The following is a 71894-nucleotide window of genomic DNA, read 5'->3' as shown; positions in this document are numbered from 1 at the left end:
TTACAAAAAATGCGTGCAAGAATTGGATTTTGAACCCTTATTCTAATTGCCAGAAGCTGCCAAAAAGGCACATAACAGTATGCTATCTTCAGCAGGGAAGATGAACAAACTTGGTGATACAACGATAATCAACATCCAGTATTGTATGAAATAGTCGCTTCATCAATATGATCAAACATAACAGCTTAAATCAAAGAAACCAGTTACAGAGAACGTCAAAACAACTTCAGAAATTGTCCCTCCTCCTAATTAAACTTCCAAGAAGATGAATGCTCCCCACAGAAGTAATTGTGTCAAAAATTTCAGGCATACCATAAATTCTAACCGGTTTTTGCGTCCCATTCTGTAGATCATACCAAGCAAGACGGCTGGAGTCCTCCTCAAAAAGAACCATTTTACCACAACTTGAAAGCATTAAAGGCTTGTAATCGTAAACCCACTTATCAAAAGAATAAAACTTAGTCCAAGATTCCGCCACTCCGTATTCTTTCATAATCAAAGCCTTACTTCTACACTCCACTAGATAAATACATAAATACCCTCCCATCACTACTAAAGAAATCAAATCAGCCAAATCAGATGTGCCTGATTTGAGAGAAATCAAATCAGGAAACATATGGAAGGGTACAGGAAACTTGGAAAAGTCCTCGCTTGCGAGATCAAGGGTTAGAATTATCATCCTTTCATCATCTGTTTCATGATGCACCAACCAATGTAAAGCACCCTTCAAAAACACACCATTTGAATGAAGTACAAAATCTTCGGGAGGAAAGGCTTGAATTATTTTCCATGCATCAGATTTTAGGCTATAAATGTGCACTTCATAGTGCGGATGAAACTGCAAGAAACTCACCAATTTATAGTCATCGTTGACGGAATCATATCCGAATCCACCATAGCTGTCTTCATGGCCGTGAATACTAGATGGCGACGAGGGGATCCTCTTGAACTTGTGGATGGACGGGTTCCATAAAAGAAAGCCTTCACCATCGTGAATGCAAACCAGGCCATTACAGTAGCCGAAGATTAGGTCTCTAGTTAACAGAGGCTGTTCCCAAGGCAGCTTGATTTTCAAAACTTTGCCTGACGTCGTATCGTTGTGGGAAAAGTTAAGTGAAAAATAGCAGCTCATCGGAGTAGATGGGATGAGTAAAATGATGGGATGGGATTTGGTTTTGATGGACCGTTGGAGATGGCTTATGGCGAACTGTGGATCTTGGATGGTAGCTTTCCATTCTTTAGAAACGCACATGAAGCTCACCAAGTCCTTGGGTGAGAGACGTGTGACGATGTCGATCAGCAGTTCTGCTAGGAGGCATGGCATGCTGAATTTCTTTTGCCGAGAGGTAGGGTTTGCCGTTTGTGAGTGCACTGTGACTGCTGGGTGAAGAGTAAGGTTTTCCTTTCTGTGTTTTATTTGAGGGAGAGCCATTCGCATGAAGTCAAAGAGGCCCACATGATTGAATGCTGTTCAATCTGGCCCAACTTCAAACACGTGCTTAATGAACCCTTTTTTTCGTCCGAAAAAAAGTCTTTCCTTCTTTCTTATAAAACGTTCTATAACGTTCTAACTTTTTTTTTTATAAATACCATGAGGTGGCTCCACACCCGAAGGGCGGGATTAATCCCCCCTCGGGGTTTGACTTGCCCCTTGTTACAAAGTGCTTTAAACGGGTTTCGAACCCCTGTTATTGAGGCACCAGGTAGCTCGCCAGTTGAAGGTGGTAGTTTGCCAACCACACCACACTTTGTGGTTTATAACGTTCTAACTTAAAATTGATAACGTTGTGACTTATTCAACTAGGAACAAAAAATAGAAGAGCCAAACCTAAAATTCATTATATCAACCTCATTTGATCTGAGGCCAAAGTATCGGTTAACGTAAGAAATTTTGGGCTATTGAAAGTTTGGAATGGTTAATGGATTGACCTCTCCTGAAACAAACCGATATGTGCTTAGATCTAGATCTTCAATTTATAAAAATATCACTCCAAGCTGGTTGTCACCGCTTTTGGAAAAGGATTAGGAGAATAGCTAGAATGTTTTTTTAGTTTTTTCAGATGTAATGATACTCTTTTTTCTGGACCGAATTTTCCTCCACTCGGGTTTTCAAGACAAGATTTTAATAAGGCCACATCGACAACATCTGGTCTGCAAGGAATTCTTGTATTTGAGTTATTACTGAATGAAGTTTTTTCACCTTCTTGATCAAACAAGAAAAAGAAAAAGTAGTTCTCACACACACTCTCTCTCTTCTTGTTTCTTCCCTTCATTTCGCTTCCTCTCTTAATCGACAATATACTAATTCATTCATTTCCATTCTTGAATGGAAAATATTTGATAATGAAATCTCGTAAAATAAGCAAGAATTTCAACTTTGGAGGTGTCAATATATTCAAATGACCTTTTTGAATAAAAAAAAAAACTTAAGCTGTATTTTGTCTCATGGGTAGATAGTTTGTATTTTGATGAAAATTACCCCTTCTAAGTTAACTGATGACTAATTTCATTGAGATTTTTGATGGAATATTATAACACGGAACAATTTGATATGTAGACCAAAAAATTGAGCCCAAGATTGATTGATTTCAAGGACTTCCAATAGTTTTTTTATTTTTTATTTTTTATTTTATAACAAATTCAAGGACCATTCAAATAAAAAATTCAACTCATTATTTATTAATGAGTTATTTAAACTAACATCCCCTAAGGTTTTCGGTTTTTTTTTTTCACAAAACTCCTCTGAGGTTTAAGAAATTATACAAACACCCCTCGAGTTTTTAAGTTGTTTACACAAAACGACTTTCCGTTGATTTTTTGTCCAAAGATTGTGATTTTATATAAAAATTAATGACAAAGTTAGGCTTTGAGATTAGACTGCACATACATTCATTGATGTTTTGTAAGTTTTTATCATATGAAATCATCAATTTTTGGACGAACAGTCAACGAAAAGTAGTTTTGTGAAAACAATTTGAAACTTGAGAAGGTGTTCATGTAATTTATGAAACTGCAAGGGGTTTTATGAAAACACCAAAAATCTTAGGAAGTGTTAGTGTAAATAACTCTTTACCAACTAAATAAGCCACGTAGTTGAAATAAATGGTTATCTCAATGAGTTAATGACTAATTGTAAATTGACATGTGGTCCTTCCTACACGGAGTCACCCCCACAGACCGAACACCCAAAAATCCCTCATTTTTGTATCTAGTTTCTCATCTTCTCTGCCTCAGCCCTTCCCTCTGCAGCTCTTCTGCCGCCCCGCGCCGCCGGCAACTATGTTGCTCTTTGGACTAATGGTATCTCTCTCTACCACATTGCCTATTTGGTGTCTGATTTACTTAACGTTGATGCATTTGTGTAGTGTGTATGTTTGCTTGAGCTAATTTGTTTACGGTAAGCTAATTTGTTATTATTATCTTTAGTTTAATTATTTTCTTAATTTAGCCTGCTGTTAATGATTTATTTTACATGTTTTACTCTCTGTTTCTGTTGATTTGTTCTGTAATTTTTTTGGGTTCGTGGGCTTGTGTTGATTTAATTGTTCTGTTAATTGTATTTTCCATTGTGTGCGGCGCTGTTAATTCTATTTTCAATTTCGTTTTTTAATGTTCCGTTGGCTATTGATGTGCTTCTGTATTACTAATTGTGCTGTTAATTGTAATTTTTATGGTTGCAGGCTTGCAGGTTGAGTTAATATAAGGCTCTTGAACTAGGAGGTTTACCTGCAGTTTCTGACTACTTGTAAGTTCATTTCTCTTCCGTACTTTGAGGGCAATGTATAAGAATTCAATTTTGCATCGTAGTCCTGCAGAAACTATGATATTTATCCAACTGGAACCACAATTGTTTCACTTCCTCCATCTGGAATGTGTATGCGATTGCTACACTCAACGGAAGGTGGTGAATATGAGAGTACCTAAGGACTGCATGTAATGCTATGAGGTGTGAGACATGAATCATTTGGTTAATCATTGTAAGAAACACCCATACAGAGTTGCAGTAACAGAGCTAGGACATTGTTTTCGGGGGACTGGGGGGTGTGTGTGGATTTTTAAGGGGCGGGAGGCTGGAGCCTGTAAACTGGGCTGAAGATGGAAACTTTTGAGTACAAATTTTACTTAAGAATTTTTTGTTTTTCTGTGGGCTAGCCTGGGCTATAGCATGGATTATCCAACTAGTAGCTTGGCCCCCGAAGAGTGCTGGACAAAAGGCAAAGAAAGAAAATGATGAGTAATAATGCTAATAACATCATCGCTGCAGGGTCTAGTGAAGAAGTGTGTATAAAAGTATGTATTGGGATGAAATTCTTAATGAGCTAGCTTGTGGTTCATTGAGGGAGAAAGGCTTTGATCCTGTTGTAATGTGGTCTGTTTGAAGTTTGGAGATGACACGAGAGGAGATTTGAATGTTTTCATTGAGTCATGTTTGCCATATTGGGGTTTACAAAGGGTGTTTATCCTTATTGTTTGATGATGGGTCTGCAAATGATTTCAAGTATATGAAGAGGAAATTGAGGGACTGAAATGTTAATGTGTTATTACAATTTTACGTTTCTAGCGTTGTGATCTAGTTTAATTGGAACTTAGGGTAGATATGTATGATGGCATTGCTAGAGTATTCATAGTGAGAAAGACGATATACTCCTGATAAGGTTACAAAAAATTACAGCATGTTCTTCTATTTGATGTCAACCTCTGTTTTAAAATTCAGAACGTTGTTAAGCTGTTGGAAGAGGATTACAATATTGTTCTGTCTACAATTTGAATTTTGAACCATTCAATTGTTCAAATGCATAGAGTTTACTCTTCTGTTAAATTCAGGCTGCCCATTTATGTTCATTTTTATTGTACTTAAGTTTTGATTAATCATTTTTATCCAAATTGGAAGACTCAACAACCAATGAAAAGGGGAAAATCATTCACGTTGGAACAAGATGTGGCTATTTGCAATGCTCGGTTAAATATCTTCCAAGATCCGTTCAATGTTGTTTCAAAACCGCAATATAATTTCTGGGATCGAATATACCAAAATTATGGTGAGTTAACTGGGGATCAAAATATGCGCTCCCAATGTTCAGTTCAGTCTAGGTGGAAATTAATCATCGGGAGTTGCAAAAAATTTCATGATTGTCTTGCTCGAGTAGAAGATAAACAAAGTGGATTGACTGAATCTAACAAGGTAAGAATTCGTACTTTCCTTTTTCTTAGCAATAATATTTCTCAAATACTTCTCTTTTTCTTAGCAGTTAGTAATAATAATCCTCAGCTAACTTCTTTAAACCCTCACTAGGTTCTTCGAGCAAATATGCTGTACTTTGAGCATGAGAAGAAACGTTTTGCATTCAATCATTGTTGGGAAATTTTGCAACATAAGATGAAAGATTTGGCACCAGCTAAGAGTCTTGATCCTCGTACTAAGGATAGAGACTCCAACATCCATTCCTCATTCTCCTCGCATCCTCTGGACCCTAACACACTTGTTTCACCTGAATCTGATAAAGATTCATATTATATAACGGAATCTCGAAAAAGCAAAAGGCCTGCAAGAAGAAGGGCTGAAAAAGAAGCACACAGGAGGAGCAAGGTAGTCAATACTTTGGATTCTCGCATTTGCGACTTGATGGAGCAATTTACAAAACAATTGGCAGAGAGTGACAAAAGAAAGGCAGAAGTTGCAGAAAGAAAGGTAAAGGTCATGGAGGAAATGAATGAAAGGCAGCAAAGAGAGCAAGATGACCGCATTATGAGTATGGACACTTCAAACATGGGACCACGCGCAAGAGCTTACTATGAGCACAGAAAGAGTGATATTTATTTCAAAACCATGGGGCACACTGCAGACAAGTCCAATATGGAGGACAAGAGCACGATATTTATGCCAAAATGACGGCATAAAATTCAGGATATGAATTTTGTGTACGAATCACATTCTGCATATGCGTTGATGTTTGAATTATGAATTCATTCATGTTTATCTATCTTGAATTATGAATGTTGTGTAGGAATCACATCCCACACTATCAATCAAGCTCATGACACTAGCCGTTACGTATACCTACTTTAAAAATAAAAAGCCTTCATAGTATGCCAAGAGGCACATTGCCCCCCTTCCCCTGAAAAAATGAAGATTTCAATTATTCTTCAGTAGTAAACTGATTTGTATACTTAATTAAACACTTCATTTAGATGAAACTAACTAATTAATTCTACCTAAGTAACTTGTGAAGAAGAATTTCAACACTATAAAATATCGCCTTCGTAACACAGATCGATCACAGACAGAAACAAGATGAGGACAGTTGTTAATTATATGGTGATGTTGAATATCATACTTCTTGTGCCAAGTAATGTTGTGGAAGCCAGGGACTCAAATTTGATCACTGTATCTGCTGCCTCTGCTCCTCTTATCTGTTCATTTGTTGCTGCCAATTTATGGAGAAAACCGTTTAGAGTTCTGAATCTAACTTGCCATCAACAGTGCGTAGATGATTGCGATGTAAGATTCAAATCTTCACTCATTACAGACATTGTGTTGAGATATGTGAACAAGTATGCAGTTATTCCAAACGTCCATGAAGAAATAATCTTAGAACTGGTATGGGTTCTCTTACCCCAACTCTCTATTTCATGCTAAAAATATTATTTCTTCTTGTAAGTAGGAGCATAAAGCTTGGGTGGTAAATAAAAAATTAATAAAAAAGCATATTTCTACAATACTAAAACTTAATAAAACAAAGACAATAAATAAGATGGTATTTATAAAGAAGGACATTTAACACTGAAAGAGATAAAATAGGAAATAAATCTTAATTACAATTAGACTAGATAAACGGGTAAGTAACCAAAATCCTAACTAAATAAGGACTTGCCAACACTCCCCCCTCAAGTTGGCGCAAAGATGTTTCGCATACCCAACTTATCAAGCGAGTTATAGAACACCGTACCCGAGACTATCTTCAAGTTGGTCTTCTGAATTAACAAATTTAGGAAAACAAATAATCTCACTTCCCAAATTTTCTTTAGTGAAGTGTCGTCAAAGTCTTCATCGGTGATGGGAGAAGGGACACCATTAGCACTAGTGATATAGGGATGGCCGTCAAGCAAAATTCGAATGAACAACAAAGAAGGTCTTTTCGCAAACCATGAGTTAAAAAACAGACAAACCAAAGCAAAGATCGCAACAAAAACACAAGAGAAAACCCTAAGAAATAGGATTAAGGCAAGGGCAAAGGCAAGGCAAATCAAAGACAAATAAAGGCAAGGACAAACGGATCAGACTACTAGTCATCCTTGCTTGTACACGTGTTATAATATGGGTGGACGACAGACTACTAGTCATCCTTGCTTAGTGTTAGTGCCGCACTTGTAGAGGAGCTGTGATCTATAGGATCTCTAGGAAAAGGAAAGTAGAGAATTTGAGGACGCCTAGGAAGAGGAGTACGCTTAGGATTAGGAATGAAAATAATGGGAGCTTCAGGACGAGGAATGAAAGGAATGGGAGCTTCAGGCATCCAAGGTTTAGGAATGTGAGGTTCATGAACAGAAGTTTTAGGGTTGTTAGGTTTAGCAGTTCCTTTTAATGTGGCAAGAGCTCTAAGAGCTTTGGAAATGTAAGGGATTTAAAAAAAATCATGACATGGAAGGTGTGAGCCAGGGAAAGAGGACATTTTGAACGAGAAATACGTTGCATAGAGAGAAGAAGAAGCATCTTCTTCATGAGCTTGCACTGCAAGAACCACAACTAAAATCGATACAATCATCTACATGAGCTTCATAACTAGCATGAAAAAAGAAAAGGAGAAAAGGGCACTTGCACAGTTTTTTGTCTTCTAATAATGTTCAAACCAGAGTAGCTAAATTTATAGTATCAAAGAAATGATAAGTCTATTAATTTGAGTCTTCTTTGAGGGTTATTGTCCATTGAGGTGGTTTAAAAAAATAAAAAACAAAGCTCCAAAACACAAAACAAAACTCACCTGTTAAGCGAGGCTCTTTGAAGTTGTAAGAGATTCCTTTCCATATCTCTAGAATATATTCCTTTTCTTGTTTTGGCAACATATGTTGCATAAAGTCCACTAACCTTTTGTTAGTTAGTAAGGACTTTATAATAATACATCTATTTCTATAAGTTTGCATTATTTTCACACCAGTTGGTCCAATAACAATTTATGCTAATGACTTTCGAATGCAGTGTGTGTAAGAAAACACCCCCTTTCAAATATCGCTTGCATAAAAAATAAATAAAGATTTTAAAAAATAAAATAAAAAACCAGATGGAAGAAGTTGCAGATAATCAAGAGTTAATACCAAAAGTCACAAGCACTTATGGAAATAATATTCAGGAAAATCATCCACATCCCAAAAGACTTAAAGCTCAGATTGATCAAAAGCAAATAGATCCGACTTACATAACCCACACAAATATCTATCAAAACCACCCAAAATCCCGTCCAATTATTCAAAGATCATCCTCCATCCTCAAGTACTCTCCAATATCCGTCTGGTGAAGCACCACAATTCCATTGGGATCCAACTTCCTACAATCCTGAGTAGACTTGGCCGCAATCCCGAAACCCAAAGGAACATCTGACATCGAAAACACCACCACACCATCACCTGGCACAATATTCTCTGTAATCCTCCCCAAACCACCTTTCAAGACATGGTTTCCGTACAAGAACGACATCTCAGAGGTAGGTTTGAGCCAGACCTTGTGTTTAGCATTTGAGGCCACTAAACTCAAGCACTGAACTGTTAAGTGGAAACTACCACCATGAGTAAACCTACCGATACAAGTGCCCAGAGAGACTAACTGAGTCCGAGCTATATTTGTAGCACGCTTTACTAGTGATTCGCTAACATAGTAGACCTTGTTCTTGTGGAGGCGAAAGCAATAACGGCCTGAATCTGGGTCTGGGCCTTCATGAGAAGGGTTCTCAACTATGTTTTTGAGGTTGTTGCCTGTGAACTTGAAAAGCTTTTCGAACACTGCCGTGGTCTCAGTCTCATCTAAAGGTCTCATCTTTGTCCGGGACTTGAGGAAGGCTTTAGGACTGAGGTTTCTGAGGCCTGCTTAGCTATACACATACACAAGGATAAGGGAGATACATATACAGAGGATAGCATAACAAAGCATAACATAAAAACATCCAACAAAGCATAACATAAAAAATAAACATCCCACAAAGCATAACATACTTAAAGCTGTCCAGAAACAGCCTTATTTATATCCTCTAGCTCAGACAGGACAACCTCAGACCTGGAGGACGAGCACCAGAGCACCATCCAGTTAAGAGGCTCTGGCCCCTTTGACCCCCATACCGTTGATTTTGAATGAATTTTAAAATGGACCATTTCTCCTCTCATACCTTCTTTATTCACAGACAAGCCTTTGGATATGACTTTATCAATAGACATTAATCTAAATTCATGGAATGCATTATCTTAGAACACATAATTGTAATAAAACTTATGACACAAAAGTAAGGTACTACTAGCCATTCTATCCTTGTACATACATACTACATGGTTTTTAGCCACCAACTTGCTCAACTATCTTTGAGTAGCAGAATTAGTTCCAATTTTTGAATTCGTTTGATTTTGTTCTCTACCAAGCTGAAGACATTAGAAGAACACAGTTCAAATCACTGCATGTGTATCGAAGGGTTTGTTCATTTCCACAATAGTTTCCTTCATGTACAGCATCATTGGCATCAAAATAGAACAATAAAAATACAGAACAAACCAAACCCAGATGAAAAAACAGCAAGGTAAATGTCATGAATTAAAAAAAAATTATACAAAGAAGGAAAAAAAAAAGAAAAAAGTATGCCTTGATTTCAACAGCAAAACCCAAAAACCTAATGCATTTGTCCCTTTTTCCTTTCAACTCTTTTTTGTTCTACTAAACCACACATAGCAATGACAAAACCAAAATCAGTCTAAGTATCAATTACCAGCATATTAAAACAGTCCAAAACACCAAATCTGAAACACCCAATTATTGAAACAGCCAAAAACAAAAAATAAAGAGAAACTTAGAAATTTTCATACCTTTTATGGAAAGCCAGAGGCCGTGAGTGGGAAGGATGTGAGTGAGACAGAGAACTGAGGTAGGGAGCTCGAAAGAGGTGGGAGTAGGCCTGTAATTCGGCCGGATAGAGAACTAGAGAAAGATCGGGAGGGAGAGAGAGCCAAGGATAGAGAACTAGAGAGAAAAAGAGTGAGAACCAGAGAACCTCGGAGGAAGGGGATTAGGTTAGGGTTGGAATTTGGCATTTGGGCTGCTGCGAAATGGGCTGGGATAAAAGTAACTGGGCTGCTGGCATATTAAACCTTTTTGTTTTTCTGTTTTTGTTGGAAATGTTATATAAACCTTATCATGAATAAGAGTTGCACAATTAAAAATGTGTGACCCAACTAAAAATGTTATATAATTTTTAATATGTTAATATTAACTAACAATGAATGCACTTGTTTAAATTATGATTTTTTTTATGTAATTTTTATTATTAAATCTTATTTCATCTTTAAAAAAAATTTATGAACATTTTAAAGAAAATAGTAGTATAGTAGATAGCACAATTACTTATAATTATATGTATATTTAATTTATATAGGGAGAGATAGTTTCTGTTTGATATAATTAAATGTATGTTTAATCTTGATTTTTATAAATGTAACTTGGGAAATCTTTTATGTTTTATGTATACATATATACATGTACATCTAAAACCAAATGAAAGTATTTCATGTGGTATTAGCTAATGAAAATTTAATGGAAAAATAATTTAGTCTTGCTCTAGGTAAGCACACATATACTCCTATCATGATTCATAGGTAACAAGCACACATATGCATTTTTGTTATATAGTATAGTAAAAAATACATAATCTTAAAGTGATATGTATGCACATATATGTATATATAATAAACTTAAGTATATATAGGCATGTGTATAATTCTGATGTATACATGTATGTGTGTTTTATATATACACATACATTATAACAAAAAATAGATGCACATATAATACTTAAGTATACATGCATTTTTGTTATATAGTATGTTTGGATATGATAACCACACATATGAATTTTTGTAATATTCAAACAAAAATGTTAGTAAAAAATATAGTCTTAAAGTAATATATACTTCTATGTTTAGTATGTTAGCGAGATCCTAGCTTTAGGATATTTATTTCCTAGTTTATTATGACTATATTTCTTTCCTTTTGTACAGATATTGTGTACCGTGGGAGGAGGCAGAGCGAAAGTCGATAGAATGAGGGTTGAAAGTGAAAACTAAAATTTGATTTTGAAACAATTTTCCCTTTACCCTAAAACCCTAAACCCAGAGCTCGTGCTGTGAGGAAGACAAGAGAAGCGGCGCGAATGGACAAAAGAAAGAAACTTAAGAGATTAGGTCTGATCAAGTGTGTTGGGTGTAACATAATACAAAACATATAGCCTAATAAATATTTGACACGTGGCAATCAGATTAGAATGGACTTTAGCCCATTGATAAAAGAAAAGGGTTTTTAACTGTAGACGTCCTTGAACTTTGCCTCGAGTTGCAATTGGGTCCCTGAACTTTTTTTTTTGAGACAATTACATATGTTAACTCAACAAATAGTTCCAATTGGGTCCTACCGTCCAACTCTGTCAATTTTTGTCCATCAAAATAAGGGGGTAAAAGCGTCCTTTCGGATTCTTCATTCATCATCTACCCCAACTCCACCTTCTCCATCCAACACACCCATATGAAACTAAGAAAACAAAACTCAGAAGAGAAATCAAGTAGCTAGCTAGTGAGTGAGACATTAAGGATTAGTGTGTCCAAAATGGAGCTAGGGGTGACTCATAAAAGCAACTCATCTTCCTCTGCCTTGCTGTTGGTCATCAATTAGGTACTTTTGTGCTATGTAATTAGGTCCTAGTATTTGAAGAAATAAGAGAATCCATTTTCAGAGCCAGAGAGCCCCAGCCTCTTTGAGAAGAGGATCTAGAGTGCCATTGATGTGAGAGGCCATGACTCTATCCATAGCCCCACAAGCTTTCCACCAATGGAGACCACAGGATTGAAACAACCACCCTCGTCCCCACCCGAGATCCACCCCAGCCTCACCTGAGACCCATCCAGATCCTCTCTCTCTCTCTCTCTCTCTCTCTGCAAATTCAAAAATTGAAAAAGAAAAAAAATTCGAACACTTTGCACTTAGAGGGGGTGGGTTTTGTGGATTGGGAGATAGGGGGTGGGTTGCAGGTTGTAGGGGTGGGCATCGGGACTGGAAAATCAGAACACCGAACCAGACCGAATAGAAAAAACCTAAAAAACAAAGTTGACTAAAAAAGTCAACAAACCAGCACTGAACTAGACTGAACCAGTTCCAATCGATTTTGGTTTTAATTTCACACCTTACAAGATCGGACCGAACCGGACCGGCTGTATTAATTTATTTTAAAATATCTCATACTTAAGTCCAATTCTAATGAACCCAAATAAAAAGCCAACTTTAAAGCCCATATATCTTTTATTTTCAAAGCCCATATGTCTTTTATTTTCAAAGCCTATTCCATAACCCTACTTCACCTCTCTCTCTTTTTCCCCTCTTTTTTTCTTTCCGAAGCTCACTCTTCTTTTTCTTTTATCTCTCTCTCTCTCTCCCCCCCCACTTTCCCTTTTCTTTCCTTTTCTTCTGTGACTCCACTCTCTCTCTCTCTCTCTCTCTCTCTCTCTCTCTCCCCTTTCCCCTTTCTTTTCTTTTCTTTTCTTTTCTCTCTCTCTCTCTCCTTTTCACTTTGGTAGGTTGGTAGATATGGCAGATTGGCAGATTGATAAATCTGGTAGATTCGTGCTTATTGTTTGATGTGCTTTTGTTGAGTAGTCGTATGTGCTTATTGGTAGATCTGGTAGAAGCCGGTGGAGAACCAGAAACAGGAAAACCACACCGAAAATTGGCAATCCGAGTTGGTGCAGTTTTCCTCTTGTTTTTCCCAAAAATTGGATTGGACCGGACTAGATGAATAGTACCAATTTTTGGTTCCGATCTGAGTTCCAAATCGGATTGGACTGGACCGTGCCCACCCCTAGCAGGTTGGGTTGGGATCTGGGTTTTGAGGGGGGTGGGATAAGGAGGAGGGGGGAATGGGTTGCGGGAGAGAGGGAGAGACAAAGGGGACAGCTGAGAGAGAGGGATTTGGATTTGTATTTTTTATTTTTAAGTTTATTTATTTATTAGATATTTATAAAAATACCCAATCCTAGACATGTATTTATAAAAATACCCAAGCACTATTTAAACATAGAAACATACCCAAAATGAGTTTTGGGTATGTGTGTAATGATGGGTTTTGGGTATGTTTATAAATGGGTTTTGAGTGTGTGTAATGATGAGTTTTGGGTATGTTTATAAGTGTTTTGGGTGTTGGGTATTTTTATAATTTCAGCCCCATTTTGGGTATTTTAGTGAAACTCCCTTTATTTATTTCATTTATTTTTCAATTTTTTAAGTTTAAAATATTTTAATTGAAATGGACTGTTTTAGTCCTCAAATTAACGGCCAAATTGACGGAATGATTCAATTGGAACGAATGAGAGAGTTGGATGACCTAATTGCCTCAAAAAAAAGTTCAGAGACCCAATTGCAACTCGAAGTAAAGTTCAGGGACTTCTACAGTTAAAAACCCTAAAAGAAAATCATATTGCAAAAGATTTTAGAGGGGGTGTATTCAATTGAAATTTTAATAGATTGTAATTACATGATTTTAATGTAATAAATTTCAGCATGATTTGTAATTACATGATTTTTCTTATGATTTTAATAGATTGTAATTACAAGATTTTACTTATGATTTTAATTCACGTAGGACTTTCTTGTATTCTCCAAAGTAGATTCCACTAAAGTGTGGATTGGATTCGGGTTAGCCATCTTCCATCCATTAGTTAAAGTATGCCAAGCCTTTAAAGAAACAGAAAGTTGAAGTTACACCAATCTTAGCTCAAGTTATCATGTATGACTTTCTTCAAATCATCCTGTTCTAGAGCTAAAACGATAGAGGTCCCAAAATTCAAACATAACTGTCATTAAACTAAAACCATGCAGCTATTAAGTTTTGGATAGAGAACTTGGTGTCTGGAACTGAGAATTGACATAGGAACAAGCTACAACAAAGAAAAATCTTGAATTAATTGAATTTATAAATATTACAACAGACAAGTTAATTGAATCAATTCAAATAAGAAACTGGAAAGTTGAAAACAAGTCAAAATGGTCCAGGTATGATATGACACTAGTATAGAACATTTGTCACTCAAATTGATTCCACAATTGACTAAAGAAAGACAAATAAATCAAAGGAAATAAACAAGCCGAAAATCTATTGAGAAAAATGCATGCATATTGCATAATATGAACAACTATTGAAAGCAACGTACATGGAATTATTGTTTAGGAAGGTAAGTCATCTGAGTCTCTTTTTTTTATTGGGCAAAGAGATTATCCATAAGATGAAAGCAAACAAATAATATAGACATGAAGCCAAAAGAAAGGTGGGAAACGCCTCCTGCAACCAAACAGCCAGGAGAAAAAGTAAACAAAGATAGCTAGAGAAAGCAAAGAAAACAAAGACAGCTATCTGAGTCTATCCACTAAATACAGAAGGATCGAGTCTGGTTAAACCAAACCCTTGTAAAGACATGAGTACCTTGTTTATCTTCATTTGTTCATCTTCCCCAAAAACAAAAAACGTGAGAATCAGGCATAGGAGGGTAGGATTTTTAATGGGGTTTGGTATGTATATACCCACTCAAAAGTCTCACACAATACACCATTTAACGAAATACCTCAAAAGTCTCACTTTCTAGGGAGAGAAATTGAAAGAAAGGAAAACGAAACTGAAACACGAGAGAGAGTAAGAGAAAGGAATTGAACTCCGGTTGTTAGGAACGAATTTAAGGCTTTGACTCGGTGAACGTAATTTTTCTTATGTTTTAAAAGTTCTAATTGAATACCACAAGACTTGAATTGATTATTTAAAAATCCTAATTGAATACCCCCAAATTTTATTGATTACTTAAAAATTCTAATTGGATACCACTGGACTTTTAAGCTTCAAAACAATCTACTAAAATCTCAATTGAATACACCCCCCTAACTTGCATCTTCTTTGTGTTAAGTTTAACCAAATATCTTTTTATTTTATTTTATTTTTATTTTTTATACATGACTCATGAGGTAAACTTAAAACCAAGTTATATTCAAATTTGGCGATCAAAAGAGACATTGTAATGAATTTTGAATTAGTTACTAAATCAATGATATTTCTTTTTCTAGTGTTAAAAGATCTTTTAAGTTCGAATCCCTAAAGAAAAAGAAAATTTCCGTGTAATCATCTAAAAACAGCCGCGCCACAACAATGTAATATTGGATAATTACCATCTCCGGTCAATTTGTTAGGCAAGTGTGAATAGTCGCTTTTGTGGACTTGACTTTGTATATAAGTAGACGAAAACAAAATTGCTGGACCCAAAACCTATGGAGAAAAAGTTTGCATGGAACTTTCATCCCAGTGTCCTCATTAAGCAACATGTAAAATATAAATCTCAATTTTCATACCATATGAAAGAGACCTTTGATAAAAATAAACAATCAAGCATGAGGAAAACGCATTGACTATTTTAAAAAAATACAACTTACCACTCAATTAACGTACATTAATCACAGTATTAATTCATGGGCTCTCATAAATTCTCGTAACTTGCTCAACAATCAATACTCTCACAAACTGCCATCAACCCACCAAAAAGTTTCTCCCTAGCTACAAGAGAAGAACAAAAACATGCCTTCTCTCCAACCAACATTTTCTTCCAAATCCAGTACAGAGTTCAATGAGTTTCAATGGGTCATTCAAATCCAAAAAACACTAGAGGAAGAGCTTGAGTATGATAGGGAAATCCCTGTCTCCATTTTCAATGTCCCCAAGGCCCTTTTGGCTAGTGATCCAGATTCCTACATCCCTCAAGAAGTTGCAATTGGCCCTTACCACTATTTCCGCCCTGAGCTCTATGAGATGGAGAGGTACAAAGTGGCTGCAGCTAAAAGGACCCAAAAGCAGCTCGAATGCCCCAAGTTCCAAGACCTTGTTGAGCAATTGAAGAAGCTGGAGCCGCGGATTCGCGCTTGCTACCACAAGTATTTGGATTTCAATGGTGACACTTTAGGTTGGATGATGGCCATTGATGCATCATTTTTCCTTGAGTTACTCGAAATCTATGGGGCCAAAGAAGGAAGGGTTTTCACCAGAGTTTCCTCAAGAATGTCACACTTGGTTGACGTTTCAGGGAGCAAGTCAGCTCTCCATGCAATTCTTAGGGACTTGGTGATGCTTGAAAACCAAATCCCACTATTTGTGTCCAGAAGAACTTTAGAGTTTCAATTCAAATCACTGGAACAAGCTGACGACATGCTGCTTTCGATGCTGATGGGGTTGTGCAAGGAGCTTTCACCATTCAAGGTGGTGGATCAAGACCTGCCAAAGATCCAAGTCTCAGAATGTGCTCACTTGCTAGACTTTTTGTACCAAATGATCACCCCCAAGTTAGAACGTCGACTGTCTGACATCGTGGAAGCTGAGGATGAAGGAGAATCCACACCACACAAGGGATCAAAATCTTCTGATAGCCCGAATTTCGTGAAGCAGTTTCTGCAGGAGGTATGGAAGCTGCTGTCGAAACTAAACAAAGGTCCAGTAAGTCTTTTGAAAAAACTACTTGAATCTGGTCCTGTTAAAGTGATTGTTAAATTGCCTTGGACAGTCCTCTCCAACCTTCCTGGATTTTCAATGTTGAAACAACCTGTTTCTTATTTATTTTCCACCCAAGACAAAGAAGAAACCAACCCCGAAAATGAGAATTCGAGCAATAGCATTAGTAAACCACCATTGATAGAGGAGATTACCATCCCTTCTGTTTCTGATCTTGTAAAATCCGGGGTCCGTTTTGTGAAAACAAAAGGTAGCGTTTCGACCATCTCCTTTGATCCTAAAACAGTCACATTTTACCTCCCTGCTACAAGCCTGGATGTAAATACAGAGGTGATCTTGAGAAACTTGGTAGCATATGAAGTATCAAATGCATCAGGGCCGTTGGTTTTCACCCGTTACACCGAATTAATGAACGGGATCATAGACACTGAGGAGGACGTGAAACTGCTTAGAGAGAAAGGTATAATTTTGAACCGTTTGAAAAGCGATGAAGAAGTAGCCAAGGTTTGGAATGGTATGAGCAAGTCCATTAGATTGACCGAAGTGCCATTCTTGGACAAGGCAATTGAAGATGTGAACAAGTATTACAATGGCAGATGGAAGGTCAAAATGACAAAGTTTATGAAGGTTTATGTGTTTGGTTCCTGGCAATTTCTTGCTGTGCTTGCTGGCGTGTTGCTCTTGCTCTTGATGACATTGCAAGCATTTTGCTCTGCCTATAGCTGCAGTCGCGTATTCCATATCCCCACCACTACTACTTCTACTTAGTGATGCTTTAGGCCTAATTAGCTTATCTCCTTCTATTCTAATAGATTGTAATTACAAGATTTTACTTATGATTTTAATTCACGTAGAACTTTCTTGTATTCTCCAAAGTAGATTTCACCAAAGTGTGGATTGGATTCGGGATAGCCATCTTCCATCCTATGCCAAGCCTTTAAAGAAACAGAAAGTTGAGTTACACCAATCTTAGCTCAAGTTTATCATTACTATCTGTCATGTATGGCTTTCTTCAAATCATCGTGTTCTAGAGCTAAAACCATAGCGGTCCCAAATTCAAACATAACTGTCATTAAACTAAAACCATGCAGCTATTAAGTTTTGGATAGAGAACTTGGTGTCTGGAATTGAGAATTGACACAGGAACAAGCTACAACAAGGAAAATTTTTGAATTAATTGAATTTATAAATATTACAACATACAAGTTAATTGAATCAATTCAAATAAGAAACTGAACAGCTGAAAACAAGTCAAAATGGTCCAGCTATGATATGGCACTAGTACAAAACACTTGTCACTCAAATTGATTCCACAAATTGACTAAAGAAAGACAAATAAATCAAAGGAAATAAACGAGCCGAAAATCTATTGAGAAAAATGCATGCATATTGCATAATATGAACAACTATTGAAAGCAGCATATCTGAAATTATTGTTTAGAAAGGTAAGCCATCTGAGTCCCTTTTTTCATTGGGCAAAGAGATTATCCATAAGATAAAAGCAAACAAATAGTATAGACATGAAGCCAAAAGAAAGGTGGGAAACACCTCCTGCAACCAAACAGCCAGGAGAAAAAGAAAACAAAGATAGACTAGAGAAAGCAAAGAAAACAAAGACCTATCTGAGTCTATCCACTAAATACAGAAGGATCGAATCTGGTTAAACCAAGCCCTTGTAAAGACATGAGTACCTTGTTTATCTTTATTTGTTCATCTTCGCCAAAAACAAAAAACGTGAGAATCAGGCATAGGAGGGTGGGATTTTTTTATGGGGTTTGGTATTTATATCATCCACTCAAAAGTCTCATACAATACACCATTTAACGAAATACCTCAAAATTGGTAAGTTTTTTAATACCACCATACTTTTTCTTATCCCAGATTGAGGATTTCAAACGTGCTATTTTGGATTGCCAGTTATTATCTTTTGACTTTGTGGGCCACCCTTTTACGTGGATGAATAATAGGAAGAATGAACACAATGTGCAAGCACGCCTTGATCGAGGTTTTGGAAATCAGCAGCTTTTGTCTTAGTGGGGTAACTTTACAATTTATCATTTAATGGCGTTTTCTTCTGATCATCACCCTCTTCTTATTGTCACAGATACTCAAGACTCCCAGGTTGGTCGAACCCCTATGGGGCGACGCCTGTTTCACTTCAAAGAGCTATGGTCTAAGGATGACGAATGTGGTGTGGTAATTAAAAATTCTTGGTCATCTTTGGCTACCCCTGTAGCAAATATCGCCCGTTGTACTCAGCAACTTTCATCTTGGAAACAGGTGAAATTTGGTGATCTAAAAAATAAAGTTGAAGTGCTACACCAATAGATTGGTTCCTTTCAAGTTGCAACATCGACTGATGTTAATTTTCACAGCAAAAAATTATTGGAATGTGAGTTAGATAAATTACTGGAACTTGATAAAATTTATTGGCGACAACGGTCTAGGGTGACTTGGCTTCAATATGGGGACCGAAATACTTCTTATTTCCACAAAGTTGCAAATCATAGGGCTAAGACGAACTGTATGCATGGTATACTAGATGCCCAAAATCGCTTGCAGTACGATTATTAGAAGGTGGGCGACATTTTCCTAGATTTCTATCACCGGCTTTTTTCTTCTGATTGCGGTTATATGGCGACTGAAATTTTTGATGCTGTGAAAAAACATGTCCCTCAGATGACTCAGCGTGCACTAAACTTGGATTTTACAATGGATGAAGTTGAGGCCGCCTTATAGTCTATGGCTCCAACTAAATCTTCATGTCCAGATGGGGCTTTATTTTACCAGAAGTATTAGGATGTTGTGGGGGGTGATGTTTGCCAACTCTATATGAATGTTCTCAATGGTTGTGATAGTGTCGTGAGTTTTAACTACACTTTAATTGCTCTTATTCCGAAGATTGCGTCACCAACCCGAGTTACCGAATATTGTCCTATTAGTCTCTGTAATGTGCTCTACAAAATTATTTCCAAGACAATAGCTAACATACTCAAAAAGGCTTTGCCCCATATGATTTCGGAATTCCAGAGTGCCTTTATTCCTGACCATATGATTTTGGACAATGTGTGAGCAACTTTTGAAACTATTCATTGTTTTAAGAGGAAGGGAAAAGCAGGAAGACGCAAGCTTGTGTTGAAAATGGACATGGCAAAAGCTTATGATCGGGTTGAATGGCCCTTTCTTGATTGCATGATGCGTACTATGGAGTTTCCTGCTCGCTTTGTCAATTTGATTATGGGCTGTATTAGTCAAACAATATGGGTAGAATATTTTCAGATATATTTCATTCTCCGAAAGGAGGTATTTATAATACAGGTTACAAACCCTAGTAGGGTTTAATTAGGAAATAAGTGGAATCCTAATTACATAATATCTATACAAAAGGAAAAATAAATAAAACCCAAATAGAATAGGATATATTCTACTCGCCAACACTCCCCCTCAAGTTGGAGCAAAGACGTCACGCATGCCCAACTTGCCAAGCGAGTTGAGAAAGATACTTGTAGAAATAGCTTTCGTAAGAACATCAGCTAATTGATACTCTGAACGGATGAAGGGGAAGGACACAATCTCCGCATCCAACTTTTCTTTAATGAAATTTCGATCAACCTCCACATGTTTTGTACGGTCATGTTGTACAGGATTATGAGCAATTGCAATCGCAGCCATATTGTCACAATATAAATCCATGGGTTTATTAGGCCCAAAACCAAGGTCTTTCAATAATCTCCTCAACCATAGTAACTCAGATACACCATGGGCCATTCCCCGATACTCGACCTCAGCACTAGATCTAGACACCACATTTTGTTTCTTGCTCCTCCACGTAACAAGATTGCCACCCACAAACATAAAATACCCAGATGTCGAACGCCTATCTGTGGCTGAACCTGCCCAATCAGCATCTGTATACCCTTCTACATTCGTATGGCCATACTTGGAGAAAATTAACCCATTTCCAGGAGTTACTTTCAGATATCTTAAAATACGAGTCACAGCCCCCATATGATCCACACTAGGAGAGTGCATAAACTGACTCACTATATTTACAGCATACGCAATGTCCGGACGGGTATGAGCTAAATAAATCAATTTCCCCAAAAGTCGTTGATAACGTTCTTTATCAGTCGGAACTTGATCGGGATATATCCCCAACTTATGATTCTGCTCACTAGGGGTATCAATTGGTTTACAACCTAACATTCCAGTTTCTGCAAGTAAATCCAAAACATACTTTCTTTGGGATAGAAAAATACCATGTTTAGATCTGGCAACTTCAATCCCAAGAAAATACTTTAAATCACCCAATGATACTTCTGAAGACTCTGTATCTCCACATGATCATCTCCAGTCACAATCATATCATCAACATAAATAATTAAAGCCGTCAATTTACCTTTATGACGCTTCAGAAACAAAGTATGATCAGAGTTACTTTGCACATACCCAAACTTCTTCATGGATGCAGCAAATCTTCCAAACCACGCTCTTGGAGACTGCTTTAATCCATACAAGGATTTCCGTAGCTTGCACACCACACCCTCCTTAGAAGTCACATGGATACCCGGCGGAGGATCCATATATATTTCTTCCTTGAGGTCACCATGGAGGAATGCATTTTTGACATCAAATTGTAGCAGCGGCCAATCACGGTTAGCAGCTAAGGATAAGAGTACGCGTACAGTGTTGAGCTTAGCTACTGGAGCAAAAGTCTCTGTGTAATCCACTCCATATGTCTGAGTATACCCTTTTGCTACCAATCTTACCTTGTAACGGTCAATAGAACCATCAGCCTTGTGCTTCAAAGTAAACACCCATCTGCACCCAACTGCCTTTTTTCCTTTTGGTAAAGGAACTAACTCCCAAGTAGCATTCTTGTTCAAGGCTTCCATCTCAACATGCATTGCATCTACCCAGTTTTGATCAGAAAGAGCATCCTGCAACTTAGTTGGCACACATACACTAGATAATTGACACAAATATGATGCATATGACTTAGATAAACGATGAGTTGACATATAATGGTTAATGGGATATTTAGACTTGGCATGTATATCAGGAGAATATTGCACTTTAGGTTTCCCACGGGTAGTACGTGGGGGCAAAGAATAGGTAGGCACATCACTAGAAAGTACCTCATTATCACAACTTGATTGAGGCAATGGCAGGGCAGAGAGGGGTCTATTATCAATTTCATCTGTACGAGAGGCGCCAATATCACTGTTATGTCCTTCTGAGAGAGGCTCTTCATCTGTACGAAAGTCGCCAATATCACTGTTATGTCCTTCTAAGAGAGGCTCGAAAACACCAACAATTTCGTCTGGCGACCGGTCGTGGCTTTCCTCGCGACCGGTCGCGTCACTCGTATCGGTACTGTTGTCGCTCGTCGACGCGAGCGACCGGTCACTTCCTATGTGCGACCGGTCGTTTTCATCACAGAGTCGTTGGCGACCGGTCGCGTCTTCCCTGCGACCGGTCGCTTCCTGTTCGCCAGAAATTCCTTCTTCAGGTCCAAAAACTTCCATATTTTCCACTCCGAAACTCTTCAATTCACTCCCCCTCTCCCCCTGAATTGAAGAGGAGGGAGAGACATAGTAGGGTACTTCGTCATGAAAAGTAACATCCAAAGTGACATGTACCTTTTGAGTAGGCGGGTGATAACACTTATAACCCTTATGAGTAGTAGAATAACCAATGAAGACGCAGCGGAGAGCACAAGGATCAAGTTTACTCCGTTGATGGGAGTAGACATGAACATACACAACACACCCAAACACCTTCGGAGGTAACTTAGAGACCGAAACCGGAGGAGTAAGAGCACACAACACATCAAGTGGAGTCTTGAAATCAAGAACCCGACTAGGAGTACGGTTAATCAAGTAGGCCGTGGCCAAGACACCATGTCCCCAAAGATGATGAGGAACAGACATATCCAACATAAAAGAGCGGGCAACTTCAAGTAACTGACGATTCTTCCTTTCAGACACGCCATTCTGTTGAGGAGTGAATGGAGTGGTAGTTTGGTGAATGATACCGTGATCACGAAAGAACTGATTCAATGTATGATTCACATATTCACCGCCATTATCGGTCCGAAAAACTTTAACATGAGCATGAAACTGAGTAGACACCATGGCACAAAAATCAGGGAGAATAGAGGCAACATCATGTTTATTCTTCATCAAATACACCCATGTTAAGCGAGTGCAGTCATCAATAAACGTAACAAACCAACGGAAACCATTTGAAGTCACACGAACAGGACCCCATACATCAGAATGGACTAACTCAAAAGGCAAGGCAGCTTTATTATTACTTAAGGGAAAAACAGTACGGTGACTCTTGGCCATTACACAAGTCTCACATTTGAAGCTAGACTCATCACAGGAGCGGAATAAAGATGGAAACAGACGCTTAAGGTAGCCAAATGACGGGTGTCCCAAGCGACGATGCCATAACCAAATTTGCTGTTTGTCTTTGACACTGCAACGTTGAACAGTATTAACGACACGATCACGAACTGGTGCAGAAGGTAATGTCAAATAATACAACCCTCTTATCCGTTTACCATGCCCAATCACCTCGTGAGTCTTGAGATCCTGAAAAGAGCAATGAGTAGGATAGAAAGTAGCAGAAGCATTAAGTGTATCAAGTAAGCGACCAACAGATAACAAGTTACAATGGATATTGGGAACTAATAACGCACGAGACAAAGACAGAGTTGGGGTGAGAGAAATGGTGCCCTCGCCAGTAATTGGAGAGGGCAAACCATTAGCACTAGTTATATATGGGTCACGGGTGTTACTAGACAACTCATCAAAAAATTTAGCATTATAAGTCATATGATCAGAAGCACCAGTGTCAATTATCCAAGTATTAGAGTCAGTACCTGGAATAGAGTCAGAAACACGCAAATTTGCAGAAGCAGCAGCAGCACCAACAATGGAATTATCACCTATGATTGTAGCAGAAATTCAACAAATCACGCAGGGTATACAACAGATCACAGCACAGACACAAATATGGCAGATGCACGAAGACAACAGAGGCACAAACACAATAGAGGCAGATGCACGAACACAGTAGAGGCACAAACACGACCGAGCACACAGCGGAACACGGCAAAGGCACAAACACAAGAACCCTAAAAGAAGTTAGGGCACACAATAGAACACGGGTGGGCACAACACACACAGGTCACCAGAAACTAGGCTCTGATACCAAGTCAAACAATATGGGTAGAATATTTTCAGATATATTTCATTCTCCGAAAGGAGGTATTTATAATATAGGTTACAAACCCTAGTAGGGTTTAATTAGGAAATAAGTGGAATCCTAATTACATAATATCTATACAAAAGGAAAAATAAATAAAACCCAAATAGAATAGGATATATTCTACTCGCCAACAGTATTACCACATCCTCTTACTCAGTGTTACTCTAGGGGCGACTTTATGGTAAGATCATCTCGTCCAGAGCTCTACGCCAAGAAGATCCCATTTCGTCTTATCTTTTTCTTATTGTGGCTGAAGGATTTTCTGCTCTTCTACAGCAAGCTGAGTTAAATTCCAAAATTAGGGGAGTTTCAATTGAGGCTTCGACACCTTCTTTAAATCATTTGTTTTTTTGCAGATGATAGTTTACTGTTTTGTGATGCTGAACCCCGTCAAGTTACTGAGCTCAAGCGGATATTTCGTATCTATGAGGAGGCTTCTGGTCAACAGGTTAATTTGGAGAAATCAGCCTTATGTTTTAGTCCTTCTACACCGCCGGCTACACAAGCCCAAATTCAAGCCATGTTGGGTGTTCCTATTGTCCCCTGCCAAGAAAAATATTTGGGACTTTCTACAGTTGCTGGAAAAAATAAAAAACTATTGTTTCACACTCTTAAAGATCACATCTGGAAGAAGATCACTAGCTAGGAAGGTCGATTAATCTCGAAAGCTGGGAAGGAAGTTTTGATTAAGGCATTTTGCCAAGCTATGCCTACTTACTCAATAAGCGTCTTCAGGCTCCCCGTCGTGATCTGCAATGAGGTTGAAAGTATTATTGCTCGGTTTTGGTGGTCTAAGGGTGCTGCGCAAGGAATTCATTGGAAAAATTGGAAAGCACTATGCCGACATAAGTCGAAAGGAAGGTTGGGTTTCCAGCAGTTAGTCAATTTTAACAAAGCTCTATTGGCAAAACAAGGTTGGCGTTTGCTCCAATCTCCTAATTCCCTCGTAGCTCGGATGTTGAAAGCTAGGTATTTCCCTACTACTGATTTCTTGAGTGCACAAAAAGGTTCGTTTCCTTCCTATACTTGGTAGTCTATTCTATGGGGTCAAGAGCTCTTACTATGTGGTTTGCGATGGCGGATTGGTGACGATCGGCTGGTACCAATTTATGGTGATGCCTGGATTCCCCATTGTCGCATATTCACTGCTCAAACTGCTCCACGCGTCCCTATGGGTACTAAGGTTAGCACCTTGATTTCAGCAAGTGGGCGGTGGGATGTTTCCAAGGTTTATAGTTTATTTACTTTCATGGAAGTGGAGACTATCGTGTCTATACCTTTGGTCTGTGATAACGTCGATCGTAGAATTTGGCACTTTACTACACAGAATTTTGCTGTGATATACTGTGAAGAGTGGATACTGGGCTGCCTTAGAATATCAGAATTTTGCTCTCAGTCACACTGGCACTGGTACTGGTTCTTCTTCGTCACAAAAATTATGGAAGCATCTTTGGAAAATGAAAGTGTCGGCGAAAATACAGCACTTTCTTTGGCGTTTCACTCAGAATGGCATCCCAACAAAAGTTGTCCTTTTTCACCTTAAGATCGCCATGGATGCGACTTGTTTTTGTTGCTCCACTGGCTGCGAAACAGCAGTTCATGCCCTACGAGATTGCTTAGCTATTCATCTCGAATGGGAGTCTTCGAAATTGCCTACAGTTTTTCTTGGTTTGACTTTGGACGACGCTGCTACTTGGTTGTTGGCGGCATGGGATTTAATCCCAATTGCTCAGCAACCTCTTTTTGTTACTGTGCTGTGGCTATTGTGGAATGATTGGAATGTTGTCCTTTTTGGTTCTGATCCTATGTCTGCGGAACATCTCCTTTACTGTGCAAAGAACTATGTTGCGGAATATCATCAATCTCAGTTACTACTTCATAGGTGTATTTCTTTGACCATTTTAGACCAACATTGGCGTCCTCCTCAGGTTGGTTATTTTAAGCTCAATGTCAATGGTGCTTTGGATTTGCAGGATGGTTTTCGGGGGGAAGGTCTGATTGTTTTGGACTCACACGACGTTCTTATAGGGGCGATGGCAATGAGGGCACCTAGTCTCCTGTTTGTGTTGGCTACCGAGCTTTACGCTCTCAAAGTAGGCCTCTCTTTTGCCTTAGATGCATCGCTTCTGTCATTGGTAGTTGAATTTGACTCCCTGGCTACAGTGCAATTACTATCAAAGGAGGAAGAATGTTTAGCTCCTGAGGGAGTGCTTGTGATTGAAATTCGGCGTCTTCTTCTGGCGTTATCCTCCTGTGTTCGTTTTGTCCCCCATACTGCCAACACTGTGGCTCATTGTATTGCATGTTATAGTCTTCGAGCGAAGGAGCTTTGTTATTGGTTGGGTGATGGACCTCCCTGGCTCCTAGATGGCGTTAGGGAGGATTGGTCTTGTTTTGTCTAACTTTGTAATAGGGGTGTTGACTCTTCTGTTTAGTCATTAGCATGGGTGGTGCTCTTTCCTACCCCGAGGTTTTATCCATTGTGGTTTTTCCTAGGAAGGTTTTAACGAGGCCACCGTTAACATGCTCGTTTTTACCATATAATGTTCTCTTTGAGTTGAATGCAATACCATTTTCTCTCTATAAAAAAAAAAGTCCTAATTGAAAACCACAAGACTTGGATTGATTAAAAATCGTAATTGAATACCACAATATTTTTATTGATTACTTAAAAATCCTAATGGGATACCACTGGACTTTTAAGCTTCAAAACAATCATTAAAATCTCAATTGAATACACCCACTTTAACTTGTATCTTCTTTGTGTTAAGTCTAACCAAATATCTTTAAAAGAAATTTATTTTTTCTATACATGACTCATGAGGTAAACTTAAAAACCAAGTTATATTCAAATTTGGCGATCAAAAGAGACATTGTAATGAATTTTGAATTAGTTACTAAATTAATGATACTTCTTTTTCTAATGTTAAAAGATCTTTTAAGTTCGAATCCCTAATTTCTGATAGAATAAAATAAAAAGAAAATTTCCATGTAATCATCTAAAAACAGCCACGCCACAACAATATAATATTCGATAATTACTATCTCCGGCCAATTAGTGAGGCAAGTTTAAATAGTCGCTATGGACTTGACTTTGTATACAAGTAGACGAAAACAAAATTGCTATGGAGAAAAAAGTTAGCATGGAACTTCCATCCCACTGTCCTCATTAAGCAACATGTAATCTCAATTTTGATACCATTCTTGCACAAGTGGGTTTAAAAAAAGTAAACAATCAACCATGAGGAAAACGCATTGACTATTTTTTTAAAATACAACTTACCACTCAATTAAACTACTTTAATCACAGTATTAATTCATGGGCTGTCCTAAATTCTCATAACTTCCTCAACAATCAATACTCTCACGAACTGCCATCAACCCACCAAAAAGTTTCTCCCTAGCTACAAGAGAAGAACAAAAACATGTCTTCTCTCCAACCAACATTTTCTTCCAAATCCAGTACAAATTTCAATGAGTTTCAATGGGTCATTCAAATCCAAAAAACACTAGAGGAAGAGCTTGAGTATGATGGGGAAATCCCTGTCTCCATTTTCAATGTCCCCAAGGCCCTTTTGGCTAGTGATCCAGATTCCTACATCCCTCAAGAAGTTGCAATTGGCCCTTACCACTATTTGCGCCCTGAGCTCTATGAGATGGAGAGGTACAAAGTGGCTGCAGCTAAAAGGACCCAAAAGCAGCTCCAATGCCTCAAGTTCCAAGACCTTGTTGAGCAATTGAAGAAGCTGGAGCCGCGGATTCGCGCTTGCTACCACAAGTATTTGGATTTCAATGGTGACACTTTAGGTTGGATGATGGCCATTGATGCATCATTTTTCCTTGAGTTACTCGAAATCTATGGGGCCAAAGAAGGAAGGGTTTTGACCAGAGTTTCCTCAAGAATGTCACACTTGGTTGACGTTTCAGGGAGCAAGTCAGCTCACCATGCAATTCTTAGGGACTTGGTGATGCTTGAAAACCAAATCCCACTATTTGTGTCCAGAAGAACTTTGGAGTTTCAATTCAAATCACTGGAACAAGCCGACGACATGCTGCTTTCGATGCTGATGGGGTTGTGCAAGGAGCTTTCACCATTCAAGGTGGTGGATCAAGACCTACCAAAGATCCAAGTCTCAGAATGTGCTCACTTGCTAGACTTTTTGTACCAAATGATCACCCCCAAGTTAGAACGTCGACCGTCCGAAATTGTGGAAGCTGAGGATGAAGGAGAATCCACACCACACAAGGAATCAAAATCTTCTGATAGCCCGAATTTCGTGAAGCAGTTTCTGCAGGAGGTATGGAAGCTGCTGTCGAAACTAAACAAAGGTCCGGTACGTCTATTGAAAAAACTACTTGTATCTGGTCCTGTTAAAATGTTTTTTAAATTGCCTTGGACAATCCTCTCCAACCTTCCTGGATTTTCAATGTTGAAACAACCTGTTTCTTATTTATTTTCCACCCAAGACAAAGAAGAAACCAACCCCGAAAATGAGAATTCGAGCAATAGCATTAGTAAACCACCATTGATAGAGGAGATTACCATCCCTTCTGTTTCTGATCTTGTAAAATCCGGGGTCCGTTTTGTGAAAACAAAAGGTAGCGTTTCGACCATCTCCTTTGATCCTAAAACAGTCACATTTTACCTCCCTGCTACAAGCCTGGATGTAAATACAGAGGTGATCTTGAGAAACTTGGTAGCATATGAAGTATCAAATGCATCAGGGCCGTTGGTTTTCACCCGTTACACCGAATTAATGAACGGGATCATAGACACTGAGGAGGACGCGAAACTGCTTAGAGAGAAAGGTATAATTTTGAACCGTTTGAAAACCGATGAAGAAGTAGCCAAGGTTTGGAATGGTATGAGCAAGTCCATTAGATTGACCAAAGTGCCATTCTTGGACAAGGCAATTGAAGATGTGAACAAGTATTACAATGGCAGATGGAAGGTCAAAATGACAAAGTTTATGAAGGTTTATGTTTTTGGTTCCTGGCAATTTATTGCTGTGCTTGCTGGCTTGTTGCTCTTGCTCTTGATGACATTGCAAGCATTTTGCTCTGTCTATAGCTGCAGTCGCGTATTCCATATCACCAGCACTACTACTTCTACTTAGTGATGCTTTATGCCTAATTAGCTTATCTCCTTCTCTTCTTTTGCTAATTGAAACCTCTTGATTTGTACTTCCTAAAGAAAAGGTTGGCTTGGTGTGCTTTCTTTATTTTAATTGGTTGTATTTTCAAGGGTGGATTGTGTAATGATCTAAAGATTGCAGTGGTGATTATTTGCTAATGGCTTGATTCTTTCTTTTTCTTTTGTATTCTCCTTTGAGGAAATTAATTAATTATGATTGTAATGATGATCATTATTCTCCAAATTTCTTGGCCACTATACTTTTAAAATTAAGATGTCCAGCTTTATGTTTTTGCATTTCTTACTTTGAATTTCATGAGATGCCCATGATCATGTGACTCAGAGGTTTTTATATATTTTTCATGATACACTAGTTGCTTTTAAATATTTCATATGGTGGTAGGAGCATTTGGGCACACCACTAGAAAATAATCAAATGGATTGAATTATGTTTCATTTCATGAAAACCTTAGAAAAATAATGAAAACCAAGCTCTGAGTATTATTAACTGTCAGGATATATTTGTTTGATATAAGCGATAATCTATTTTAAATTCATCTAAATTAATTTAATAAGGGAATAAAAAGAACTAAGACAGTTGGGTCTTTCACATATATACTCTACTACCTACTATTCCACAATATGATCACCATATAGATAACTTCCAAATTCTCCATTGTTTCATGTATATCTTTATGTCTGTCCAAAAGAAAAGGACTAGCATATAAGAATTAATAATGAAAGACTAAAGGTTGAAATATATTATAATAATTGTGGAACGTGTTCTACCTGCTACTTTATCAGTATTGAATGGACGAGGGTGCATTTCCTTGCTTCAGTGGATGCATAATATTTTATGCTATATATAGGACCACAGGCCAGTTGATGATTCCTTTTTTTTTCTTCTTCTTTATTTATGATGTAGATGGTGAGAGTGAGTGACAACTTTTACTCATTCATTCACATTTCTGATCAGGAATTGCGGAATTAATTTATATTGATACACAGAGGAAGTAGTTAAGTTTAATTAATCTAAAAAGAGTTGAGAATATCATGTTCAAACAAGATCAGTGAAGTACAAAAACCACTGAAAGGAGAAGTCTTTTTTTTAAATTTTTTATTATTTTATTTATTTATATAAATTTTATGATTGTATTCATAATTCAATCAAAAAAAGTCACTAACCACAAAAGACCAATGCTTATATAGCACAAACACTTCATCAGGTCGAAGTGTTGGGGTGTCGGACATGCAGACACGAGGACACGCCTCAGACATGGCTTGGACACGAGTCAATGATAAATATGTGTATCATTCTTTATTTTGTTTAGGGAAAGATGAGTAATGCTAAGTTAATTCAAATGAGTATGAATTTGTTTTATGGTATTATGACATTGAAGTATTAAATATCATTTTTTTATAAATATATATAAGTATATACTATTATAATTTTATTAGAATTTATTATTATTTTAATGGCCGTGTCCGTGTCCGTGTCCTAGTTTTTTGAGATTTTCTGTGTCGCATTTCTGTGTCCCTGTGTTCGTGTCCATGCAACACAGGCCAATACAAACTAGTCACAAAAGGACCATTACAATAATGGAACGGTCTAACATCAAAATTAAGACAATGTGGTGTGCCTCCACTAACGATCACGCAGGTTCGAAGAAACTCTGACATAGGCATCCCAACTAAGATTGCAAATTTAGAATAATCAAAAAGAGATAAAGCAGATTTAGGAACAAAAGGAGAAGATTTAGGAAGGGGACTTTCAGGAGGAGGAGGACAATTAGGAGGAGAATGAAATTTTTTAGTAACAAGAGGAGCTCTCGGAGGAGGTTTTGAATAGAAATTTTTGTATGGAGAATATCTTGGAACATTTCTTTTAGGACGAGTCATTGTTTTTGTAGCAGCAACAATTTCAGAAATGACATAACTGTTTTTTATAAATTTGAACAAATCGTCACGTGGAAGGGACGGGTGAAGGTGAAAGGGAAATTTAAAAAGAAAGCAATATTAGGGGAGAAAAGAAGAAGCCACTTCCTCCTCGGCCTGCAACCAGGGCAAGTGAAACCAATACCATTTTCATCTTCGTAACTAGCTTATTATTGTCTGATCGAGAAAAGACTACTGCCCTTGTGCTTTCATGTCTATGTTATTATTTGTTATATTTATACTAGTTGCAAACCGATATTTTATTTTTCTATTTTTATTTTGTTTGGGGTTGGTGTCCTATGAGAATATTCAAGAGCCAAAGCCCTAAAATGTGGGTTAGGCCAGTTGGCCAAAGCAGTGAGCCCATCCCTTTTGCACCCAAATTTGAATCCTCATTCCCGTAAATTATATTAATTTAGAGTAATTTAACCTTTCATCGTGTAATTACATTAATTTATCACACCATAAAATTGGATGCAACTTATAAGAGTCGTGGTGTGATAAAATATTTTTTTTCTCAACAAAGGTTGAAAAAAAAAAAGGGTAGGACGTTATATTTTCTGTTGTTGGAATAAGTAGGACGATATACTTGAAGCTTGAAATGTTAGATGACTCCAATTTAATAAAGTTATTTAAAATTTAAAAGTCCCTTTTTGGTAAATACCACGAGGTGTCCCCACACCCGAAGGGTGTGATTAATCCCCGCTTGAGGTTCGGCTTGCCTCTGGCCACAAAATGCTTCCAACAGGTTTCGAACCCTTGCCATTGAGGCACTAGATAGCTCGCCAGCTGGAGGTGGCAGTCCCTTTTATTACTACATTTGGAAGCAAGTAACATAAAAACAAATCTAAAACATAATTATTAAAATGTTAGCTAAACCAAAAAAATGAACAAGAGGGTTTTTGACAGAAAGGGTTCCTAAACTTGTCTCTGTATTACTTTTTCGTCCATTAATTAAATTATTCACTCAAATGGTGCTTCAACTCTCTATTTTGGACCAAACTAGTCCAAATGTCAAATTCTATCAATGTTGTCATCAATTTGATTAAAACCATCAATTTGGATTAAAATATTAATAAACTATGATTTTCTTTTATCAAAATGGTCCTTGAACTTATAAACAAGTTTAATTTTGGTCCTCCAACTAATTATATTAAATAATTTTTTTTTTAAATATCTCTCCCTCCCTCTCCTCCTAGCCACCCCACTTACCCATTCCCCACCTCCATCATCACTCCTACACTCGGTGACGACCAGATCTGGCCCCCATTCATCCCTTCATCAGCCCACGCCACAAGCCAACCCTCACGTCCCTCCCCCACCCAACCACTGTGCTATGAGCCATACTAGCCACCACCTCTCTCTCTCTCTCTCCAAATGTTAATATGTGGGTTTAAATATGAAATTGGGTGCTTGAGGAGGAGCGGTTGCTTGGTAGGTAGGCGAGCTCAGGAGAGATCAGTAGGGGGCAGATCAAGAGGTTGGATGTGGTTTTTGTTGAAACAAAACATATCTGTTTTCAATCACTAGTTTCATTGTAAAATAATAATGGTTGCCAACAAGGTCTAACCCAGTGAAAAAGGACCTTGACATGCAGACTAGTGGTCTAAGGTTCGAACCCCCATGGCACCTTGGAAGCGTGTATGTGAGAAACCCTCCTCCCTCTGTAGTTTACACTATAGCTTGTATTATAAAATAAAAAAACTTAAATGTCAAAATGGTCCATATCTTTTACCTATTTGCCCAATTTAGTCCCCATGTTTTCCATTTGGATGATTTGGTCCTTGTGTTTTACATGTTAGTGACCAGTGCCTCAGGTTCGGACCCCTATGGCACATTGGTAGTGTGTAACATCCCGATCCAATTTTAACCATATGTTTAATCTATTTAATTCATTGTGAAATTACAATTTTTGCCTCGGAGTAAGGTTACGATAGTCACTTTTCGATCCGTAAGGATTTTTGGGATTTGAGTGGCACCCCAGCAGCTTCTCTCTCTCTCTCTCTCTCTCTCCTCCTTATCTCTCTCCGGCGCGACATTGTTGGTTTCGAGGGCGATTCCGGCACCGTCCAGCCACCAAATTCGACGTTGTAACTTACGAAATGCTCCTCTCCACCTCTTCTACATGACCCACTAAATTCCCAGACCCCGATTTAGAGCTGTGAAGCGACTAGAAAGAGCGGAAAAATCGCGGTTTTTCTATGACCGTTTCCAGCGATTCAAGCAACGGAATCCGACAAGTGAGGTTTGCTTCTTCATCCATTTTTCGTGTTCTAGCTATTTTGATAGTTGGTTTGGATTGATTTAGAGCCGTGAGTGTTCGATTAGAAACCTAGATTTTTTCCGACTTTGGCAGCATTTTTCGGTCACTTCCTGGCCAAATTGGAGGTTGGCCTAGTTATAAAAGTTGCTCCCCTAGTTGCCTCGAACACGTAGGTATAGATATTGTTGGGTAATTTGAGAAATTTATGTCGTCGGAAGTTTCTCAAGCCGGCCACGCGTTGCCGGCACGTGGCCCATGGTATGGTAGTCCTTTTTGTTCTAAAATGTATCACATGTCGCCCCGAGCACGACGGTATGCTTGAATTTGAATTTGGTTATCGTTTGACGATCAAATGGATTTACGCATATTAGGCGATATCCGGGTTCGATATGTTCGGACCATTGAATCGACTCCATTTCCAAGTATGTTGATTTACGTACCTCTAGGATCGTGTAGGAACTCATGGATCAAGAATCGGAGTCCCGGATACTCCGAATCAATGATTTAAAGATTACCTAAAACGATGATCGTCTGATCGTGCGATTGCGAGCGATTCGACTGCTCAATCTGGACCAAACTTGCAAGACGTGTCTAGTAAACTTTGTTGAACTGGTAGAAATCTTCGGATTGGAAATCGGAGGTCGTGGGCCCCGAGGGCTAGGGTGACCATTATGGGAAGTTTGACCCCTCGGTTGATCGTGAATCTTCCAAGGTAGTTTCACCCTTAGAAAAGCACTAGAATAACCTTGTAAACGAGTCTTGATTGTTATTTGAGTCATTTTGATTATGTTGGGATTACGAGATTGTTTTATAGTATTTTATGAAATTATTGGATATTATTTTGATATTTGAAGTTTGTGAAATATTTGAAATTGTGGAATATAGTATTTTATGGAAATTATGTGTAGACAAGTTTTGATTATTATTTGAATTATTTTGGGGTCTTTATGGAATTTATGCTTTTGTGTGGGCTTATTTGGTTGTTAGTACTTTATCACACGTGGCGTTAGATTTTCTGGTGTGTGGTAAAGCAGTCTGCGTGCGTAAAACATGGTTTGGTTGGGCCACACGTGGCATTGGATTTTCCGGCGTGTGTGCTTACTTGGATACTAGTTACTTTACCACACGTGGTATTGGAGTTTCCGGCATGTGGTAAAGGATCCGAACACTTTGGTTATTGTTACTTTACTAATCGTGGCGTTGGACTCTCCGACGTGTAGTAAAGTAACAGGGAGAAGGAAAATGATTTTTATACTATATTGGGAAAAAGATTAATGTTTAAAAGAATTATGCTTAGCATATGTGAATTGTTATAGGAAAATTGGGTTTGTGTTCATGGGCTGAGATATTGTGATTTTATTTAAAAGGGAAAAGATGATTCTAGAATTAACTTGTTGGTATTACTGAAAATAATTGTATATTATCTGGTTCGTGATTATTGATTGAAGAACTACGTGTAGCTTGATCCCTCAGAAGGGTATGTAGGTAGCCTGGGGTCTCACCCAGGTGCAGCCGTGAGGTAAACTATATTTTTGGAACTATAATTTGGTCATTGGGATCAAATCCTAGTTATTAGATTTGTTGAGTTTGGTTTTGAAATTTTCAATGGCCTGAAACCCGATTGAAACTTAGGTGAGATTAAATGCCTGCTTATATTCCAGTTTTTACTGAAGGGATGTGGTTAAAATAGGTTTGTGGTTGTGACGAGATTGAAACCCGTTTTAGATTGATGAATGATTGCGGATTGAGTCTTTACAACTATTTATGACTGTGTCTGGATGGGAATTTTTAAAGTATAAAGTTTGGGAATTTTTAAACTATGATTTTTTTTTTTACAAGTGAAAATAATTTGGCAAATGTCCGTTTTTCAGGGAAGTCTCTGCCATTTTTTCGACATAAGTCAAACCTTAAAAGAAATTTTGAGTTTTAGTTAGAAGGGCAATTTGGTCAAGTGTGCTCGGCACCTGCCAGGTGTTGTTGGACACGCACATGATTCGACACAGATTTCAAAATGGAATTTGGGTCGGGTCCTGTCAATTTGGTATTAGAGCATTAGGTTTAATTTCCTGTGGACACCACACCTTGTGTGCATCCTTAAGTTTTGGTAGTGTAGTGTGTTCCAGTGTGGAATGGTGCCTCTCCAACGCGAAGGACGTCACAAATTGTATTAGAGATGTTTAGTAAGTTCGTAACCCTAGAGAACATAGTGAACTTTATGTTCGGGGTTGTAAAAGTCAACTGTGAGTTGTGGCAAACCCAATTAAGAAGTAACGGTGTTTTGGGTTATTAGAGTGAAGCTTAGGAAGTTACATGTGGAGTGTGACAAAAACACTTTACTTTTAGAACAAATTATGAGAATCAAGTGTTCTAAGAGTTGTTTGCCTTTAAGAAGGATGAATTTTTTTTTTTTTGTTCTTGTGACATTGACTTCTTATATACTTGTCTCTCTGGCCATGTATCTTGCCACTAGTAACTTGTTTCACTAGTTATAGAAGGTTGACAGCTCCTCGTGTTTCTGTTGAGTAGTCTAGACTCAGAGGATATGAAATGATTGCACTCAGTGGTAGATTCAGGATTCTTGGGTCATAGGGTCACAGTGTAAAAAGTGTCGAAGTTTTTTTAGGCTGAACTGTTGAGGTATTTTTAGGACAAATGAGTCATTTTCTATCCAATTATTTAAAAAAAATAAAAAAACATTATTTATTTTACATTTTAAAAAAAAGGGGAAACATCGGACTACATTAATTTTAAAAAAATTAAATTAAAAAAAAACAATTTTAAAGCTTAAAAGATTAATTTTCCTAATGTTTTTGTAGATTAATTTCCTCTTGATAATTTCCATGAATTTTTCAGTAGAGGGACAATTTTAAAAGGCTAAAGACTTGAAAAAAAAATTTAGACAACTAAATACCTTTGAAATTTAAATAATATTAATATCATTAATAATTAAAACAAATAAAAGTACATGTGAGTTGGAGGTCATGAGATAAAAGATTAATTTTCCTAATGTTTTTGTAGATTAATTTCATCTTCATAATTTTCATGAATTTTTTAGTAGAGGGACAATTTTAAAAGGCTAAAGACTTGAAAAATAAATACAGACAACTAAATACCCTTAAAATTTAAATAATATTAATGTCATTCATAATTAAAACAAATAAAAGTACATGTGATTTGGAGGTCACGAGATAAAAATACACGTGATTACAAGTTTGGGGTAATTTTCGATGAATTTTTCAAAGCACATATGACTTTTTAATGAATTTATGAAGTTAGTCCAATTAAAAATAGACATGTGGCGCCTTGCTAATGGATTATTTCAAAAAGGAATTAAAATGAGAAGTGCTGGATTATAATTACCCCAAACACGCTGAGTCTTTCTTCTTCGTCGAACATGCTCTGCAACTTCAATTCTAAAAGTTGTTAAAAACTTCTAAAATTCATAACTTTGGTTGTGGGGCTCCGATTGACGAACTGTTTTCTTCGTGAGATCGAGCCCAACAATCTAAAGTAATATTCACGGTCTCACATAGCAGCAAACAAAACAACCTCTGTTGCCTTTCGTCGCTGTGGCCTTTCGTCGAGCTCGAGCACCTTGCTTGTATCTCTTGGGGTCGTCGTTCTGCTCACCATGGGGTCTGCTCAGGCCTCCACAGGCTGTCCATAGCCATTTTTCTGGCCAGTTCGTGGGCTCAAGCGACCCCTCTTGTCCCTTAATCCGTCCGCCCCTGGGGAGGCTAGAGTATCTTTCAAGTGTTGATGCTTGCAAAGATGTAAGATTTTTCAATCCGAAAACTGATAGTATGGGACGACAAGAATCTGCTTCAAGTTGGGACATTCAAATAGCTATGAATTCTTTTCTTTTGCTTTAGATTCGAAAAATCGGCCTAGGCGGCACCTAGGCTGGTCTAGGCGGCGCCTAGGCGGGTCTAGGCGGGTCTAGGCGGGTTTGGGCGCCTGGGCGGGTCCCTTTTTTTTTTTTCTGACTTTAAAAACCTCACGTTGTTGCTTCCTTTGACAGTTATAACCTCCCAAAAAAAATTAATGGAGAATTCTGATCAAAGAAAGCTCAAGCCCAGACAAAGAAAAGTGTTACACTCTCTGAAATTTCTGTTTAACTTGAATTTGGAATTATATGACAGGGAAGACTGGAATTAATTGAACCTTGGTTGTAAGTTATAACCAACCAAAGAAGCTGAGGATATTCAAAGGATAGTTTTGATAATGGGAGCTTAAATTCCCTTCCACAAAAGTAGGATTCAGTTTCCCATCAAATTCAAACTCGCTAAACATGAAGAAGAGACTAAAAGAAAGTGGCTGCAGAAGAAAATGTGCCTGCAATGATACAGTTCTTGCTCGGAATATCGGCTTCAAAGAAGAATCGCTAGGCAGTAGGCTTAAAGAACAAAAGAACAGAACCAGACCAACCCTGGCACCCAGATCCGCCTAGCGCCGCCTAGACCCGCCCAGACACGCCTAGCGCAGTCCAGACCCACCTAGCCTCGCCCAGCCCCGCCTAGCGCCTCCCAGTCCCGCCTAGCACCGCCCAGACCCTTCTAGCACCTCCTAGACCCGCCCAGGCCGCATAGGCCGATTTTTCGTAATGCAGAGTACGGATTTTTCGTAATCTAGAACCCTCTGCTTTTCATCTGCTACAAGAACATACACCTGCAATGAGAGAGAGAGAGAGAGAGAGAGAGAGAGAGAGAGAATTAATATATGTTGACAGATTTTCTTCTCATTTCTTGCCGCCGCTTCTAACAACTTTAAACCCTTACTGCGCAGCAGCCTCTTCCGCCCACCGAAAACCCATCGCATTACCATCCCTACTCCCCACCCTCTCACACTTTGCACAAAACTCCTCTCTCTCTCTCTCTCTCGTATGTGCAGCCATGTGTTTCCTACGTGTGTGTGGTGAGGGTGCAATTTTGTGATTTGCCCTATTCCTCGACTCATATGGCCTTTTATAATTTTCAAGGAAGAGTTCGACATTTCTTTAATAGCAAATAGTATAGCCGCCTGGCTATACTGTCCTCGAGCATTTACTCTGTCATTTAAAAAACAAAATAAGTCTAGCCGCGCGGCTATACTTGTTTTTACACATAGGTGCTCCGGCGCTAGGCCAGTCCCTTTAATAAATTTATAAATTCGGGCATATTTTTTTTTTTTTATATAAAAAGGTATAGCCGAGCGGCGTTACGCAAGTATTTTTTTTTTTTAATGATCTAAACTACTCGAATAAGTGCCTAAGCTCCCTACCATCAATTTCTCCATTGAAGTGTTCATTATCATGTGTTGCAGGTTTTGGTGATTGCATCTATGCCTAAGTCAGACCGAAAGGAAAATTGTATTTGAATTTACTCATGAATGGAGAATTCATGACCAAAGAAAGCTCAAGCCCAGACAAAGAAAAGTCTTACACTCTTTGAAATTTCTGTTTAACTTGAATTTTGAATTATATGATAGGGAAGACTGGAATTAATTGAACCTTTGTTGTAAGTTATATCAAAATGATTTCAAATGCTTAATTAATGTGTTGGGTTTACAGGATACTTGATTCGTGCCTAAGCCATAACCCCAGACTCTGCATTACAGAACATCATAAACTTCACTTGTGGAATATTAAAAGAATGCAGTGAAATACAAGAACATGGTTCATGCTACTTTACAAATACCCTCATAAACCATGCCTCATTTCCCATTAATCTTTACTATAAGACCGATGGACGCTACAATTGTGATTTCAATGGCGTTGGCCTTATCATTGTCACTAATCCAAGTAAGCCAATTTGTTTGATATGATGCACTGCAAAATCTTATGTTTTCTTAACATGAATTTAGCTAACAAAGTGTGCTTATTCTTGTATATGTTGCAGGTTTTGGTGATTGTATCCATGTCTGAGTCTGCCCAAAAGGAAAATGGAAACTGTAATTTGATGATGCATCAGAATAATAAGTTTATTGTAATGTAATTTCCATCTGATGGATGATGAAGAAGGTCCATATTGTCTTTTGTTATCTAATCTAATAAATTTACCCCATTGAGTCTGATGAGTTTGTGTCGAGTTGGCTTTGTATGAGACAAGCTTATGTAAGACTCGGTTTGACTTGACCTAATAATCAGTATTTAAAAACAAGATATAAATATAAAAACAAAATTTAAAGGGAAAGAAGTAACAAAGAATCTAAGTACATAAACAAATGGAAGCATCATATATACTCATACTTGGATTCCAAAACAAATTAAATATTAATGTTTTGATTGGATGTTAAAAAGGCTAACAAGTCAAGCTTAGCAAATGAAGTGTGATCACACTTATGACAAGTTTGTTTGCCACAATTTTAAGAGAGTTCGACATTGTGGTGCATCGATCAATTCAACATTGGCAGACCTACTCAAGGCCAATTATGGACATCTGCCCACATCTCATTGAATTTGTTAAGCTTTGGATGCTAAATTTATAGATCAAACTAGGTTCAGAGTACTACTACTTATTAACAACTTCAGCCCTCACAGAGTTCCACTTAACCCACTAAATAACAATAATTAGTTTATGCAATTAAATCACTACCACGCTTCTACTAAACAAAATATTGAGTATGTGACGGTCGATTAACTCGTTTTATTCTCAACATTAGAGATTTTTTTTTTTTTGTTGTTGTTGTAAAGTTTAATATGTTGGTCATTTCTCTTGAGTTGTATCAAGTGCACCTGAATTTATGTTCTGGTAATATACAACTCATCCGACCATTGTTTCTCTGTGGGTAAAGTGTGACACAAATTATATATTATATATAGGCCTTGCAACTTTTGTCAATTCATGAAAGGAGTGGGTATGTGGTTAGAATTAATATATGTTGACAGATTTTCTTCTCATTAGTCGTTGACTCATTGCTGAGAGAATTATCTCATATGAAAATGGAAGTATATTAAGCTCCATTATACTTACAGAGTCAAGGTTGAAATTAGAGCTCTATGTATGCAAAACATTACTGGTACAGGATCTTGTTCGAGGATTTCCTTTCCTGTAATTCCATTTTTCAAAGTTTTAAAGTAAACATTGTAGTCCTTCTCTGGGGGTGGATTTTGAGGGTCCACTGTAAATGGCTCACTAAATGGCACAACACTTTTAACCTGCAAATGAGTTTATAAGCATCTCAGAATCTGCAAAAGCTTTTAACTTCCAAAAATAGCAAATTACAGCCACAGCACACAGCACACAATTAAGGGACATAAGTCGGGCTGTCACCTCAAATGTCTTGCCAGATGCATAGGGGCTTTCCAACGCAGCAACACAAATCTGAGCAACCTCCTCTCTTGATATCTGTTTGTGCCTGATAAATCACGGTCGTACACTAACCGAAGGGGTTTTTCCCCTCGGCCTCAGCACCTATTCGCGATCCAAAACGCGGCGCTTTTGCCTTCCTCAAAACAAAGGAAAAGTTGCAAAGGCATGGTCATCTCAGCCTTACAACCATGGTATCGTCAGGCCGAGGCCGAAGGACAAAGGGGACACGGCCGAAGATATTAAGAGTCAAATCGTCACATGGCAGCAGGGTCCCACGCTTCATTTAATGAAGTAACGCCTCTGACTAGCAAACCCACTAGCCGCAAAAGGGCATTTAATGCACGAGGGAAGAAGGGAAGTGACTGAAGTCAGGATTTGGTGACAGAAATCTGAGTGGTTAGGCGCAAACATACTTACCAATATTCTTATAAATTGAGGTCAAATCACCAACCACCAAACAGGGGCATTAAATGAGTCTCCACGGCCAGAAGCGCAGAACCCACGATCAGGGCGGCGGCCGAGATTTACCAGGATTCATGGGGTCACACCACCATGCTTCACGATCCCAAATGTTAATTGGACTACCCACTTGCTCTGATCAGGCTCCACCATGCAAATTTTCAGCCTCGATTACTCCTCCAAGAGCTCCTCCTATAAATACCAAGTTCAAGCTACATTGAAAGGGTTCAAACACCAAACCAAAGCCTTCCACGGAGCAAATTATATTTTCCTGTAATGCACTTTTACTATTTTTACTTGCTTTCCTAGGAGTAGTGTTAGATTGTAAGGAAAATCCGTTCATCAATATATCATACGACCCTTGATTTTCAAGGCGCCGGAGTACCATCTCTGTTACTCTTTCATTCATCCCATATATCATACGACCGTCGCTCCCTGAGCAACGCACCGGAGCAACGCCCAAAATCCACCATCAACACCACCATTAAACGGCCTTGTAGCTCAGGCCGTGAACCTGACGGCCGAGATCAGTTCCTCTCTCGGCCACAATCGTTTGATTAGAAGTCGAACCCAAACAGGCGCACCACTTAACCATTTCATCTACATCACCATCTCGACGCACGGTAGACCATGCTGGCACGCCCACGCACAACCGCACCGCATTCAAAAGAAGGAAGCCACGTGTTAACGCATATCCCCTCGGCCCGGAACTCCAGGCCGTGAGATTTGCGCAGCCAACAATATCTTACCATGCATATATATAAATACTATAAATCATAACATTCAGATACTATTACTATTATAAGGGAAAGAAAGAGCAATACATGTCATCACATGCTTCAGATTTATTGAAGAAGTTCAAAATGGACCTATGCAAACCTTGTCCTACACCTTTGCTTTCCTCTCAACGGCTCTCTGCCCATGATGTTGATTCTCTTTCAGATCCTGAAATCTATCCTAGCATGGTTGGAGGACTTCAATATCTGACTTTATCTCGCCTAGACATTGCATAGGCCGTCAACCAAGTCTGTCAATACATGCACAATCCCAAGACTACTCATCTACAAGCAGTCAAACGCATTTATTGTTGCATAAAGGGGACTATTGAACATGGCCTTATTTATCGCTCTTCCCCTTATTACACCTTACGGGCATTCTCTGATGCAGATTGGGCCCGCTCTCTTGACGATCGTCGTTCAACTAGTGGGGCCTGCATCTTTCTTGGTCCCAAACTTCTCTCTTGTCTATTTTTCTACACTCTCTTGATATCTTACCCTGTATATATATCAATACTATAAATCATAACATTCAAATACTATTACTATTATAAGGGAAAGAAAGAGCAACACATGTCATCACAGGCATACAACAAAGAGAGTAGTGATCTTCTATTTGATTATATACCATTATATTGTCTCCTTGGTCAAAAATGAGATCTGCTCTGGTGGGCTCCTCAGTTAAGGCCTCACAATTGTATATGGTATTCCACTTTCCCGTGTTCAATCCTCCCCCTGCTCCAAAACTTATCAATGTACAAAATTGAAATACCTAAATCCGACCCAAAAAAAGAAAAAGAACATAAAAGAGCTAAGAAGTGGTATTTTGATACACTGATTATGTATAAAAATATCAAATAGCTTGCACTGAATTAGTATGAAACCTTCAACTTGAATGTCAGGATAAAATCCAATTCCTTGCTTAAGCGAACATCAGGAGGTTGTTTACTTAGATCAAGTCCAGGCCTGTCAGGTGGGGTAACTCCTGCAGAACCTATGTGTACGAACCTACACGGAACACAAGCAAAGAGATTCTTTAAAGACTAAAATAGAAAGTGCACCTAGCAGATCAATTATGTTTAGTCATAAGAAGATAATCCAACAAAATGAAAAGAATGTGAAATCTGGGAGTTATAGGCTCTTTTAGATATGCTCGTATGCTTGAAAAGTAGGATTCAGTCTCCCATCAAATTCAAACTTGCTAAACATGAGCTGCCATAATTTTGAATCCCATCTATAAACATAGAAGAAAATGAAGTCAAAGAATAAACTAAAAGAAAGTGGTGGCAGAAATGTGCCTGCAATGACACAATATTGCTGGGGTCAAAATGTAGTGTATCTGATACAGTTCTTGCTCGAAATATCGGCTTCAAAGAAGAATCGCTAGGCAGTAGGCTTAAAGAACAAAAGAAAAGAACCAGACCTACCTTGGCACCCAGACCCGCCTAGCGACACCTAGCGACTCCTAGCGCCGCCCAGACACGCCTAGCATTGCCCAGACCCTCCTAGCTCCTCCCAGACCTGCCTAGCGCCGCCCAGACCCTTCAAGCTGTAAATTGAAAACCTTTACAGCAACATGTATCCCGCCTAAAATTGTACCTTTATATACAACTGGGCCAAAACCACCAGTGCCAAGTAAGTTGCTTTCATCAAATCCATTTGTCGCCCTCAGAAGTTCAAGGTGTAAAACTCTTCTCCAAAGAAGTCGAGGTAATAAGGCAGTCTCTGTTGCAACTTCCACTTTCCTTTTCTTGTGCAGTATGAAAATTGATACAGAGGCCACCAGGAGTATTGCTGATATGATCCCTGGAATAATATATTTCAAGTTGGATGTTCTAGCTTTCCTTGAATTTGTTTGAACATGGAGTCGGGCTTCACCACAGAGCGCACCATTCGATACCTTTTAAATATAATATATTTACATAGTATAGCCGAGTGGCTATACCAGCGTATAGTTGAGAAGCCACCGTATATCATAACCATATAATGTCAACCCCATATAATGTCACCGTAAAGTTGGTTCACTAAGAAACATAACTATATAATGTCAACCCCAGATAAAGTGCATTTGTTGAGAAGCCACCGTATAGTTACAGAGTCTAAGAAAGTATTTAACCGAGACCAAAGTGCAGCCAATATATCTACTCATCAACAAATGAGCCTTCTTGAGGTACAAGTAAGAGGAATCACAAACATTGGGTGGGCTATTAAAGATTTGTATAATTGGGAGAAAGACCTCCATGCGAAGCTTATTGGGCATGATGCAAAGCTTTTAAAAGAACATTTTTTAGTTAAGAGAAAAAAGAATGTTGGCTTTTACTTCAAGATGGAGGCAGATTCAGATGGAAGACTAACTTCTTCTTTTTTTTGCCAGATGCAACCTCAAGGCATTCATATGGATATTTTGGAGATCTAGTTATTTTTTATACCACGTACAACACCAAACGGTATGGTATGGTGTTCGCGCCACTGATAGGGTTAAATAATCATGGGCAGACAATTGTTTTTGCATGTGCTTTTTTAGTGAATGAAACGGTAGACTCTTTGTTTGGTTGTTTGAAGAATTTAAAAAAGCAATGTCAGGTACTACTCCGAAAATGATCATTACGGACCAGGATGCAGCCATGGCAAAGGCAATCGTGCAATCTCTCCCTACGACATATCACATGTATTGTATATGGCATATAATGAATAAGTTCTTAGAGAAACTGGACAGTAGATATAATAGTAAGGAATTGCATAATTGTATATGAGATATAGATAGGAAAGAAGAATTTGATGTCAAATGGTAGGAAGTAGTTGGAAGTAATGGATTGAAGGATCATATATGGTTGAATTCAATTTTTGATTTGCATCATAATTGGGTTCTAGCTTATTGTAAACATGTCTTTTCCGCTGAAAGTTCTCATGCATTTTTCAAGCAATACGTTTGTAGGAAAAATTATTTTATGGAATTCATCTTAAGATTTGAGAGAGCTCTTACTCATCAACGTCAAAAGGAGTTGACAGGTGACCATATTGATCACAATGAAGTACCTTGAACACAACTGTCTACTCTAATGGAAATGTTACAGAAATTTCAGCGAGAGCAAGGGAGAAGTGTTTCATGTTTTTTAGAACGTACAAATTCAAATGATACTATTTGTGTGTACAACATTACAGAGAGGGTAACACTAAGAGTTTTGAAGGTCAAACAGAAAGTTTATGACAAATTCGATGATGTAGTGTAGTGCAATTGCAAATTATTTGAATGTTTTGGAAGTCCATGCCGACACTTGTCTTTTTAAGGACGAAGCAGGTAGAACATTTATCGGAAAAGTACATATTAAAAAGGTGGATGAAAAGTGTGTAGTGAGGTGTTGTTTTTGATACAGAGGGCAATGTAATCAAAGATTGCGTTGATAATGGTCGTATATCAAAGCGATCGATGTTGTCCATGCTTTCAGGTCAATTGATTGATGATGCATTACTATCAGAGAAAGGTTCCAAATTACTGTAACAAACTTTCTGAAGCTAACACTGAAATGTTTGGGGAAGGCAAGTAACTATTTCCCATCTACTGCAGAAGATGTGGGAAATAATTCCAATCAAGTTAAATTGAAGGATCCGTAGCAGGTGAGATCTAAAAGCAAGATAAAATGAGTGAAGAAAAATGTTGTAGATAGATTGAGATGACGTTGCACTGACTGTAGGAAGACCCATCACGATAAACAAAAGCGTCATCGAGTTGTTAACTCGTACGCTATTATACAATTAAAGACGACATCCTTAATTTATATTTAACAATATTTGCAGCAAAAAGTATTTGTTTTATGTGCATGTTTCATATGTCATTTAGGTCCCCCCCCCCACCTACAATGAAGAAGATACAAATCAAAGCACACCCCCTACGCAAAGTTCTAAAGCAGATTTGTTCGTGCCAAAATTTGACGCAACATTTTGGGCCACGGTCGTCAACCCAAGGTAGTTATGACGACACTCTTTATTCATTTGGCATTATTGTTTCCTATAGAAACAGACATCGCTAATGATATGTTTTTTTTTAATTATGATTGAGTGGCAGGGCTGTAATGGGCAACGACTAATTTGTTTATTTCAATGGTCATTTTGGAATGAAAAGCGGTTTGTCGTTTGACCATATTGCCGATATGTTATATATTTTGTTGGTTTAGGACATTATTGCATTTGGTGTACATTTGATCTAACAATTGACATTAGCTTTTCTTAGTTGCAAAGTGTACTACCAAAAAACCGATTATTAGTGGCGCATCATTAGAGGTGGAATAAATGATCCGCCCCTATTAATTCTTTTATATGGGCGGAAACTAAAAGTGCCCCTAGTATAAGTATTAAGGGCGGATAATATATACGTCTATTAATAATAAGCGCCCCTAATACGTTTGAGGAAGTAGATGCAAAAGCAAGCACCAGTAATAACTTTTTGGGGCAAAACAAAGTGCCCCTGGTATTATAAGCGGGAATAAGAAATTGGTTCACAAATTTGTTTTGATCTTAACGGGAAAAATTGAGCCAAAACAATATTTTATTGCTTTTCCATTTTTTGGAAGTTTACTTTTTCCCTCTAGCAAAACAAAAAAGTTTAGCCAATGGGTTCCCACCACAGTGGTGGTGGATTCCCCCTTCCCCCCATGGCACCCAGGATCGAACCCCAGTGGGGTTTCTTTCCTCCAATGTAACCAAAAAAAAAAACAAAAAAGTTTACTTTTTCCCTTTATTACAATATTTTCGATAAAACCAATGCCATATCTCATTTTTTTCCTTATCCCCTTCATCCTAGATCTAATACCATCTCTTTGTACTTAATTTTTTTTTCCTCATACTCCACCTTCTTTCTTCTTCTTCTTCTTTTTTCTCATACTCCGTTTCTGAAATTTTTGTTCCCCTCCCTCTCTCTTGGTCTTGATTTATTCCAAGGGTGTTCTTCCTTCCAAGTGGATGTAGCATGTTAAGTGGGATGCTATCATGCTACCATATTTCTGGTGTTGTTCTATTTGATCTTTGTATTTGCATCTCATCAATTAATCATCCTTTGCAAATTGCAACCCATAAAAAAAAAATGTTATTCTGCTATTTTTTATGTTTGAGTTATGTGGAACTTTTTCTTCTTTTTTTTTGTGTTCCAAATCTGCAGTTGTTGTTCTCCTCTAATTTGTCTCCCTCTTTATGTGTGTTCTTGCAATATTTTTTTCTTCTTCAAATTCAAGGATCAAATCGTCCTTTGAGGAAAAAAAGAAGAAGACGAGAGGATCAAAATACTCTGGATTAGATTTAGATTTGTTTGGTGTTTTTCTCTTATCTATGCTTTGGGCAAATTGAAACCCCCAATACTTATGTAAATTGATCATCATCAATAAAATTTGACATTTTTTGTTGAAGCAATTAAAAGTTATATAATTTCATTAATTTGTTATTAAAAAAAATTACAAATATTAAATCTTCTAGATTTGGTTTAAATTAGTAGGGCGGATGTACAATTTTATTATATATTTGAGGAAAAGTTAAAAGGGGCGGAAACAACTGCCCCTAATAATGATATTTGCCAACTTGTCAGCCAAACTTTTAGGGTCGGTTATATGTACACTTTCGCCCCTATTTTGTTTTAGAGGCACAACATTTAGGGGTGGATAGGATATCCGCCACTCATGTGCTTAGGGGTGGATTTAGCTTTATTTTCACCCTTATTGGGACTTATAGAGGCAATTGCAAGTGCCCCTATTTCTCATTATTTTGGTAGTGGTGGTTGTTCGGTTCATTTTTACACATGATTTTTCATGTTATTCATTTATTATTTTGAGTTAGTTCTTGACATTTTATAGCTTTTTACTTCCTTTTTGTGTTTTCTTAGATTTTACCTTGGTTAGAATGAAAATGAGCTAAAAGTGCATTATTGGTTATAAATTCTGTTTTTGTTCATTTTCGTAGGTCAACTTCTTGGCCCGGGATCAACATGCTCTGGTACTCGGATGAGGTGAAGATCTTCATGAAACTTGTTCCAATGGATGTTAACTACAACATATCCAAATTTGAGCTTCATTGGACAAGTATTGCCTATCCAACCAATCCAGCATGTTACCACAGCTCTGGAAACCCGAAGTGCTCCAGCTTTTACCTCCATATTGTTATCTTGATTCTTCTTGTTACCATAACACTTGGTAACAAGAAATTACCTTGGTTAAGAGATATTTTCAGAGGCAAAGAGCATATTTTCAATGACAAAGCTTCATCATGGCAAGGGGACAAAGTTTGAAGCTTTAACAAAAGGTGGAGTTTTATATATTAAAAGTGAGCTGGAAATCATGGGCTAAAGGAAGAAGAATGTGCAATCTGCAAAGCTGATGACAATTCCTTCATTCTACAATATAGAACGTGGGGGATTTGATTCATCTATCATTCTACACATTGAGAGCAGATTTTGGAGAGCTGGGAGCTAGGAGAAAGCCAAGGTGCAGCCAAGCAAAGTGGAGAAAAAAGCTTCCACCATTGATGACCTTGAAGCTTTCATCATTTTCTCAAAATCTGTAAACTCTTTCTAATTTTATTTTGAGTTTGTATTTGGAATAAGTATGAACAACTAAACTCCATAGCTAGGGCTTAGGTTGAGAGAATCAATGCGTCTTGAGCCACGACCCATGGTCTTGATTGCGAACATTTTCATCAACACGTTTAGAGTTCATCACTTGAGTATCCATGAACATTGGTAGAATTGTTTAGGGTGGATTCCGAAACCCTAGTGTTTGTTACATTTTGATTCCACTCTTTGATAATTCATCTCTGCCACTCTCATTTAATTTCAAAGTCCATTTACTTTCATGCAATAGAAATAGGTCACTTCAACCAAACCAAACCCCCCCCCCCCCCAAATGTGTGCGTGAGTTGCGTGTTCGACACGTTATGTGTCTTTGTTACTGAATTTTATTTGTTTCTGTAATTGTTTTGGACTTTTGGTCCACGCTGTGTTCTTCCATTTTCTGTGCTGAATCCAACCGTATAAAGAACGTGAATTTTGGACGTACGGTTGGAAAGTTGTAGGTCAAAAACTGGACAGAGGTCGAAACTGAAAAACAGAGAAAACGACTCTGTGCAAAAACGACCGGTCGCTTTTACCTAACGACCGGTCGCTCATCACGCCAAATTTGAGTTTCGACTCTGTGTAAAAACGACCGGTCGCTTTTACCTTATGACCGGTCGCAATACACTGTTCAAGCACTATTTTAGCACTGTTCACAGGTGATAAAGTGGTGATAAAATGGTGATAGAAAATGCTGTTTGTGTTTTTCTTTAGTTTTCTTGTGTTGTTTCACTTCTTTTACATTTCTTTACTCATTTTTAGTTTCCAATTTGCATTTGTGCATTTGTGGTGTGTTAAATTAGTATTCTTTACGTACTCAAACTAGAACTTATAGGAAGCCGACAAGTTCTTCGTGGGATCGACCCCGTACTTACATAATCTATACTTCATTAGATTCGTGCACTTGCGGGTATTTTTAATTGGTTGTTTGCACATTAATTTGTGTCCTTTTAGGAATGCAACAGTGGTAAAGCGAGGCATATGTTTTTTATGCTTCCAAGGTTGTAATGGGCAATGATTAATTTGTTTATTTCAACGGTCATATTGGAATTAAAAGTGGTTTGTCGTTTCCTCTGAATTGTCAATATGTTATATATTGTATTGCATTGGATGCACATTTAATCCAACAATTCAAATTAGTTTTTCTTAGTTGCAAAGTGGTAGAGCTAGGCATATGTTTTTTATGCTTCCAGTGTTATAATAGGCAACAACTTTATTCTTTTATACCAAATGGTCATATGGGGACAAAGCAGGGTGTGACGTAACCACCCAATTTTCCTTATGTTATGTTCTAGTTATTGACTGGTTATTGATTATGAGCTTGACTAACAACAAATAATGGTGCACGATTTTGTAAAGGGTAAATGGTTGAAAACCCCCCTGGACTATTTGGCTTGTCGAAATGTCGACCATGAATTTTTTTTTCAGCCAATTTAGCCTTCGTATTAAATTTAATCGCCAATTTCACCCCCGCCATTAGGTTTTCCCCAATTCCATCCAAATGCCCGTCAAAAAAATCACGTGAGAGGGTAATATCGTCCTTTCGCTGCTCAGCCATCAGCCCCTTTGACTGCTTCCTTCGTATGGTCAATTCCCAAAATCAGAGTTAGGGTTTTCGAAAAAGGCTGAGTGAAAGAGAGAAAGCGACTGATTCGAAAAAGGGTGAGAGAGAAAGACAGAGTACGGCGACTGAGATATTCGAATTGGGAGAAAGAGTACGAGTTCGACAAGGGTGATTTGGTAAACAAACACAATGAAAATCAGAGATGGTGGGGAAGCTCCCAAATACAATAAGCAGCTTTTTATTTGTTTGATGCAATTGTTTGGGTTTTATTCTTGGTTGTTGTCAGATTTCATTGGTGGACTTCATGAAAAAGCATAAGAAAATTCGAAGAAAGTGGTCCCTATGGATGTTGTTTGTTGACTGAACTTAGGTTGGGTTGTGAATGTGGTCCCTATGCATGTTGTTTGTTTATTGTTTGTCGGGTTGTGTATAAGTTTTGTCTGAGTTTGTATTGTATGGTATTGTATATGGTAATTAATAAACATATAATGTACTGTATAGGGTAGATAGTAAATGTATATTGTACTGTATAGGGTGCATAGTAAATGAATGAGAAAATTAATTGTTTTGCAGCTAATCCTGACATGTTCACACTTGAAGTACACCACGGTGGGTATTTTGCTGATGGTTTATATATGGGAGGTATTGTACAATGGATTGATGGGCAAGATGCAGATGAAGTTTCAATGCTTGAGTTATTTGAAATGGTTAAACACCTTGGGTATGATGAGTAGAACATTCAATACTATTACAAGCACAGGACAAATGGTTGGGTAGAAATTAGGACAGATAAGGAATATTTTGGAGCATTGAAGTTGATGAAACTGAGGCAGCTGTTTGTGTTATACATAACTGAAAATCTAGCACCTAGGCCTCTAAATGTTGAGTCCACAGTATTCTCTGCAAATGCTGAACATCACGAAGACACTGCTCCTGGGTATGATGCTGATGAAGAAAATGTGCAATATGAGTTCGCGGATGTTGAGATAGAGGAAGAATTTGGTGAGGCAGAGGAAGTTGAGGTAGAAAGTGATGAACCTGAAGGTGGGGAGGATGACGAAGAAGATGGTGATTTTATAGACAGTGAGTTTGAGCAAAGTGATGAAGAGGACAACATGAATTTTCATAGGTATGTTGTAAGTGAAGAGCAAGATTATGGAAATCAAGAACCAGGTGAGGGTGACACTGATGGTTATAATACATCAAACTTAGAGAGTTTGCATGAAGATAATGAAGGTGAAGATGTCAAGAAAAAAGGTTTGAGGCAGCCAAAATTCAAACAGTATAATAAACATCATGACCTTTTAGATCCAAAATTCCACTTGGGTTTGGAGTTCCCAAATATGCAGGAATGTAGAGAGGCCATAAAGTACTATGCATGCAAGTGTGCTAGAAGAATAAGATATGTGAAGAATGAGCCTAATATAGTGAGGCTGGTATGTGATGGTAATAATGAGGGTGAAAAGGCAAAGAGGCATGGTAAGGGTGAAAAGGCAAAGAGGCAGAGTCATAAGGGTGAAGAGGGTGAAGAGGGTGAAGATGAATCTGCAGATAAACTTGAAGATTGTCCTTGGTTATTGTATGCTGCACAAGTTGGGAAAGGACCCACTGTTAGAGTGAAGACATTCCATCCAATTCATACATGCGGCATATCTCAAAGAACTAGGTTTGCCACTTCACATTGGTTGGCTAAAAGGTTTGATGAGGATCTGAGAACCAATCCAAACATGTCAGTTGCTGACTTCATGGCATTGGTGAGGAAACATTATAGTATAGATGTTATTAGGGATCAATACTACAAGGCAAAGGGTTTAGCAAAGGAGAGGATTCAAGGAAGCATTGAAGAACAATATGCAAAGCTGTGGGATTATTGTGAGGAGCTTAAGAGGTAAAACCCAGGAAGTACAGTTTTAGTGAAGACATCATTGCGGGGAGATGGTCCAGTGTTTGAGAGGCTTTATATATGTTTTGCTCAACTGAGGAAGGGGTTTGTTGAAGGATGTAGAACCATGGTTGGTTTTGATGGGGCTTTCATCAAAGGGCAACATCCAGGACAACTTTTAAGTGCTGTTGGGATTGATGCCAATAATGGCATGTTCCCAATAGCTTTTGCTGTTGTGGAGATAGAAAACAGAGACACATGGACATGGTTTTTAGATATATTCTTCAATGATGTTGGGGTCAGAGGCACTGGAAATGGGTGGGTTTTTATCACTGACAAACAAAAAGGATTGGGGCAGGCAATTGAGGCTTTAAAGCCGGATGCTGAACATAGGCCTTGTGTAAGGCATCTGCACAATAATTTCAAAGTTGCTGGGCATGGTAGTTTGTCACTTAAACAGAGGCTATGGGCTGCTGCTAGAAGTACAACACTTCCTTGGTGGGAAGCTGAGATGGACAATATTATGGAAATATTTGCCCCAGCTCATGCATGGCTTCAGGTTAGGCCTGCAATTCAATGGAGCAGGTCTCACTTTACTACTGGGAGCAAGTGTGATATACTGCTGAACAATTTATGTGAATGCTTCAATTCAGCCATTTTGGAGGCAAGAGATAAACCAATCATCACGATGGTGGAAAGGATAAGAACCTATTTGATGTTGAGAGTTGCACGACAAAAGGAAGTGAAATGGCCTCAAAGAGTTGGGCCAAGGATCTTTCAGATTATTGAAAAAAATTTGAAAGAGAGTGCTTCATGCATTGCACAGAATGCAGGTGGGAACAAGTTTCAAGTCACCCATATTGGTGGGCAATATGCAGTTGATCTAAATACTCACTCTTGCTCTTGTCGAAAATGGGATCTCTGTGGTATCCCATGTTGCCATGCCATGGCTGCAGTATCAAGGCAACAGAGAAGCCCAATGAGTTATGTCAATGAGGTGTATAAGAGAGAAGCTTATGATAGGGCTTATAGCAATTACATTTCACCAATGCCAAGCCAAACCTTATGGAGGAAATTAGGTCATGCGCTAATCAAACCCCCACTGTATCACAAACAGAGTTGTAGGCCAAAGAAGGCAAGGACTAGACCCGTTGATGAGATCCCAAAGGGTGCCACCAAGCTTAGGAGATATGGAATTGTAATCCATTGCTCAGTCTGTGGAGGAGAGGGCCATAATGCTACTAATTGTGGAAGGGCAGATGGCAGAAGAGGCAGCGGGAGAGGGACAGGGACAGGAAGAAGAAAATGCGTGGGAAGAGGAACTGGAGCCACTGCTACATTACAGGTAAAGGATGTCAAATTATGATTGAATGTTTTAATTGGACTCATTTGAGTTGTAATTGTGATTATTTTCATTTGTAGGAAATTAGAGGAGGGTCAACAAGGACCGCAGCCACTGCAAGCCAAACAGCTCCAACCAATGTTGCTAGCCAAGCAAGTGGAACCAATCTTGCTTCACAACCAGGTCCAAGCTCACAACCAGTTCCAACCTCACAACCTGAGTCTGCTGTTACCACTCAAAACAGTTCAAGGCCAACAGGGAAAAGGTTCAAATCCCCTGCAAAAAGGGCAAGGCCACGGAGGTAAAAGAGATGATGGCTTTCATGGGTATTTTGAACGGATGCCTTGGTAGTTTGGCTTCAACAGATGGGCTAGTAGATGTTGGAATGTGTATTTTGAACATAAGTGTCTTTTGGATGATGTTTAAGCAATGTTGGAATGTATATTTCATAGTAGAATGTGTATGAACTGATGGCTATTTTTGAAGTTGGAATCTGTATTTTGAACTTATGGCTATTTTGGATGGGATGTATTTCAACAGTTGGAATGTATATTTTGAACAGATGGCTCTTTTAGATGAAGTTTTTGATGTATTGCAGATGATGGAATGTATATTTTTCAACATATGGCTGTTTTAGATGAAGTTTTGGAGTATATTTTTCAACTATATATGGTATTTCATGGATTTCAAATGTTAGATTTTGAAGTGTTTCACAGATTAAGCTCTGCTTTGATTAGTGTAGGCTTTATGCCTTGCTTTTGTTGTACTGCTCTGTTTGCAGTTTCTGGGTCTTTTGCCTTGTGTGCCAAATCTTACCCAAAAAACAAACAACCCTTGCATTCAACCAAATTCATTCAGCAACCTACATTGAACCTCCAAATCTGCCACAGCCAAAATAATGCACACGCCACTACATTCAACCAAATGAAAAGCTAACTAATACAGTCAACAACAACAAAATTACAACCAAACAACTCAGCAGCCAAAGTCGAAATTTTTTCTCTCTATCTCTTAGCTCTTGCACAATCTTCTTCTCTTTAGCTCTTTTCTCTTCCAATGACTTGATTCGTCTCAACAATCGAGATATGACATGTTTGGCCTGCTCAGACATTATCGGGTCCTTCCAAGCCTTCCAACCACAGCCACCACCATACTTCTCTCTACAACACACATATAACCTCCTCCCTACATTTTCATCAGACCAACAAACAATTGTTTCAGCCTCAAATCCACACCGGCAGACACGCACCATATCATCCTCCGTAATAAAAGTGGTCGAACTTGATTCGGTAGAAGCTGCACGTCTATTCCTATGCATCGTATCTTCGACTGCAATTTCTTCTCTTGTTCTTGAAAAGTGAGGCTGAAACGAAGGCTAGAAGTGGTGGTTTCGAAAAGGGGTGGTTTCGAAAAGGCTAGTTCCGTTTCTGTCGAATCTCCATGGCTGAAACCAATAGCCAAAAGGGTTTGATTTTTGTCGAATCCCCTTGGTTGCAACGAAGGGTCAAAAGGGGCTGAGGGCTGAGCAGCGAAAGAACGATATTACCCTCTCACGTGCCTCTCACGTGGTTTTTTTGACGGGCATTTGGATGGAATTGGGGAAAACCTAACGGCGGGGGTGAAATAGGCGATTAAATTTAATACAAAGGCTAAATTGGCTGGAAAAAAAAAATTCAGGGTGGACATTTCGACAAGCCAAATAGTCCAAGGGGGTTTTCAACCATTTACCCTTTTGTAAACATTGATAACTAAAGGATACATGACATTTGCACTATGTTTGAACAGAATTACTAGAAAGCAGCGTTTGAAATTAAAAAAACAAACTCCATTACAAAATCTTCACTACCAAATATTACACATATTATGCAAGGTGCAACTAATTAAAGTACTCCAAGAGCTCATAAACTCAATGTAATTTAACACGAACATGCCATAATCGTCTTTAAAGCAAAAAAAGAACCCAATCAATTGAAAGAATAAATTCGAGCATAATTGACAGTTTAAAGTAATAAAATCAGTTTGGTAAGTTGTGCTCACTCATTAGACTGTTGTGGAACATCCACACGTCCTATTGGCCACGGACACCACCAGTTTTTGTTGCAATCGTTTGCATAAACGCTGAATTCATAAAACTCTATAGCGTTTAAAACATTTGGAAATGAAGTTGAAAGCGGGGCAAGTTCTTCCTTTAAGATCTCATCTGGAATAAGTGAAACCATTGAATCATACACTTTGATTTCACATTTAACGATATCAATCATTAGAGCCACCTAATGCTTATACTTCGTCAACATACAAGGGGCATAAACCTTATACACACTCTGCCAACTCATCACAGACGCCAGAATCTCGTCATTCATAACTTTGAGTAAACTGTTTCTAATTTTCCACCCGACCATCTCTTTTTTTCTTTTATTATCCACAAAGCAAGTATGGATGTGATTTTGACTTTGGTGTCCTTTCATCCCAATTTACTGAGTTTTTTAAGTTCTTAATCTTGGATTTAATAGATACAAGGATGCATCTATACTTAACAAAAAAACTTATAATTCAATGAACTCTATAGAAACTTGGATCAAAATATGCTTGACATCACACAGTGTTTTCCTAAACATTAAAATAAAATAAAAAATTGAAATATGTTCTGTCAATCTGTGTGCTTCCAGACAGCGCCTTAACTTTGACCCTTATCACACCACCCTATGTAGGATTTGACATGGAGACAATTTAATGTCCATTTACCCAAGTCATAATTCAGGATCCAAAGCTTTTTCAGAACAAGTAGTCTAGATTGCTCATAGACTACGATGATGTTAAAATCCTTGGTAGTGGAGCCTTTGGTGTTGTTGTCTCCTACAAGAGTAAGATAGATGAGACAACTTATGCAGTGAAGAAAATTGCAATTGGAGATGAACAGGGATTTCAAGTTTGATCGGGTTAGAAGGGAGGTGTTGATCATGTCGCAACTGTAGCATCAACATATTGTATGGTACCATACGGTATGGCTTGAGCCATTTTTGGTTGGTCTAAACAATGTTGTGGATAGTGATGATGGAGGGAGTTCTTCAATCAGCTATGTTGATCTCTCTCATCTATACATTCAAATGGAGTTGTGTGACAAAACTTTAAAGGATATACTAGAGAATGACAAGATTATGACAGAGGATATGTGTTGGAGCATTTTTGCAAACATTATGGCTGGTCTTACATATATGCATGCCCAAGGAATTATGCATGGAGATCTCCTCCTGCTAATATTTTTAGGTGTGGTGATGTGTGAAAGATAGAAGACTTCAGACTAGCCCAAAATGTGAATGATGAAAATGATGATAAAGTGATTCAAAGCATAGACAGGAAAGGTACATATAAAGTACCAGATGAAAGGGTGGATTGTGTTGTAGATATTTACAGTGCAGGTATTCTGCTGTTCATGATGATGTTGAAAACGAAACCCATCACCGACGTGGAAATGATAGCAGCAATTGCAGCGTTGAAGAATCATAGGGAGCTACCGGAGGAGTGGAATCATTATCCACAGTGGCAGTTGAGACTAGGATGTTCGAACCATTATCAATGCCACCTTACACTAGCCTCTCCAACATCTCTTCTGCGTGTGCCTCCACACCATACCATATATTGTCTCTATGTTTTCATTTTTACTATAATTGATAGCTTTGATGAAACTCTATGTGCAGAGTCAGCAGAGCACTGCCTATGATGATCGCAACCCTATAAGAAGTTCTGACCTCTCTTCCATCATAAACACCAAACTCAGTCCCCAACTCCTTAATATTCATGTTTTGATAATGATGATTTTTTTTGTTCAAATTTGTTTATGTTTGTTAACTGTGCTTTGGTAGCCTTGTGTAAGTCCTTGTTGGGTCAAGTCCAGTTATAAATAAACCCTTATGAAGCTGCAAACTTCAGTGAAAAAAAAAGTATGGATATTATTCTGTGAAATACAAAACAAAATTTATAAACATCTCCACAAAGCAAGTATGGATATAATGTGTCATTATTAAATGCACTCAGTCAACGCCTATGACATACCATGAGAAATACATATGTGGTTGTCCAATTCGATACTTCTACAACCTCAAATTCTTGTTGTCGCTTTCGGATGAGATACAACCCCAAATCAATGTGTTGCACATGCTTTTGTTGGCAATGTCAAAAACTTTGTACATTAAAAGAAATACATAATCAATTAAACTTACATCTCCTTGCAGCCAACCGTCGTCTTTAAAGAGGCGACTGAAAAATTCAATCACAACTTCCACATAGTCAAATTCCATCACTAAACTACGAATGTAAAAAAGTTTTTCATGAGAACATTTCAAAAATATATACACTTATGCCATCTTTCTAAAAAATATATACACTTATGTCATTTGAACTCTGGAACAGACATCGTAGTTCTCCATCGCAAAATATGCGGGACAACAGTTGGATCAACAACCTTCTAGTAATTCAGGTCCACCAACCTAGGAATTAATTTGTATGCCCAAATCTACACAATTCACAGGATATATGTCATTATTTAAGTTTTAAAGTTCACAAAGCATAACTAACATGAACATTATTACCACATACCTGGAAAGCATAAGTCAAACCTTTAAAACTCCAGCCAAGCCTTTGCCCTTCAACATGCTTACCCTTATTGCCCTTCTGATTTCTCTGGCTTGTTCCCGTTAATTTACATGAGGCCTTAATTTTCCCCTTCCCTATTTGATCTTCCTTTTCACAGCTCTTGGGAAACTTTGTTGGTGCGGACAATAGACTGTCTTAGGTTTTGTCAAAGGACACTGAACCTCGCGGATACATGTTGAACGCATCCAAATCCTCTACAAGGGTCAAGTAATTGCCATTAATGTTCAAATGCTTATCCCTTCCCAAAACCACAAGCTCAGCAAAGCAAACAAGAGCTAGCTTATAGATGTCATTGCCCTTTGTGCACTTCACAAATGCGTGTTCCAAATCAGAACATGTAATTCCTTCATCTCGAAAATATATTTCCTTAAATCTATTTCCTTAAGTCTGATTTTATCATTGTATGATGGGATATCAGGCTTTGTAAACTTGCGTTAAAACGCCTTATTTTAGGTATTCCTTTATTAAGGGTCTCAAAACACTGTATTCTCTCCACTGGAAATTTCAAGCACTTCCCCACAACGGAGCCCTATGATCAAACAAAAATTCTGACGAGAGAACTAAGAAATGTCACACCCTATTAAGAACCTCAGTCCATCCAAGTCTTTCACACCTCACTCGGCAACTTGACACAAGACAATCCCATGCACAATTTGCCTGCTAAACTGAATCTTATCAATATTTGCAAGATGACCAAAGCATGATTTGTTGAATTGTTCTAATTGTTCTTTCGTCAACTTAGCTCAAATTTTAGCTAGGCATGAATTCGTGTGTGATTAGTTATTCACCTGTAAGACATATGTCTTTGATTTTGGTCATACTAAATGTATGTTGGATCTCATTTCTTGAAAGGATTCTTACACAAATACAAGATGAAACAACGTGAGCACATATAGATATATTTTTTCAGAAATGGATATTTTCAATAAAGGTTTGATTTATGATAGTGCATGAAGGTTTTCCTTCAATTAACAGGATAAATGTATCTAAATTTTCAGAACACATGTCAAACAATACAATATACTTGATAAACTTGAATGAGCTTTATATTCCCAAGACTATATTGAAACAAACCAAAAATTTATGGTCCACTAATAATGTAGCAATTAGCTAGTAGAAAACGTATACAACAATTACCTTAAGACTTCATATAATGCACATAATACCATGAAAATCATATTAGTATGGGCTAAGGTAAGTGCATAAAACATATATATAAAAAATCTCCAATGCACAATGTCTGAATACCATGCTAATTTGAGATTGTTGTTAACAAAATTTGATTTGTACTTACTACCAGGTACCTTATGTAACCAGATTTTAACCAAAAGAAAAAAGAAAAACATGATTAATCAAGTGTAATGGATTCTCAATCAGACAATGGAATAGATAAATTTATTATCGTTGTTTCTTTTCTTATGAAGCCAGTTTCTGATGTTGATTTATCCCCATATTTTTTTATTATCAAATGTCTACCCTCTACTACATGATCAGGCCCGTGGTTTGGGATTCGATTCCTCAGGGTACTTATCTAGCTATTTTCTTGAGTTGCTTGTCTACCAGTGATTGCCTCAGTTACATTACAAAGCGACTGCATTACACTACACAACTAATTAACCATCCACATTACAAAATTGACGAAATAGATTCTCATAGGGATTACTGATAAATCTCATCGGCTTTAACATCATCAAAGATTATCTTGTTCCTTTCACTATTGATAATTTGTTACTCTGTAAATGAATGTTACTGATAATTTATTGACATGATGTTCATTGGATTATTTTACATATACCCAAGCAAAAACTAACCACAAAAATAAGGGAAAACCGTAACTTTAACCCTAAACTAAAATTCTACTAAATTACTTACAGATTACCAAATGTTGGTTCCACTTGAAACTTAATTAGGGTTGTCTCAGCTCTCCTTCGTTGGAATATTCACACATATCACATCCGAAATGGAAGAATCTCGGCTTTGCTCCAAGGAATACGGCTTCGCCCCTTCCACGGCTTCACCCTTTCCATTCAAACTAACTAATTTTTCAGGTAAAGTACGGAGTTGCCTTGAACCGTCGTTAAGCCGGATTCCAAACTAGTTTAGCTATTTTTCTTAGTGCTTTGGATTTTTGTGTTCAAACTTCAACCTCGTGGGTGTTGAACGTGTTCAACCTTTGTTGGGTATTAATTTCAGATTTGGGTTTCACCTACCTGATTGTAAAGTAAGGGGGAAATTTGATCTCAACCGTCCATATGGATCTAACAGCTGAATTTTGGGTCCTCAATTATTGCACTCAAATAAGGTTCCTCAAGAGAGAAAATTTTGGGTCTCTAAAGTAAATTGTGAGAAGGCCCATTTGGAGCCCTTGTTGTGGATGGCCTTAGGACTTTTTTATTTTTCATTTTCTAGTACAAGTGATTGGGGAGGGGGGTTTACACAAATATTCATTAGGTGTCTAGGGGTTTCGAACCTCTGCCCACATTGATAGAGGTAGAAGCGCTTAACCAACTGCACCTTAGAACTTTTTTTAATACAAACAATAGTCTACATTACAAGGGAGAGGGGGGTTTCTCACACACACATTACCAAGGTGCTATGCAGGTTTGAACCTAAGACTTTTCTATATGTACACATTGGCAGACCCAAGAACCCTCTCGTTTTGGCCAGGATTTTTTTTAAAAAAAAAATAGGTGTTGTGTTGACAAAACAGCAACAGCCTTCATTTAGCCTTTTTGTCGAGCACATGGAGTGCACCACCCAGCCTGAGGAAAGGTGCAATGTGTGGCATCTATAATGGTTTTTATGGTGAGAGAATGTGCAACTACACCTCCTTACGCCTTAATAGGTATGCCACTGTATGTACATCCCAATTAATTTAACATATGACCCTACATTCTTTATGAAGAACAAAAGAATTTTTTTTTTTTATTTTATAAAAGATCGATAGTAACAAATTATTTTTATTAAGAGGGTTAACGGACTAAAATTACGTGGCAGCTAATGTGTTTATGTCATGTTAGTTAAAATTGATTGGTGTAGTTATATTTACAGTTATCTTTTATTCATTTATGCTTTTTTGTTAAGTTCTTATTACCTTTCAACTTCTCATCCCTCTTAATTACCGTCTCTTTCTCCCCTTTATTCTCCTCCTTTAACTGATTCAACCACGGACCAGAAACGGATTTTTTTTTTTTTCACATTCAAATCCCATTTGTCATTCAAACGATGGTGTTTAACTTAGTAATTAGCTACCAACTGTTTATTGACCACACAAAAAAAAGCTACCAACCGTTAGTATTGCGGTTGTAACGAATTACTGAACCTTATACGTGAAAAGAAACATCCTTCAAAATGTATGACATGTTACGTTGTCAAACCTTGAATTCAAACTATTGACTAGATGGATGATATTCTCGGCATTTATTTATTTAATTATCAAACATAGACGTACTCATACTAATCGAGCACATCGCATGCATCCAGGCTCTAATGGCAAACAAAAACCGAGCAGCATCACCATCTTTTGCTTCTTCTTCTTCTTCCTCACGTTCGTGTCTATGCTCTCCTTCCACGGATCCAGGCTCATTCAGATGCAGCCTGCACAGGGGGAGGGGCCCACTAGCTGGGAAATCAAGTAGTTCTACAATCACAGCCGTCCATCATGTTAACAACCAATCCACGAAGATGAAGATGATGAAGAAACTGATGATGACCAACTCCAAAGCACACCTTCTCAATGCCTTTCTCAAACTGATGATCAAGCCCTCCAGCCATCACCTTCAAAGGAGGATGAATTTCAAGCCCAGGCCCACGAGGTTTTGTTTGATGAACGTAAAGCAAAAATGGTGATGGGCTCCAATAGGCTGTAATGTATTGCTATTGTTTTAAATATATTTAATAGTTAATTAGTTTTAGGATTAGAAAGATTATTTTCAATTTCTTCTCTTGGTCCTAATTCTCACGACTAATTAGTGCTTGAGAAAGTTTTGCGGTTTTTTTACCCAGTTTCTTATAAAAATGATTTTTTATTTAATCAAATAACAAATTTTCCATTTTCGCCTGCAAAACTCTCGATTATTCCACAAAATTATTTGGGATTAGAACAGATTGTGTGAAGCTCTTGATTATTCCAGATATTGTGTGTATCAAGAGCATACATATAATTTTTTTTTGGTAAAAAAAAAAACAAAGATTTCTATTAGTTATTCTACGTATTTATGTAAACAAATGTAACGATTATTCTCTTTGTTTGTTAACACATACGGAAGTAAAAAGTGTGTGAATCCCACATTAAACCATAATTTATAATCCTACAACTTGTACTGACTTTGCCAATGGGATCTACTCTAGTGGAAATTGACATTGATTTATAGTATCAGTGGTCTCAAGTTCAAACCCCCATGACACATTGGAATTGTGTACATGTGACCAGGGACGGACTCAAGATTTGAAAATAACATGGGCTAAATTTACCTTACATATAAATTTTTTGAAAACTCAAAGATATGAATGCATTTCATTGATAACAAAAAAATACACAAAGTGCATAATGAGCCTTACACCTCCAAACCCCCATATATGATACAACTATTAAAATAATATATATTCAAAATAGTCATTTTCCAAATTAGTATCATTGTTACCTGAATTCCCCAAAAAACATAGCCCAATACAAAGCTGGAGGAAAAAGACCTATGTGGAGTCGAGAAGAAGCAGCCTTAGAATTGGTGCGGCCGATCGATAAGGGTGTTGGGTGTTTTTTTTGTTGGTTAGCCAGCATAGTGGGGGTTAGTTAATAAGATTGGCCAGGGCTAGGGTATTATTTTAGTCTTGAAAAAATAAGTTTCCTGGGCTATAGCCCAGGTTAGTATGTTAGTAGTACTGTCCATGCACGTGACAAAACCCCATCCCCCTTTATAACTTTGGCAACAAAAAAAATTATATCTTGTTGTTTTCAAATTCATCTTTTAGTCATTTTGATCATTCAACTCTTCTTTTTTAAAAGGTAATTGTATCTAAATTGATGATTTTCCTTCTCAACTTTACATTATTGTGATGAAATTATCAAATTTGAACAAGTGCTAAAATTGGAGGACCAAAATCAGGGACGGATCCAGGATTTCAAATTAGGGTGGGCTAGATTTACTTTACGTACAAGCCTTGAAGAGAGGAATATAATCAATGGGATTGACATGTACATATTTCCAATTTTTTTAAAAACACAAAACTTATATTAATTAACCAAAACAAAAACTCACACTAACTAACAAAAGAAATAAACTCATACTAATTAAACAATTACAAATGTAGAAGCTATTTTTTTTCTTTCCAGAAGTGTAGAAATTTTTAGGATTAAGGCTTTATGGCATAAAACATGAATGATTATAATTAAAAATATATTGGAATTTTAGGGGACTATAAGGGGTTGACCTACTTTCATTTGTTTATTTTGAATTATAAAACCTGTACAATAAAATGTTTTGGTCAAGCCAAAAAAAAAATTACATAGAATTTTTAAAAAAAAAAAATTATAAATCCCTAATTGATACTTCATAAACTCTAAAAAAGTCCCTAAATTTCAACATCAACAAATTAAGACAATAAAAGAAGATTAAAAATTGAAGATTAATTTGGTTTCCTTTAGAGCAAGTCCACCCATAAAGGCAAAGGCAAGGCTAAGGCAAGGCAATGGCTGCCACTATTCACGTGAATAGTGGCAGCCTTGCCTTAGTTGGCTCCACCCTTGGAAGGCTAGGGCAAGGGCAAATACTATTCATTATACTTTATTTTTTATTTTTTTATACTTTAAACCATTAATTATAACCTTTTTAGATAATATTTTCGGTTGTCATGTGTCACTATTTATTATAAAATTCTCACCTGAAATTTGAGATAACATTTTCGGATAAAATTTTTGGTTGCCACGTGTTCATTTTTATTATAAAATTCACATCTCACCATACAATTGAAATAGCTACTCACTCATCATACAATTGAAATACTCCCGGTCTTCATAGTCCGACATAATCGAGTACAATGACGAATCAATCATTGGCGGAGGCGGTTCCACCGGATCACGACGTGGGGGAGTATTTTCCTTCAGAGGACGTACTAGTGCCATTATTTCCGACACGGAACGCACCACTGGAACCGATTGCGGGCATTGCTCACTTGAGGAGCCATGTGTAATGGTTTTCCTCTTTTATGTTTTGCCTTGAATAATCTATTTAAAAAAATGAAATTAGAAATGCAAGAAAGAAAGAAAGAAATATATATATATATATATATATATATATATAAATTTTACCTCGTCGCCAAGATTTTGACCTCTTCGAAAGTTTGTCCACGAGCCTCCAGCTTCGATGGAAGAGGCCATTTATATTTTTCCACAAATGGAATTTTGTAATAGAAAAATGTGAGTGGAAAGTAAAAAATATTGGAAGGAGAAGAGTTGGTATGAAAATTTGGTGTGGAAGGTGAATAAAATTGATAGGTATTTATAGGGAAAAAATCTAGAATTTTTTGATATTTTTTAAATTTTTTAATGAATTTATTTCGAATTTTTTGCAATTTTTTTGGTAGAAAAAACGAGGATCGTCGGATTTCTGCAAAAAACTGGATCGGAGAGCTGGGGGATCGCCACGTGGCTTCTGCCCGTTGGGGCTGGCAGGCGCTGACGTCAGCAGGCACAAATCAATTTTTTTTTACTGTTGGCGCGTGAAATTCACGCGCCAACGGTAAAAAAAATTTGATTTGCGCCTGCTGACGTCAGCGTGACGTCACGGCTGACGTCAGCGCCTTCGGGCTTCAGCCCAGGCAAGATCTGCCCGTGGGCTTGCCCAGGTACGTAGGACCCACCACTTGCCCGGGCTTCTTTTCTTCCGCTGGAGCTGCAATGGGCTAGCCCGAGGGGCCTTTTGCCCGGTTTTGGTGCATGGCTGGAGGGGCTCTTAATGAAGCATTGAAGGGCATGGTTGATTGGCGTGTAGAAGGGATGTTGGCTCTTTCTTCAATTTTTTGTTCTCTGTGTGCATTAGCTAAGGGATGTTTTTAGAGCAAGAGGGTGTGTGGGGTTTGCTTGGGTGGGCTAGGAGTATTACTATAGGCTAAAACAAATAAAGACACCTGGGCTATGGTCTAAGTTAGCCTGGGAATGGGTCCGTCCCTGACCAAAATGACTTTCTTTTTCTTTGAAGGAGGTAAGTAAATTTTATTCATTAACCGAACAACATAATACAATGTGGAGGAAAAAAAACATATGCACAAGCTTGATCAAATACATATATCAATAATTAGCTTTTAAATCTTCTGTAAGCAAAGAACTCAACCATAATGGCTCCTCTTCAATCTACGTGGAAAAATCAGCGTTCCTAATAGCATATTATGACTTAAATAACTAAAATAAAACTCGAGTATAAATTTAAAAACTAAATTAAATTGTATTAAACACATTTGCTGGTCTATGCGAGCAGGAAATTCAGTCGGGCCATGCCACCTTTGTTCTCTTGATCAGTCGTCCTATGGTCGGCACGTAAATCAAACAAAAGTCGCCCTGTAATATTTAATACAATACCCAACACCGGCGGCTTTGTGGTAAAACCGTCCACAAGTAAGCGCCAAGTGTCCAACCAAAAAAAAATCTAAGCGCCAGGTGGCAGTAGGCAGGCCAAACCAAATGTTTGTTCGGCCGTAGAAACTTCCAAAATGCCTGGATCATAACTTGAAGCCGTTAGAAGCTGGCACTTACCTTATTAATGAAATAATTGTTCAATGAATTTTCCAAAAAAGACAAAATTGTTCCGTGAAAGATTAATGAAATAATTGTTCAAACCTTAAATTAAAAATGTTTTGGTCAATTTCAAATCCCCGGGCATTAGGTATTTGGGAATAATGTGACCTGTAAAAGGGACAGGTTTTTGGTCGATCACTAGCGGATGTCCCATTACGATTGCAATAAAACTAATTAAGCACTTTTGTGGCTGTTGTGTTACGTTTGTGTCAATGGTTGCTGCGTGTAAATGATGATATGGTGATAACTATGGTGTTGATAAGGTCTGGTGGTGATGCTTAACTAATTCCGGCATCAATCATGACGGTGCTAGTCAATGGCGGTCCTAAGGTTTTGGAGGCCTCAGGCGAACCACCAAAATGTGGTCTTTTACCCTCTTTGTATGTTTATGTCATTTTTTTTAGAAAGTTCAAAAAAAAATTATATGAACTCAAAGTCACAATTGTAACTTAAAAAGAAAAAAAAAATATGTAATTTACATAACAAATTAATAGAAAATCAATAGAAAATAAACTGCTTGTTCTTCATTAGATAAAAAATCAAAAGAAAATAGAAGCAGTAGTCTTGTACGTTTTTACCTTATTGTTCTTCCTTCAAGAGCACTTCCTCTTGCAGTAGATATTCAATTAAATTCTTGTTTTTTTTTGTCAAGCAAAGCAGATTTTTCTATATGATGCTAGGTTAGCTTATATATTGAGATAATTATTCAAAAACCCATTTAGCATGATATATTATACAAAAACTCATATATAGCCTATTTGGAGAGAAAAACCCAAAACTAGCCACTTATCATGGTCTAATTGGTTAAAATTTTATAAGAACCAATTAGAAAATTACAAGTGGCTAGTTTTGGGTTTTTCTCTCTGAATAGGCTCTACAAGGGTTTTTGTATAATATGTCATGTTAGAATGAACTTATTTTTGGAAAGCCACTTATTAAACTAAGTTTTTTTTTTCCTTTTCATTCAACTAGGTTAATTGACTTAAGCTAATTGGTCCCTTATTGAGTTTCCTCTTTTTAATTTTAGAGTAAATATAGGCTTTTTTATATATATACAATATTTGGGTCCTACATAATATTAATATAGTACAATTTTTTCTAATGTAACATACATGTATGTATATATAGAGGTTTATACAAATTGGGAGGTAGGCCCTAGGCGGCCGCCTTGCCCGCCTATGCCCAGGGCCTCCCTCGGTGCTAGCTAGCGTCATGGATGGAACCAGAAATTTTTGACAGAAAGTTATAGTTAGTGTTCTTGCTATTGAATGTAGAATGTCTTGGGGTACAAGGTCTAATTAGAGTGAGGTGCAAGATTTAATTTGAGTGAGCTACATTTAAAATAAGCAATGTAAATAGTTTTTTGTCTAGTGAAAATGAGAAAAACTTAGTTGGAAGAGGATAACACTATTTTGTTATCCCCAACCAATAATTCTATGTTATGTGAAAGTGTTATTACGAGTGTCATAACGTTATTTATCGAGAATAGCAAAATAGTGATATCCGCATGACATGAGAGTCTTTCTCATTGAAAAGATACTTGAGCTATAACAGAAGCGACATAATCATCAAATAAAAATAAAATCACTCATTTCACTTTCCTATTTTATGAGGCATCACGCAAATTGAAATGACAAGTATAATTAAAAAGTGGTTAATTCCAAAAAATAAAATTAAAATTAATATTAATATTAATACAAATTTATTCAAATTTATATTTCAAAATCTGGCTTTCTCCACAAGAATTTAAACGATAGGTGGTTTGGTGATACGAAAGGGATAGAGAACTAAGAAAACCAGTGGGCGGACTGACAATTAATCAATAGATCATGATTATGCTGATATCTCATTGTTTCTGTGGCTTTCCCGCCATTCCATTGAGCACCATGCTGATATTACACAAACGCGCCAAGTTTGGCGCTTGCTGAAGCTCAAAAGATTTGTAAATTACAATTATAATTCATCGCGTGCGAATTTCTTAAACATGTTTTCGGAAAGAAAAAAAACACATTTAATTGAGTCTCTTAAAAATACAGCCTTATAAATATATAAATACATAAATTTTAAACCAAATGTGATGAGAATGAATGGGTATGAGATCAACTACTCTTCTTTAATCCATTTAATTACTGGTTTTTCAAATATTTGATTAGGGTTTTGTGGGTTATCCCTATCTCAACTAACTTCCTCTATTTTCGAATAGTTTTCATCTAATTTTTCATTTACTAATTTACCCTTTACATCAAATTATTTTTTTTTAACACTTAAGTTTTTTAAGAGCATTTCTTGGGTTCGTGAAGGTTTAATAAATATAGATTAATGATATTTTAATATTAAATTGGACTGGCACCCTATAGATTAATGATTTTTGAACTCAATTATACACTTAACTCTAAAATAAATGCATTGAGAAAAACAAAAAAAAACACTAAAAAGAAATGCAATTAAATTTTCGGGGGCGTGGAAGTGGATGAAATTAACAATGGGCCCATAGTGTCCCGTAGCTTTTGCCCATGGGACCCGAGAACGATGCCTTAACGTTCGGCGGTTTCTAACCCACACACAATCGAACTCCGAAACACAATGAAATTACAACTCGCCCACTCCCCCGCAGACCGCTATATATTCCCCCCTCGATTCTCTTTAGGTTTTTACCAAACAAACCACCCAACGGCGCTTCCCAAAATCACACACCGAAATTCGAATACTCAAATTCCCCTCTCTCTCTCTCTCTCTCTCTCTCTCTCTCTCTCTCTCATATCACAAAATCGTCTCTGTTGCTCTCACCACTGTACAACAATGGCGGTGGCGTCGTCGAGATCAAGATCGGATACGTACTCGTGTCGCAAATCGCAGCCGTTGTTTTCCTCGTCGTCCTCGGGCTTCGCTTCGTCCACCTCCTCCAACTTCTCCTCCGCCACGTCGACGTTCTTCAATCGCTCTGCCTCCCCCACGCGCCTCTCCTTTTACGACCGCTCGACGTCCCCGTCCTCGTCGTCTTTGCGGTTCGCGAACCGCTCCGGCTCTCCGGGCCGTTCGATTTCGGTGAAGAACCACTTTAACCACAGCAACAAGAATAACTACCAGAACGGCACTACCAGCAAGAAGACTTGCCTTTGTTCCCCTACGACGCACCCAGGCTCCTTCCGGTGCGCCCTGCACAAGAACTCACCACGTGGTGGAGCGGCTCACCACTCAAATAGTAACGGCCAAACGTCGTCGTATCACTCGAGTATCAGACTGAACTACAGAAGGTCGGCGATGAAAAACTCGCTGGTGAGAATCGGAGGGGTTGAAGGGGACTTGGTGAAGAGGGCTTTGTCGGCTCTGATCAGGCCTTCTTCGCACAGCCAGCGGCGCCGAGTTGATTTTCAGCCCAAGCCAAGCCGACTCTCCGTAATGTCCAAAGCTTCCGACGACGCCGACGACGTTTAAGTCCCGATTCTTGATTAACGGTTGAGTTGACTCAGAAATCGTTCACCAGTTTTTTTTCGTGAAGGATGATGGGATGATGATAGCACTGTAGATGATGAATTTCTTTTTTCTGGGATTGAATTGCCAGATTATATTTTTTTAAATTCATTTTTGTAAATTTGATTTTTATTTCACGAATTATTCTTTAAATTTGATTTGGGTTTTGGCAGATGAAATTGTGATGAGTTTTTTTGGTTGCAAATTGATGCTCATTTGAGATTCAGATTATAGGTTCAAAACTGTATTGTGCTGTTGTTTATTTTTAATTTTACCTTTTTTTAAAAATTTATATTTACCAATATTATAAATAAATTGATCATGGGTAAGCAAACATGTACATGTTTGAGACATTTGAGAACAAGATATGAGTACAAAAGATAAATAATACCTAAAGAATCGGGAATTAAACTCGGGTGTAAGGGACAGGCACAATGTTGGCCTCACATTTGAAAAAATAGTTGTATTGAAAATTTGGAAATTTGATTGAAGTTATTTTAGCTTCCATATTTGATTGAAAATTTGGAAACTTGTAATGACTAAGAATCAAGGTGTCTATTCGACACAAGTTGTATTCCATTAACAACAGTGAACAATATTAATGATTTAATCTCACTACTAATCAGGGTTAAGAAGTTGCACTAAATTGTGGTTTGCTTGCTAATTGCTGAGTCAAGTTTTAATTAAAGTCTAAAATATAGGTGGCCAGAAGGGTCCATTCTTTGTTTCCTTATTCGTAAAAAGCCATATAAAATTGGCCTTTCAAGATTTGTAATTCTGTATCTAATATTCTAGATTATCGATTCCTTTTCCTTTTCTACTTTTTAATAGGAATTTTGGGTTTAATTAAATATATATAAAAAATTAAATTTTTTATAGAAAGTTTTTTGAAATCCAATTTAGTTATTAAAACTTGGGAAGGAAGAAAGGTCAAGCAATCATTGAGCATTGATTGTACAATTTGAAAGGACATGGTTTAAGCTTTCTTTGCAGCTAAGATGAAATTGGTTGTCGATTAAACGCTTTAAGTAACAAAAGCTGGAGCAATTAAATGAGTGTCCTTACAAACGCACAAGTGATTAATTGTGCAAATCTATAGTCACCGATCTTGTTAGACCTAGTTTTTTCGTCCATGGACCTAAAAGACGGGTCCTTAACGATGGCAGCAATTGGAGAGAAAAAGAGCAGTTTGGGCTTAAAAGAGACTTTCCATATCACACTAGGGGCCTAGACAAATTGAAGGGACCGAACTCTTCAAAGTCAAGGAAGGATTTGCCTCACCAGATCACACTAGCAGCTTGTTTACTTAGTGCTTGCATCTTGAAAGGGAAGAGCTTGATCACACAGATAGACTGAAGAGTCATTTACCCCACCAAGGAGCAAACAACAAAGGTCGAAAGACTTGCTTGCCTCACCGAGAAAGAAAGTATTAGAGACTACCCAAGGATCACCTTTTCCACTGCCCAAGTTGTTAGTTGCCACAAGGATGATTGGACACGTGTCAGAGCACGGCCAGAGTTAATGTCTCAGGTAGAGGAATACAAAGTCTATAAATAGAAGCAAAATCAAAGAAATAAAGGTCCAGCACCAATCAAACAAATCAAGCCCAATAGCTACTTAAATGCACCATTTATCCTTTTTATCATGTAATTTCTAGTTTTCAATGTCATCTCATGATTTAGTGTAACTCTCATTACAAAGAACTCAGAAACCGTTATGTGTTCATGGGCAATCCCCACTTCTATCATTCATTCAATATGTCAACTCTTAGGATACCCGCATTACTTAAGTTATTTCTTGAGTACCCCCCCATCCATCCAGATTTCTTAGGATACCCGCATTTCTTAAGTTGTCTGAAACTACTACGTTATCGAGCAGTGGTAGAGTCAGAAATTTTATCAATGAGGGTTAATCTTAAATAGTGAGAGAGAGAATTTGCCTAATTGATTGGCTCATTCGATTAAAGAAATCACGAGAAATCTTAGGAATTATAAGGTGTGTTTATGTGTTAGAAAAAAGATACTATTAGAGCCAAGAGGGATTTTGTAGTGTACTTTAATTGTTATAGGATTAAATAGTGAACAAAGAAAATGAGAAAATGAGAAAGTTAGTAAACTCAAAAGATGAGAAAGGTTAGCCATGTAATATAGAAAGTAATTTAGTCAAATGCAACACATAAAAAAAAAAAATTGACAAGGTTAGGCATATAGGATGATGTAATACTAAATACAACAAATACAAAGAGGAACATAAATCATATATACGTAGTGATGGAATTTGATTTAGGTTGATTTATAAAGCTCAAAATCGCAATTGAACCAAATTATTACGGCCCGGTTCGATTTTGAACTATAATCAACTACCACATGTTTGATAAGCTCATTTGGTCAATTCGGCCCAATTGATACCGCCCTAGGCATCACAATGTTTCTCCTGTTATACATATCATGTGTGTGTGCGTTCTTAATTATTATTTTTTTAATTGGGCAACTATATATGCAGCTTTGTTTGAGGAAAGGAGACATATGCACGGCTCTCTCATAATTCTGTTGATATATTCTCTAGTCTCTGCTGTCTGTAGTAAATCTAGTCTCTTTCAATGGATGAGGCAACAAGTAGAGCAGTTTTGGGCTTAAATTATCAAGTATGTTTTCAAGTGTTGTTTTAAAAAAATTATAAAAATTTCTTGGTCATGCCCGTTGGA

The 71894-nt window shown here is 37.7% G+C and overlaps 6 protein-coding genes and 3 pseudogenes across 8 annotated transcripts; 6 read left to right on the top strand and 3 right to left on the bottom strand.

Annotated features, from left to right (window-relative positions):
• Positions 1 to 226: 226 nt before the first annotated feature.
• Positions 227 to 1432, bottom strand: LOC110751659 (F-box protein CPR1-like). The gene has a single exon (XM_021952161.2). It carries the CDS (start codon positions 1430 to 1432, stop codon positions 227 to 229), a length of 1206 nt encoding a protein of 401 aa, XP_021807853.2.
• Positions 1433 to 3139: 1707 nt separating this feature from the next.
• LOC110751621 (uncharacterized) lies at positions 3140 to 6036 on the top strand. Its single transcript, XM_021952120.2, has 4 exons — positions 3140 to 3300; positions 3681 to 3745; positions 4892 to 5182; positions 5294 to 6036. Exons 3-4 carry the CDS (start codon positions 4904 to 4906, stop codon positions 5888 to 5890), a joined length of 876 nt encoding a protein of 291 aa, XP_021807812.2. The 5' UTR covers positions 3140 to 3300; positions 3681 to 3745; positions 4892 to 4903; the 3' UTR covers positions 5891 to 6036.
• Positions 6037 to 8303: 2267 nt separating this feature from the next.
• Positions 8304 to 10289, bottom strand: LOC110751640 (uncharacterized; annotated as a pseudogene). 2 transcript variants are annotated; one of them, XR_015834575.1, is made up of 2 exons: positions 10057 to 10289; positions 8304 to 9072 (listed from the first exon to the last, which is right to left on the bottom strand). The product of XR_015834575.1 is annotated as an uncharacterized LOC110751640, transcript variant X2 (transcript). The 2 variants fall into 2 exon arrangements; XR_015834574.1 differs by having other exon boundaries at positions 8304 to 9080; positions 10057 to 10286.
• Positions 10290 to 15744: 5455 nt separating this feature from the next.
• LOC110751644 (putative UPF0481 protein At3g02645 pseudogene) lies at positions 15745 to 17776 on the top strand (annotated as a pseudogene).
• Positions 17777 to 18827: 1051 nt separating this feature from the next.
• Positions 18828 to 26449, top strand: LOC148295555 (uncharacterized). Its single transcript, XM_088250516.1, has 4 exons — positions 18828 to 18962; positions 19869 to 20010; positions 24404 to 24495; positions 25400 to 26449. Exons 1-4 carry the CDS (start codon positions 18828 to 18830, stop codon positions 26447 to 26449), a joined length of 1419 nt encoding a protein of 472 aa, XP_088106642.1.
• Positions 26450 to 27384: 935 nt separating this feature from the next.
• LOC110751647 (putative UPF0481 protein At3g02645) lies at positions 27385 to 29372 on the top strand. Its single transcript, XM_021952149.2, has one exon. It carries the CDS (start codon positions 27473 to 27475, stop codon positions 29162 to 29164), a length of 1692 nt encoding a protein of 563 aa, XP_021807841.1. The 5' UTR covers positions 27385 to 27472; the 3' UTR covers positions 29165 to 29372.
• Positions 29373 to 39867: 10495 nt separating this feature from the next.
• On the bottom strand, positions 39868 to 43112 carry LOC148295554 (uncharacterized; annotated as a pseudogene).
• An 8988-nt stretch (positions 43113 to 52100) lies between these two features.
• LOC148295553 (uncharacterized) lies at positions 52101 to 53585 on the top strand. Its single transcript, XM_088250515.1, has 2 exons — positions 52101 to 53283; positions 53361 to 53585. The coding sequence occupies exons 1-2, from the start codon at positions 52150 to 52152 to the stop codon at positions 53583 to 53585; spliced, it is 1359 nt and encodes a 452-aa protein (XP_088106641.1). The 5' UTR covers positions 52101 to 52149.
• A 14777-nt stretch (positions 53586 to 68362) lies between these two features.
• Positions 68363 to 69432, top strand: LOC110756261 (uncharacterized). The gene has a single exon (XM_021957669.2). It carries the CDS (start codon positions 68519 to 68521, stop codon positions 69152 to 69154), a length of 636 nt encoding a protein of 211 aa, XP_021813361.1. The 5' UTR covers positions 68363 to 68518; the 3' UTR covers positions 69155 to 69432.
• Positions 69433 to 71894: the final 2462 nt, after the last annotated feature.

This window comes from Prunus avium, chromosome 3 (genome assembly GCF_965620075.1).
Source record: "Prunus avium chromosome 3, drPruAviu1.hap1.1, whole genome shotgun sequence".
Lineage (NCBI taxonomy): Eukaryota > Viridiplantae > Streptophyta > Magnoliopsida > Rosales > Rosaceae > Prunus > Prunus avium.
This window is presented reverse-complemented; position numbering and strand designations above follow the sequence as displayed.

Bases quoted from the DNA above. Each gene is read 5' to 3' on its own strand.
- LOC148295555 (XM_088250516.1), top strand. From the start codon at position 18,828: ATGGCGTTTTCTTCTGATCATCACCCTCTTCTTATTGTCACAGATACT. The intron at 18,963-19,868 runs GTAATTAAAAAT...CATTGTTTTAAG, and splicing joins AGGATGACGAATGTGGTGTG to AGGAAGGGAAAAGCAGGAAG. The intron at 24,496-25,399 runs GTTAATTTGGAG...TATACTGTGAAG, and splicing joins AGGAGGCTTCTGGTCAACAG to AGTGGATACTGGGCTGCCTT.
- LOC148295553 (XM_088250515.1), top strand. From the start codon at position 52,150: ATGTTCCCAATAGCTTTTGCTGTTGTGGAGATAGAAAACAGAGACACA. The intron at 53,284-53,360 runs GTAAAGGATGTC...TTTCATTTGTAG, and splicing joins GAGCCACTGCTACATTACAG to GAAATTAGAGGAGGGTCAAC.
- LOC110751621 (XM_021952120.2), top strand. From the start codon at position 4,904: ATGAAAAGGGGAAAATCATTCACGTTGGAACAAGATGTGGCTATTTGC. The intron at 5,183-5,293 runs GTAAGAATTCGT...AACCCTCACTAG, and splicing joins GATTGACTGAATCTAACAAG to GTTCTTCGAGCAAATATGCT.
- LOC110756261 (XM_021957669.2), top strand. From the start codon at position 68,519: ATGGCGGTGGCGTCGTCGAGATCAAGATCGGATACGTACTCGTGTCGC.
- LOC110751647 (XM_021952149.2), top strand. From the start codon at position 27,473: ATGTCTTCTCTCCAACCAACATTTTCTTCCAAATCCAGTACAAATTTC.
- LOC110751659 (XM_021952161.2), bottom strand. From the start codon at position 1,432: ATGGCTCTCCCTCAAATAAAACACAGAAAGGAAAACCTTACTCTTCAC.